At 39.1% G+C, this 58,325-nt stretch overlaps 1 protein-coding gene across 1 annotated transcript; it reads left to right on the top strand.

Moving 5' to 3' along the window:
* Positions 1-10,994: 10,994 nt before the first annotated feature.
* Positions 10,995-56,478, top strand: LOC104536814 (reelin-like; the record flags this gene model as incomplete). The annotated part of the gene is made up of 13 exons (XM_010179536.1): positions 10,995-11,091; positions 14,643-14,883; positions 28,199-28,344; positions 32,574-32,725; positions 35,565-35,677; positions 37,355-37,563; positions 40,587-40,715; positions 41,855-41,964; positions 44,690-44,756; positions 45,675-45,908; positions 46,487-46,648; positions 50,736-50,972; positions 56,286-56,478. Coding segments are annotated over 13 exons (2,090 nt in total), but the record flags the coding sequence as incomplete, so codon positions are not given.
* Between the last annotated feature and the right edge of the window lie 1,847 nt (positions 56,479-58,325).

Below are 58,325 nucleotides of genomic sequence, written 5' to 3'. Positions count from 1 at the left end.
CCTGCCTGCGCAAACTGCCGTGCAAACTGCCTTCTGACGGGCCACTCCCTGTTCGTCGCGCTCCCTGGGGGCTGCTTTTCTACCTGAGGGGATTAACCGACACTCCTGTTCCCGCCCCCCGGTGAGTCACCGCTGACCGCCGGCAGGAGCTCACGTTTCCCTCACTGAGGGGGGGGCTGGGGCACCCTCACTCTCCCTGCGCTTGTTGGCTCCGCGCTCGGTTTGTGGTTTTTCCCACAGTTAGGTCGCTTTTTGTCACTTCGGCAGGATCCCCCGGCGTGGTCCTCCACTCAGGAGCTCTTCGCCTCGGTAACTGCACAGTGATCTCTAGCACAGTGATCTCCATTAAAACCACAGTTTTCAGTGTGGGGTTTTAGTAGTAGGCTTTAATCTGAGAGAGTGCTTTGTGATTTTGCCAGATGGACTCTGTCCTCTCAGGAAAATCCCAGTAGGTATTATCCAAAAGATGGGTAACTCATGTTAGCATCTGCACATTGGTCTGGAGTCAGAAGCATTTGGACCTTATCCTTATTCTAGGGGAGCTTCTTCCACATTTTTCAGTCACTTCTCTGCCATCTGTTGCTATTGCCCCTTCCATCGTTACAGCTTATTTTGTCTTCAACATCCATCAGACAACCAACTTCACTGATTATTTATCTTAGAATATTTAACAGGGATAAAACCTACTTGGTTCTGTATGGAGAAAACTGATTTATTACAATCCAAGCAATACCTACCTGCATCTTATCAATCTCTCTTAATATCTTTCTAATGGAACCTTATAGCACGGAGAAAAGTGTGTATCTATTGTATTTAATATGGTTGAAATATTAATGAAGAAAGATTATTATTGGTATTCAACTATTCGGGACTTTTTGGTAAAGACAAAACCCCACTCATTCAGGCTGCAGAGACATTACTTGGATGATATTCTTTCAGTGGTGCCCCCTTTGTCCCTATTTTCTGTCTTCCCCGAAAGGAAATAAAATGCTAAACTTTCTGCTTTTACATGCATAAATATTTCATTGACAATCTTAATGTATAATCACTAAAAGCAGTAACAAAACCAATAATTTCTCCAATCTCACTCAACACACTTTCCACTCTTGCAACTTTATTTTCTGGTTGAGTAATCAACCCTGTCTTCACTTCAAATTTCTTGCGCTTTTTAATTCTATCAGACCATCAGCTGTATTTTAATGAGGAGTAATTGTATTACCTGTGCTGACTCTATATTTATACTGCCATTTTTTTAAGAGTTGATGTCTATGTGCAATGAGCATGCCAAGAACTCCCATGTGGCTTAGTTTATTTACAGTCTATCTTTAATGCTGGCTGATTTCACAGTCCTCTGTAAGTGTAATGGAGAAAACTATTTAAAATATGCTATTGATTGCTTTTGATTAGCATATGAGTAAGGGTCATTGATTTGGATGCAGATCTGTGACATAATGGTTCCAAAAGGGTTTTCATGTCATGCTCTACCTTGCCCTAAGACATCAGGTTAGTGAATCATTACCCCAGCAGCCTCTGTTACTCTTCCTGAACTACCAAGCTCGCCAGAGTCTACATGAGAGCTGATCCATGGGCTAAGGGTCTCAGTGATGTCTGTTGAAGACAAAGCACAGATAGTGTGCCATTTTTTTTTTAGGCTTAGGTTTTTTTTCCTTCATTTTTGTAGTGGCAATTTGACTTTGATACCAATGTATCTTGCAGAATTAAATTATATAATGTAACTGACTGTGTAGATAATGTAGATACTTATTTTGTTGCCATGATGCATATTTAAACTACAGATATTACTATTATTATTATTAATATTATTAATAATAATAATAACAACTGTTTAATGTGCCCTTTGGATTAGTTCTTTCCTGCCAAGCTTCTGTGCTTCAGAAAACACATTTAATTCCCTATTCACCTCAGCAAATAGAAGACCATGATGGACAAAAAATAATTTTACAAAAATTATCTAATTACATAAATAGTGCAGCTGATTCACTGCCCCCTATGTATTTCTGTGGATGAAATAACAATTTCTCTGGGCTGTACCCCAGAGCAGCATCTGGAGGGCTCTGCAGAGCATCTGTGTGGGACGGCGATTCCTTCTCCTTCCAGCCAGAAACATCCTGACTGCGCTTGGCTTGGCTGCATGAACAATGATGGCTGCATTTGGCCCCATGTAACAGTCTGAAGACACTTACTATTTATATTTTTATCATACTTTAACTCAGTTCTGGTGGCAGCTGTTATATTGACGGTACTGGTTTTTATGTCATCTGTTTATCCTCTGCTTGGATTTAGACCACTCAATAGATATTCACACATCCAAACATGTTTTGTTAAATAGGCCTTAGCTTTGGCTGAGAGGAACCATTGCTGATCATTTTATCTTAATTTCCAGTTTTGTTTATTCAGTTTTACAATTAGCAGAAGCTATCAGATGACTGACAAATGCTGTAATGTCCATTTCATGAGGAAGTGCTGGGCTTGCTCTCAGCAGAACTGGACAGAGGTGAGCAATCTCCTTCAGAATTGCTATGAAAATTCATTCACATGTCTCCAGAGGAATGCCAAAGTGAAAAATAAGCCCCTTCTGAATTCAGCATGGAAAAGTATTTGATCTTTTAAATCCCTCACTATCTTGTTAGCTGAACACAGAAACACTCATGGTAGAAACTATGGTGCCAAATGTTTTGGGCATGTTGAGCCACCTCCTGCACTTCAATCACCATCATAAATAGTTTCCTTCAGTCACTCAAGTTTCTCCTCCTCCAGTGCCTTCCAGCAAGCATCAGGTTTTCTGTGCAGGCATGGCACATCCATACCACCCATATGGTCATACCAACAGTGGTACTAACAGGGAAGAGGCTGGCCAGTTCTGCTGGCCACAAGACAGGGAGATTATCTTGCCTTAGGTAAATGTGGAGCCCTTTTGGGCTGGCATGAGGTTCTAAAGGATTTCATTGTGAGGAAGCTGGCTAATAAAATTGTGGTAGGACCCTGTCTGAACTGAGCTTAAATAATGCATAAAATCAGTTTTTACAATAGGTAATTTAAAGCACTAATGTCTGTAAGAAATGAAGACTATGAAATGAAGCTTGATTGCTGCTATATTCAGATCCAGTCCCCTCTAAGCACTGAGAGCAGAGCACTGAATGTATCTGAACCCCCAGGTTGTTTTGTCCTAATTTCATTCCTTTACATTTGGGAAAAGCTTGTGAATTTTAAATAATTCAATGCCAAAATTGGTGTCATTCACCATTCTGCATTTCTTCTGCTTACTTCACTTCCCATTCTTCCCCTACTAAAACAATATTAAGGTTTTTGACTTGCCCCTCAAGTTGCCATCTGCTATTGCCTGACATGAAATGTCCTAGTTCCACCTTCCTGGGGGAGAAGTCCTTTGTGTAGATCCGTAGGTTATAAATTAGATCTCATGTGAAAGAATAAGACGGGCGAGTAACATCATCTAGCACACTTCACATAGCATGTGGAAATGTTAGGTGGTGTTTATTGATTTTGCTGAGTTATACGAGAGTGGCTGCCTGGATAATTCCTAGATTGAAACCTAGGTTTAAAGTTAGTGCCATATTTGAAAGGCATCTTAATGGTCTCGTGGCAAAATGATTTGTGTTGTTTTGGCTGGCCCAAGGTTACGATGAAATACTGTCTTTATTACTTCCGTACCAGGGCTTCTCTGCCGCTGTAAAGAATTAAAATGTGAGCATTACAGATTTACTATACAGAGAAAAGCAGGAAAGATAAAGAAAGCCTCGGGATTCAGAGCCAGGGCAGGTGGCTGTGCCACAGCTTCGCGGTCGAACGTGGGCCATTACGGAATTGATTGCTGCAAATAATAAATGCTGGATTACACAGTGACTTTCATCTTAATCCTGCTCATATCATTGTATGAGGATAACACTTTTGTATGTGTCCATTTTTGAATTAACTTGAACAACAAAGCATCTGTAGTTCCTGAGCAGGGGAGGAGCAGAGAAGCCCCCAGCTCAGCACACACTCCTGGGTCTTCTCCAGTGGGGAAGGGAGGAAGTTTCCATGAAAACAAAACTACATAAAAATAGAAAAGCCCATCAGAAGTTGCAAAAAAAAGCTTTTGCCAGACCAATTATTATCTGCCTACATATAAAGGAGTAAAAGGCAAGCAATCTGTTTTACAGAGTTTCAGAAAAGAGAGACACCTCAGCTCAGGGATGAGAAAAAATATTTCCCAGATTTTCTTGGTGCCAGGGAATTTCACTAAAGCAGGTAAGGAAAGGACTTTCAAATCCTTATATTCAAGATAGCTCCTTCTACACAGCAGTTCTTGGGACCAATGTGTGCTTTCTACTGCCATTCTAGAATGGACTGGCTGTAGAGATCTAAACAAAACATCATTTACCTTCCTGCAGTATTTTAATAATCTTATCAGCACCTTATGGTGCTTCTTTTCTTGATTATTGACTTTCACAGCTGACCCAAGCTGCTAAACAGAGTTAAACAAAATGTCTCTTTCTACTTATCAATACATATTACTGTACTACTGAATTAGTTTAAGTTTAAGGTACTATAATTACTTTAAGTTTAAGGTGCTATAATTAAGTTTAAGTTGCTATAATTACTTTAAGGTGCTATAATTTAAGTCAAGGTGCTATAATCATTGAATGATCACCCTCTCACTTAAAGGATCTCTGACATAAAGTATTTAATGGCAATAACATTGAAGCATGCAATATGAGTTTACAAGTAGAAAATGCTTACTGAGCACAGGTCAGACATTTAAGAACCACTGCAAGAATATTTCTGGGGAGTTAATGGTATTGTTTAAGTAGCTGTAGTTACTGGCTGTCCATTACATCCAGCTCTCGACAAGTTCACTCCCTTTGCCTTCAGCAAAGACAATGTCAGTGCACTGAAGAGTATGGTTAAATTTAGAAGCATCATTTAACGATTTATTTGGCAACAGACACATTACCCAAGAAATACCTGCTGGCTTTATCTCAGAAAGAGATGCTATAAATAGCTGACCATCTTTACATCAGAATAAATTGGAAACTGGCATAAGGGATCCACAGCTTTCTACCTGGCTTATTTTTCTCTCCTTAACATTCTCAGCACAAAAAGCAATATGAATTGTCATCTGATCTTGTTCATTAGTACAAATTTGTGAGCACAGGAAGCCCATCATGTCTCTGAATATAAATAGACTAAGAGGAAGCCAAGCCAGATAAGTATTTCCTCAGACTTCACTTCTCATCTAAAGGAAATTAGCTGCATTAATTGTTAAAAAGTATGTTCGCTGTTGCTGGGGATCCTGGAAGGAGGTGGGTGGGAAGGGACTGCAGGAGGTCCCCTGCTCCAGTGCTGCCCCCATGCTCCAACCAGGGCCACCCTCTGGGCAAGTGCATCTCGCTCAGGGCTCCGTCCAGTTGTGGTTGGACCTCTGATTAATTCATAAGACTTCAATTCTGAAGCCCTCCTGATTAATTTTTATCAAATGTATTTACTAATTATATTCTCATGTTATGATTTTAGCATGTTTGTCAACCCTTTATTTTCACTTATATATAAGTACTCAGCATTTCCAAAATGGAACAACAGCCTGAAGCTGCAGTGGAACACAAGTTAGCTGCCCTCTGAAATCTGCTGAAAATAAGTAGTTGAGACTTTGCATTTCAAAATTCGTAATTCTCACTAAAGCTAAACTAGATCTGATTTTTACCAATGGCAAACAACACTGACATTTTTATTTTCTGGTATTAGGTATTTGTTTCAGATTGTTTACCAGAACACACTCAGAGACAAGACAGTCAAAATCCGTTTCTTGCAAGGGCGAAAAAAGCAGCCAGCAGCAAAAATATTTACATATTTCCATGAAAAGTAGACTAAAATTACAAAAGAGAATACAGTTCTTACAGTTTTTAATTTGAAGATTTTTTTACACTTAAATTATTTATTTGTACTCTGAACTCATTCTATAAACAGAGACTTCTTAAAATCTGAAGTTCTACAATATGTCATAATTAAAAAACACACTTGTAACTAAATTCAAAGTTGTGACTTCAAGGAAAAATTAAAATGCTCTTGTGACCTTCTCTTGAGGAAGTGTTCAGAGTCATAACGGGGTGAACAGTAAGTTTCACATTTTTGTACCGGTGCTTCTGGTATATCCAGCACAAACTATTCCATTTTTTAACATGATTAAAATTGTCTGGTTCTTGATTAGAAGCCTGTATAAACATACACCTAAAAAATATTTGGATCCATGGAGCGTTCATTATACCAGGCTGTATGGTTCATCAATTTGGTAAAAACTATTAGCAAGCCAGCCAAATTTGACCACTAGTAATTTACACTGTCCAGTTTGGCTTAATTCAAGCAATATCAGCAAATTGTAATCCTTAGCAAACAGTAAGCATTATTCATCCCATTAGCAAAATGAATAAAAGCAATCTTCAAGTATCAGATAAATGTGATTGTTTTGAGCTCCCTTTTCTAATTCAGACCACAGTCAGGACACAATTCAAACCTTTCTATAATTTTTTTCTGTGAATTTTTCTTGCGTAGTGCCACATTAGACTCATTCTCCTTAAAGCCAGCAGTGGATATCTCATCTGCTTATCCACGAAAGCACTTGCAGGAACTATCAAGAGGTTGTCAAGAGGCAGAGGACGTCACAGTCTATAAGGAGCAAAATATTGCTTCCCTTGCAGATGGCACCCAGTTTTATCTCAGCGAAACACCAGCTTCTAATCAATGTTGTTAAGAAATCTTACAGATCAACAGCTGTATGTCTCGGGTTTCTGTAAATCTGACACAGTTGGAGGCAAAGCCGTAGTGAGAATTAATTTTGTCTGCCATTGTCAGCCTGGGTACAAATAACTGAATGCCTGGATATAAATGCCTGATATGAAGTGCCTTTGTAACATCTCTCCTGAAATACTTTGCTCTTAGTACTTCTGCCTACATGATATTTTAAAAACTAAGGTGCATAAAATATTCACTATCACTTTAGATGGCATCGAAGGAAACCAAAGTCAGCTTAATGAGACTTAAAAAAAATGGCAAAAAAGCCATGACCATCTTAGTTGTATGCGTTGCAGGTGGTCAGTGCTGGTCAGGTCCTGGGTATGGGTTATCAACCATCCGAAACAAGCAGCAAAGCAATTGAGAATCATACTTTTCTTTCCTTTTACTACTCTTTACTATTTAGTTTCGGTAGAATTAACAAAGCAGAGGTCAGGAGCTGTTCAGCATTCGCATACATTGCCAGTCAAAACACTCCCCTATTAGCACCAGTGTCTGGATTCAACTTTGAGAAAGTTTTGTTTTCTTTAAAATTGCCTTGAGGCAAAAACAAAACACATAAAGTGCAAGCCAAATAAGTTAGCGTTTCAGAATATTCAGTATATGAAAATAGCTGGATTTTATAACAGAAGCTGCCCACTGTTTTTGATAAGAGACAAAATTGCTGTCTGAGCTTCAAATGTCTCATCTAGAATTAAATCCAGGAAGGTTTCCTCTACTTTAGCTTTTTTTCAAAAGTTTTATAAGTCTGTGAACTTCAGCTAGAAGCCAATGAAAAGGAGTAAAATAACTCCAAAGGAGAAAAATACTTTGTTCCTGAAATCCAAGGACAAGCTTGACTATACATATGTAGAGAAAAATTAGGCTATTCTTGGTTGGGGGAGTGGTTTGGGGTGTGTGTGTGTTTGTCCCCTCAGATAGGTATATTGAAAGTATAATGCTAACTTAGTCAGATTTAGTTCACAATAACCTCACCAAGGCATTAGGTTTGCTGTGACATCCTCAGCTTAAGAGAGAAACTACATTTTTTCTCTATGGCACTAGACTTCTTTATGGTAATCATTGTGCATGCTTTATTGCCCATTTTCATGGATAATTCAAAACCTGGGCATTCTTGATTTAAAACAAGCTTATTCTAATCTCATTCAAAAGGTTTTATGTCATCTTGTACAACTTTTTCTTTGAAGGATGGAAGGGTATGAAGATTTACAGTTTGACATCCTGCTCCAGCTGCTCTGCTGGGAGCTGACAAACCATTTATTGCCATCCCTGGGAGTGGTGTGAAGAACGCTTCCTTCCCTGGATGAATTTGCCCTTGGTGGCTTTCAATACCATCTCAGTAAACCCTGTCCCACAGTACAGTTGTATGTTCACCTTTCTCCCTTTTCCTGGGAAGAAACTCTTAATGTAAGCTAGGATGAATACTGGTTTTATAAAAGGCACAAGCACCAGATCCATGTGCTTCTTGTATATTTAAAAAGATGGTTCAAATGGCAAAGAGTAATGCCTGAACCTTGTTGATTCTTTTTTTTTTCAAATGGGTGGATTTAATTCTCCTTTTTTATTGATGGTTCTAGTTTTACAGAATTACATGCTTACATGATTAATACTCTTGCTGTCTTATGATTTTGTGTCAGGAAAATACATAAAAAGAGTTTAAAGACTGATAAAAACACATTTTTCATCACAGACAGTAACTGCTACTTACATTGACCTTGAGGACTTTCCTAAACTAATTTTAATCTTAATACCACCTACTCTGTTTATTAAAATAATAATAACCAGTACTTGTCTCCCTTCTTTTCATTCCCTCTCTTTCCGATAACACAAATGAAATACCATGTCTACCTTGCAAAGCCCCTTTTCAGTGGTTCTCTTTCTTTTAAGTAATAACTTTGATCTTCATTGCACAGCTTGAGGGTGTCCAAATTTAGCAGACAGTGTTTTTTCATATTAATTGTACTGACAAGAAGCCTGTATTTCCCATCACCTTTGCAGTGTGGGCAGCAAATATGGCCTTCTCCCCTTTTAACCAGTATATTTGGACTTTGTTTAAGGGCACTGTACCGAAAGTTGATTGCAGCAATAACTGAAAAGACACGTGCTATTAAGTCTGTATTGCTGTTTATTTTTACTGTTTATGTTCCTTTAATTTCTGTCTAACAGAAAAGTCAGTATGTTGCTGTTTTGCCTCACAGCCTTTAGCCAGCCAAAATGGTTAAACTGGCTGAAGTTCACTGATTTTTTAACTGAATTCCCCTGAAATAAAATGAATGAGTGTGATTAAGGGTTGGAACTCCTAAATGCTAGCGAAGTAGGAACCGGCAGCAGATGTCACTCAGTAAAGTAGACCGTCTCAGCAGATGGGCAAATATGAAATGTAAAGGCTTTTCCTGACATCATTTCGTTTTAATATGATAGAAATAAAATGCCTTGTCAGTAAAATATAACCAGACAGTTGCTTTCTAGTCATTTTGGGTACATGGTTGGTAATTCAAAGTCCTGCTGCCTTTGCAATATTAATTATTCTGTGCCTCGTTACAGCAAGAATACATGTCAGACCAGCTGAACGCACCGCACGCAGCTGGGGCGGCTCAGAACTGTCTGCTCCTCTATTTACAATTTAACATTAGCAAAAGCTACAAGAAAGTAACTTTGTGGGTCGCTTCCATCATGCTAGCTGATGTATCTGGCAAAATTAGAGAGATGGGGTTTCATCCAATGTTTTGGAGTGTATTTCCCCCTACAGAGGTGTGCGACGTGTATCTCAGGGTAGGAAAGCAGTTCTGGAGAGCTGAGAGCTGTGAACAGGACCTGCCTCAGGGGAGCTGGGGCTGCAAGCAGTGCACTTCATGATATATGTTCCCATTAAAATGTGTAAGCTGTTCTCCTGTACAAGTGGTTAACACCTTTTTAATCAGGCCATTTATTTCTTTACAAAAATAAGTACCCCAAGGTGGAAAATGGTAATATTTTATGGTCAGCAGTTTCCACATGTATCTAAATATATTTCCATATGTTTATGTATATTTTAAAAATGTATATACACAATTTTCAGTGTGCCTGAACATGTCTGAAGCACAGATAAACATAACATACTACTCTTAACACACGTAATACAAACCTCTACTGTGAGCAAAGCTGTAATACTCTCTCAGTAGCATCCTGGTGCCATCCGAGGTTTCGGAAGGCAGCCGATGGCTGCTGCTTTGAATCTCACATTTCAACTGCTTCTGAAGTAGAAATCTTTGGAGCACACTGTAGGATTCGTCTATATCACTGGGTGTTGAATCTTCTGAGCTGGATGAATTTTCTGGTGTCTGAAGAAAAATAGTATTTTTAAGGTATTTAATTACCACTCAGGTTGTTCACCATGTTTTCTCGGTTGAAGTTTTCAGTCCCAGTTTTTGTTGTTTTGACTGTCCCCTTTATTAATTGTTAAGCTCATCTTTTGTGACAACACCCAGAAGGGACCCCTTTTATAAATTAAAAGTAAATATATTACCCTACCTTGCAGGGATGCCATAAGGCTTAATTAGTTCGTTTTTGCAAACTGTTCTGAGATTCCCAGATCAGCATCAAATGTTTATTATTAATTATAGGCTCTAGTGAGTATATTGGATAATTTCTTAATTTAATTCTCTTCAGGCATCCTTAAAATAACTAATCTTTAACGTCTTTATTTTTTAAAATTCTTAAAGCACATTTGTTCTTGGCTCAAGTAATTCTGTAGACATTTTTCTATCACTTACTGTATTTTTAGTTCTAGAAATCTTTTTAATTTATATATAGCAACATGAAAAACAGCCTTTTACTGTTTTCCCTGTGAGTTCTGCTGTGTGGATTTTTCTCTAATAAGAAGGTTTTGTTTAAACATTATATGGTGCATTTTTTTCCTGCAGTGGGGGGTGTTAAGTAATTTACTTGGCTTCCCTTGGGAAATTTGCAGAGATTACATGGCACTGCTGTGATTTATCATTTCTACTTTATTTCTGACTCATAAAGCATGCATTATTTTGTGTTTACCTTCAGCAACAGATCACAGGAAATTTCATCATCAATCAAAGTGCTTTAAAAGGGGGAGAAGTGATGATGTGACAAAGGCACTGTCAGCAGCTGTGGTTATTGGAGGATCATTTATTGCTTCATTGTGTCGTAACACTTCTCATTTTATTGCTTTTTCCCAGGATCGGGTTCATGTCGCTTTAGTTACTCAGATCCCAGCATCACCGTGTCCTACAGTAAGAACAGTTCTGCAGATTGGACTCAGCTGGAGAAAATTAGGTTTGTTACAGCTTTTTAATAATTTTCATGCTTTCTGGCTGAGCAGGTGGTGTTTATACCTGGCTCTTTTAAAACTTGTTTTAATTGTTAACATTTCAGTTCTTACTTGTTCATACACATGAAGAGATGAAATGAAGGGATGAAATGGTGATCACTAAAGTTAATTGCTGAACTGCCACTCAGTTTGGTAAATCATAGTTTCATCCATCAGTTATGTGGGAGGTAAGGAAAAGAAGGACTTAAAAAGAAGGAGTTAAAATGCAACTCCAATAACCAGCAAGTTCAGGTGCCTGAAAAAAACAAAGCTTTGGTGACATCTGCATTTTATCATCACTTTTAATGTCAGCAAGAGCCATAATTTATAGTGTTGCAATTTTCTACTGTGGTAGGATAAAACCTTCAATAAAAATAGTTTATAGTTTGATATGAACACTTAGCTCTGGACACTCTTATAATAACAAGATTATAGGGAATTGTGCCTTGGTTTTTAAACAAACTGGTTTACATGAAAGCACCAAGGATTATGTATGTGGATTTTAAAACCTTTTGTTGTAATATGCAGACCTTTAAAGAAAGAGTCAGTATTGGAGATGGATTAAATGACATTGGGAAAGGTATTTTGTGCATTGCTATATATACATAGTTATAGAAGTACAATTGGGGAAGAAAACATGTTTCTATGTAGTGTCCTCATAGCATCTCAGTCTGCCTTCCCACATTACCTTAGTGTCTGTGCCACACCAGCAATTTGCTTGAGCGTATTTTCAGTCCATTGAGACAATTTGCAGTGCAAAACTACTTAATTTCTGATAGGCAAGCAAAGCTCTAGCTGCAAGGCTGTGGATTTTGGTACCTCATTCTCCCACTGTAGTTGCCTCAGAGTAACCACACAACCCTCTCCCCACCCGCCTTCCCCCCACCTTGATGCAAAATCATATACCATCAGCTCAGTCACCCTCATAGCTCTGCAAGCCAGGAAACTTAAGAGTTGTGATGGTACGAACACAAGCTCTTCAAAACTATTTTTTTTAAGTTAATGCATATACAATTTGATCTGTGCTGCTTTTACTTTGAATGCTGGAGTCGGCAGTAGAAAATAGGTCAATAGAGCAATGTGGTGCAAAGTGGAGAGGATGAATTATGAAAGGATGCTCATTTCTCCTGCGGTCTGTATGAATTACAGTAGTTATTTAAATGTGCTTCAGTGGCTTTCACTGAACTACATGCAGCTCCAGGGAATGGTGGGAGAATGGGGAGAGGTGGGACAGGAGGGCACCTGTGAAGGGAAGGTGTTGTGTCAGGGGGTGCTGTGTCAGGGAGTGTTGTGTCTTGGTGTGTTGTGTCTTGGGGTGTTGTGTTGGTGGGTGTTGCATTGGTGGGGTGTTTTGTCAGTAGGATTTCAGCTCTGGATTCCCAGGAGGTATGAGAAGGATCTTGCGGGGAAGGTGGGTGCTGTGTGTGGGCTCAGGGAGAAATGAGGACAACGTCTCAGAGCAGCATTGTAGGGGAGGGTGACAGACGAAACATTTAGCAAGTGCAGGATGATTTGTGGGAGCAGTTTCTGGGTGTGAATATGGGTCAAATATGGTTGCTTTTCAACATTTCATTACACTAGTGTTTTGCTTTACAAAAAGAGTTCCTCTATTTTCTCCTGTATAAGCAAGCTATTGGTGGCTTTTTTCTTTAGGAGCTCTGGGTCCTTTCTGACAAACTATTCACCCACCAAAGCATCATTGCCAAGGCAGAGGCAAGGTTGAGTAGCTGGCATCTTACAAACCCCAATTTCATACCTCCTTGCAGCCTGAGGTTTGAATGTAGCTAATTCCCTTGCTGGATGATTAATAAAACAAAAATAATAATTCTCAACATCCCTTTGTTGCACACAGTGTCCTTTCTTTGCAACTAGCAGTGTAAAGACGTTCACCCAGGGCTTGGAGGGAACCTTTCACAGCTCTGAGGACAGCTTTGGGAAGCAGAGCTCAAGATCACTGCCTAATACGAATAGTAATACTCCAGGTCTTCCTTTCCTCCCCACGTTTTCGATGTGCAGCAACAGGAGAGAGGGCAAATGGGTTGTTGCTTCTGCATTATTATTGAAGCAGAATATGGAAAGAGGGGCAGTCTGACCCTCCCCATCCACAGAATTAGCCTGAGAGCAGGTGTGTGGGATTGGAAGGACGCATTGGTCAGAGAAAATTCTCACCTTTTCTGCTCCATCCAGATCTATAAGGAACTGTGTGTTGCGAAAACAGGGAGATAAATCTGGTCTTGTGAGGCCGGCACCAAATATGTGACAGACGCAAGTTGGGAAACAAATAGTAATCGTTTATTTACAGCAACATTTACAGGTTCTTTTGGATTGCTGGTGATAAATTGAAAAGCTACGGGTACACTAAAGGTTGTATAACTAATATAATACCAAAACCAATGCACTATGAAACACAAACACTAACAACAACAAAAACAACAACTTGGCCACAGTAAGCCTGGCTGCCTGGCAAATAAACAAGCCCATTCGAACAGAAATACCATGGAGCAAAACCAGGAATACACTCGAGGAATCCTAGAAATGAACCTGAGGAGAAATATAAAGTACACTCAGGGAATATGAACCTGAGGATAAAATATATCACTCAGCGTTAGCTGAGGTAAATAATCTTACCCACAAGGTTACCCAAGTGATGGAGCGAATTCGTCAATCTGTCCAGTCCATCAGTATGGTTCCGAGTTCATCCTGTCCTGCTTTTGGGGCTGAAATTGGGGTGATATTTATACTCAAATTTCTGCATTACATCACCAGGCATAGGTGTGGGTGGGGATGACTACAGACAATCTTATCACTTATGTTAATGTCACGAAGTCCATTAATTCACGCCTGCATGGGTAGAGGTAATGGCTCCATTGTTTGGGGCAGAAAGAAATGGGGGACTGGGACCATGAGGCCTCATCTCACACTCCTCCAGGCATCCAGATAACACCAGCTATGGATCTAGTGATGGTTATCACCTCACCCAGTGCTTAGCACCTCCAGTGCTTGCCACCTCGTCCAGTGCTGAGTTTCATGCTTCCAGGCATGCAGCTATATGATGTACATGACTTGGACTTTGCTCGCTCTCTCTCTACGCTGGGGTACCAGAATTCAGGAGTTTCTTTTGATGAAAGCTTATTTTTGTAAAATGCTCCCTTAATATTTCCTTTTGACCATACCTACAAAATACCTGACAATGCCCAGTCACCTGGGAGATGTGACCAGCATCGAGCATGAATGTTGCCCAGCTTTTTCTTCCTGCACTCCAAAGTCAGCATTGATCTGTTATTTATTGCCTAAGCTAGCGCTGTCTTTGAAGCAGGGCTGCCTTTGCTGGGTCTGTATGTGCACTGCCTGGCACAGTGGGACTCTGCCTCAGGGCAGGTGTTTTCTGATCTTCACGGAAGATTTATCAACATACAGGGGATGTCAACACAACTGTGTCACACCTAGTAAATGTGTTAAATGAGGGTAAAGTGTTCCTAGCTAAAACTTGGTCTAATTCCATATCGTTGTTTTTCAGCGCTCCTTCCAACATCAGCACGATCATCCACATCTTGTACCTTCCTGAAGATGCTAAAGGGGAGAACGTCCATTTCCAGTGGAAACAGGATTATGTTCATGATGGTGATGTGTATGAAGCCTGCTGGGCACTGGACAACATCCTGATCATAAATGCTGCTCACAGAAAAGTGGTTTTAGAGGATAATCTTGATCCTGTGGATACTGGCAACTGGCTTTTCTTTCCTGGAGCCACAGTTAAGGTTAGTCTGATTTTCTATGGCTTAATGTTATTACTATTGTGTCTACTCTTGTATGTAGAAGACAACAGTAACATCTAACCAAACTCTGAACACACAAGGGTGTTTAGGCCACTCCATCTGCTTCTAGAATTAGGCTCTTTTACATTGTTTTTACCTTTTCTCTGTCCTCTGGTGCTTTCTAGAACTATGCAACTTCTCTGCCATGACCAAAACCAAATGAGGTTTCTACTCTCATGTCAAAGATCATATAACAGAAAATGGGAAACAGCTTTTGTTAGCACAACAGTGTGATATTTTTGAAACAAATTCAAGTTTCTCCATTGGGTAGTTTGAAATCTACTTGTTTGTTTACTGCTACTTGCTTTATCACAAACCATCACAAATATATAGTTTCCCACTTTTTCTGACTGCGAATATAACATCTCCATTGCAGCATGCATTCAGGAAGTGGCTGCTCCTTAGAAGTCTCCTTCTCAGTAAGCTCCTGTTTTGATATATGAGGTCTAGCAAGATCATACAATTTTGGGAAAAACTCTATAAGGAGCCCTACAAGATCTCTGCACACAATGTTCCTTCAAATGCAGAGTTGTTCAACATCAGGAAATCAGTTGAATTCTTGTTTTCTATGTTTCCAAGCAGACAGGAGTTGAGCATCAGATGACTTTCTGCTTCCATCCTATTTTGCATTCACAAAAAAGGCAGTTTTGATGTTGGAGTTCATTTATGATGCTGGTAATGGTTTTGGCAATTGCACAGGAAACAGATGTTGAATACTGAGGGCAGTAAGAAGTTGGTTATGGCCTCATCCTTTCCCCACAGAACCTGATATGAATGGCCTCAGATTAATCTTTTTAGAAATAAATACTGCTACTAGTCTACTCATAGTGTCTGATTATTGACTTTTTTTTACTTCAGTAAGACCATTTAAGCTACAATGATGTTTTTATATGAGATTTTAGAATAAAATATTGTCCAGCATATTTAATGAAGTAATTTTCTGTGATCAGTTCACATTTGTTGTGTTGTCAGTCTTATCTCTGAATTTTAAGATCCAGCCCATACATGTGAATGTGTGAAAGCAAAGAAAGGATTTATGTGCCATAGGTGCAGTTACTTATCAGTTGGGCAAGCCTAAACACTGCTTGAATTGTCTGAAACATTCACAAAAAGCATCTAAACTTTAGCAAGTAATCATCTTTTTTCTTTGCTTTTCTTTTTTCTTTGCTTTTTTTGCTTTTATTTATTCTATTTTTATTTTTTCTTTGTCCTTTCGCTGTTTTTTTTGACTTTTTTTGAGTTAAACTCAAACTTTGTGTTTGCATTACCTACAGCTATGGTCACTTGTAAGATGAGAGACCTAAGCGCACAGATCACTTTGTGCATCTAGACAGAAATCGCATTCAAGCTCAAACCTTACATGAGATGTGAGTGAGGATTCACCAATCCGCCATCCCTCCAAGATCATCTTCTCTTTCAGTGACAAATGAAATGTGCATCTGTCTGTTCCCAGCTGACGTTTGGCTGTGTGTAGCCACTTAAACCAGGTTAAGACAATGTGTAAGACTGGTATAGCCATACTGGACTAAGGCTATATGTGATGCAGGGCTGGGACCCTGTAGTTATTTCAAACATTTTTAGCATATCTAGATTTTCACCAGAGCACTCCTGTACTCAATTTTCATTTTTAAGGTTTTTTGCTCCAGTTTTCCTCAGATTTTCAGTAACAATCTTGCCAAATATAATTTGAACAGATTTTGCAATGTGAATTTCATGTTATGTCAAAAGTAAAACTATAAATTGGGTCAAAATTTACATCAGATTCAGCATAGACCCTGCCATAGCATCATAATACCAGGAACATTTTTTTTTACATGTTTTCGTGCTTTTCAGGATTGGAACATTTTATAAAACTTTATAAAAACTTTTAATATTTTCTTTAGAACATTTAGCATAGCTCTAATCTCAGGCCATCACACACACGCTGTTTTGTATAAATAAAATTGTGAGAATCTTTGTACATTGTGCTAACAACATTACGTGCCATTTTAAGTGTAACCACACCAGTCACCTCTGTTTCAAGCAGGATTTCACAGCAGACAGCTAACTCGTCCGGCAGAGTGGCAGAATGACAGCAGCAGTGGGTGGCACATCTTCACAGTATTCCCAGTATTGTTAATGCTCTCAGGCTGCAAAAGTTCATGGAAACTGGGGGAAGCTTTTACATTTCCCTACCATAGACAAAGACATTGGCCTGAAGAGTAGTGTTGGAGAAACCCTGACAGTGCTACAGGGATAGCTTGCATCAAAGCTAATTCTAGTTCTCTTTTTCCCACAAGTATCTTTGCTTCCCAGACATCTAAAACTTGCTGAATAGTCCTGATGTTTGTTCAGTAAGTCTGTATAGCAATTTGAAATTGTTACTTATGTTTTTACTAAGGGATCAGCAAAATTTATTGCTGTACTGCGCTACCCTTTATAACTCTCCCCTATGTGTTTTTTAAAGAAGTGTCCATACTCACAGTTTATCACTATGCAAAACTCCATTTCAATGTGATGAGACCTTTTCTCTGCCAGCCAAGCCTATTTGTGCCATACAAGTTTCAATTCATGTCCTCCTGTCCCCTGACAATTAGTATTGTAGATAAATTTGCCCTAAAAATCTTTCTTGAAGTTTGTGTTAACTTCTTCACTGGCTTCCTTCAACCATTTTGTTGCCCACCTTAATGGGTTACTCTGTTAGTAAAGAAAGGCATTAGGATATGGTTTGTTGGTAGTTTAGAATAAATGTTGTTGTGGCTTGCACAATTAGATGTGGTTCAGCAAGTTCTTTCCCAATAGTTACTCAGGAGGTGGCTTTCAGAGTTGCTTGTTATAGCTGGTACATGCTCTTGTTGGATGCTTATCATGTTCAAAGAAAGCTGGTTTCTTTTTTCTGTAGAAAATTTACTTTGGTAGTACTTGAGGTCTACTAAAATAAACAGCAAACATTACAATTCCAGGAGTTTTGCTGGTAAAACTGCTTAGATTAATAGCTGCTTAGATTAGTAAGTTTAAAAGACAGCTGAAATGAAGACTACAGTGAAGACTAATATCTGGGTTCTGGGTTAGGTTCGGTGGTGTGTTCAGTCACTGAAGTGGACAGTGCAAGCATTAATAGTAATTATGCGCTCATGTGTTCACTCCAGTTCAATGGATTTGGACAGCGTGTTCTCAGTAAACACTTACGGGATCTTGCCTGTGCCCAGCTTGGGAAGCGGTTTCTCCTCCTCTCCCAGTCTTATTGAGCTTGGACCAGGAATTTGATTGCGTTTCTTGCTGCGCTCAGGAGCGGTTGGTACTCTTTTGAAAGCACATGGCTGGTTGCAGACGCAGCTGGAACTGGCTACTGAGATGGGCAGCAAGCTGAGAGATAAGCCACTGAATCTGTGTGTGTTGGTTCCAAAGAAGACAGCAAAAGACAAGAAAGATGCTGTTAGCAAGGCCAATCAACCCTTAGGAGATTAATTGGATCCACTGGAACGTATTTATCTGTGTTGGACTGCGTGGAAGGGTGTTGAACAGGATAAATTTCTGACTGCATTTCAATATTTCCAGTGACAGCTCTGAGTGTGAGCACGGCCTTGCAGTCGAGCGTGGTTAAGACATTGCACTGGTGGTTGAGATGGCTGAAACGTGTGAAGCAGTGCTGGGCTCTGAGAGCTGTTAAAGGGCTGTGCACCTCAAGACTTCAGAGCTAGTTGGGGGAAAAGAAGAACTCTTCCGCCTTCAGTAATGCTTCTTGGATCTTTACTATAAAACAGGGAAATGATCTCATCTTTCAGTGGACACTTCATATATCTTGTATATTTGATCAGAAGTTGTTCTGTTTTGAGATAAAGCATTTACCAAGTTTTTTTTGTTTTCTCTGACTGCCCTGGTCCGAGATTGGATGTGCAAGCTCAAAAAAGGTTGAGGAGGGAACTATTCTCAGCAGTCTTACAGTACATGTCTCTGCAAAGCTTTTGAGTACATAAAAGTAGCACTGAGACCAATCACCCATCTCTGGAATTTTTCCGTATCTGGGAAAAAGCAGTATAGATCATTACAGACAGTAGAGTCACAATACATTTGGTCATGATGTGTTAATCCAGTGACGCATCTCATCTTTGAGAAGAGTCAAGTTACAGCATTGCTGTCTTACAGTGGTTGCAGCCGCTGTCCACTTGGTATCTGAAGGTTGCATCCAGCCGGTCAGCTTGCTTTGGTCTGCAGGATTTGGGGACTACACCTGAGGTTGTCTGTGCTGCTAAGCTGTGAGTGTGCAGCCTGGCTTAGCATGGGATGGGGCAAGAGAGGAAGTTCTGTGCCAGCCTCACTGAGCAAGTTGGGTTTAGGACTGGGGAACCCAATGCATGTTATTCACTACTGTGGACATGATCATTTAATCCTGAAAAAGTCCCAATCCCAACATCCTGATCCAGTAAGCCCCTTAGGTAACAGGACATCACCATTCAGCTCATTTTCATTTCCCAGAAATGCTTGCAAGCTTAGCAGAAGGGAAAGCTGCATAAGAAGAGAGTGGGAGAACTGAACACTCACACTCAGAAAAATATGCTGAAAATGTGTCCATAAACTCCATGACCTTTCACCACACCCTGAGCACATCAGGGCTATGCACATCCCAGATCTACGAGTCCTTCCTGAACCCATGGTGTTTTGTGTCACTGAGCGGGGAAGATGTGCACATAGGGCTAAGAGTTTGGCAAAAGGAAAGGCTGATTAAGCTATTCCACACCCCCAGTTCCAGAGCAGATTTCCAAATCTCTGAATACCCTGTTAATTAATAGGAACGGCACTGGGTAGTCGTCTTTCAAAACAAGCATCCTGACATTCCATATATATCTTTGTTGGTTTTAATTGTTTGTGCTGAAAATAACAAGATTTTTTTCCATTTTTCGGTTTTGAATTCTTGTTTCAAGAAGCACTTGAGGTACCCATTGGATCAGATCCAATATATTTGTTTGCAGTAAGAAAGGTGATCTTCTATCTATGCAAGAGTGAAAATGGCAGGCTGAAATTGCTATGTCCCTATTTTGGACAAATTTACACATAAATGCTTCTAACGTGACTCTGTTTTTGAATAAGATATAACAAGGCAGCATTTGTTCTGTGGGCCAAACCCAGCCTTCTAGCCAGCTGCTTTGCCTCGCAGGAGCCCTTATCCACCACATCTTCCTGGGAGGAGGCAAGCAGACTTCCTGCTGCACCTCATCTGAGAGGCTTTCCTGCTTCTCTGCAGGTGGAAGAAGGAGTGTGAGAGGGGAGGAGAGGTGAAGAAAGCGGAGCAGGGTCCACAAAACCTGTCGACTGTTGCCTGTTAGTGAGAATGTGGCCACTGAGCTGTGCCCCAGAGGAGGCAACCTTATATTTCAATTGGACTGGATCTAGCCCATGTATGGAATTGTTCTTGCTTTTTTTTGTGTGTGTAAATAATCACACTTTTAATTAAAATAATACTTAGATACAATGCCTAGAGGGTCGTTGGAACTGATAGGTGGTTGACTGTAGTGCTGTGAGTTGGGCAGCTGAAAATCGCTGTCAGACAGCGATGCTGAACTGCACCTTTCTCCATGCCAGTTACCCGCAGCTCAGAAATGTGGTGGGGGGTGGCAGGGAGCCAGCGTTCATTCTGAGCTGGCATAAAAGCACCAGGGGTCTTTCCTGCCTCCTAGAAGGAAAGGATTTGGTCTTTGCAGGTAACTGTGAGATGCACATTAATAAAAACAACATGAATTGACCCCTTAGATGCCAAAGAGTAGAAACGACTTTGGTTGACTCTTTCTCAGTCTAATTTTACAGTGGTGTAAATACACATTGTTACTTTTGGAAGAACAGATGAGGTTTACTCATGCACGTTGCAAAGTGCTAGAAACATCACTAGTTCTTAATAACACAGAGGAACAGTTCAGTTCATGCCAGTTAAATGACTCATTAAGGAAATCGGTCATTGCCAGAAAGACCAAAGTTATCCAAACATCATGAAGTGTCCTAGAAATTTAAGAACCGTACGAATCACACAAATCACTTGTAAACAAGAAAAGTGTTTTGAGCACTAGCCTTTGAATAACAGCCTCTAATAGGAAATGATGAGTGAGAACACACTTTATAAACTGTTTGTTACTACGTCACAGGACAAGTTTCATCCCGTTGTTTTGGAAAGGAAGGTGCACTATAACCCTCTGTGCACCTGGCCTGCTCTTGCAGCCAAGGTCTTCATTCTGTTTTTACATTAAATGGTACAAAAATGTAGCATGTGGAAAGACTAAAGGCCTGTTTATCTCATGGGAAAGTATTCTAATCACACTGTATTTTTTCCTTTGGTTGAAGAAGAGACTTCAGACTTCACAGAATTTGGAACTTAAGATCTTTCCTAAATTCTATCATCATACCTTTACTGGTAGATGCACATTAGACATTGCACACAGACTATGATTTTATCAAGACTGAATCTATCCTTCTACCTGCTGTCATGTCAACATCCAAAAATTTCAAAAACCTGCGTGACTCATTCCCAGAAAGACACAATATTTAATTTATGGCTGCATTGACAATGCTGTTTTAATTAATTTTCTTCATCTTTTTTCTTGTTCCTCTGCTTCTCATATCTCATCTGTTTACATTGCCTAGATTTTAATTAAAAAACCTCTCCTCTCTAAGGAGCAATCTGAAGTGGCAAAAATAATCACTTAAAATATTACAGTCATTAAAAAATTGGCTGTAGTCAAAGCCATGCATTTTCAATTTGCCGACAAATGATATTTTCGTTTCCTTTTAAAGTGCGTTTTGTATTTGAATAGCACACTCCAGCCAGCCTGGCTATCAGAGATGCTCCTCCAGCTGGGTGGGCTGTGTGACAACTCCTTAATGGGGGAAATTGATGGCCCTCTGCTTGTGTAGAGGTGAAGGCATACTGGGCAGATTTCTTTCCATCTGCCATCAGCCCTTTGCGAGCTGGCACTGCCCAAATGCCCAACACATTCATTCCAATGCAAGAAATGTCGCCAAAAAATAAATTGTGAGGCTACAGCTGTCTGAAAGAATCATCGAGGCCATTAGGCCCAGGAGAGAGAATACAAAGAGGTGCATCACTGTTCGTCTCTGATAAAAACCTAATTAAATGCTGGTAAAGATGACTGTGGATACTTAAAAGGCACAGAGGTGAACAACATTATGAGAGTGTAGAGATGAGCCTCAGGAAGATGATATGCAGCACCTCAGCCAAAAAATCTGTTTCACTGAGGAATTTCACACTAACATTTCCTGTTGATGCTTCTCTGAATGGCACGGTTGTATCATTTAGTTGCCCTCTGTTCTGCTCTCCAAGTAAAGAAATCCACACTGTAAAGCCAAGAGGTATTTATTGATTCACAAGTTTGACTTGGACAAATGGGACAGAAACTGGTTTAGGTGAACTTCAGTGCTTCTGTTTACATTCCCAGTCTTCATCTTTTGAGCTTCTAAAAGTCTTCAGGGCTGTGTCCTCAGCTGCAACTGTGGCTGATTTGGTTGATGCTTGTGCTAGTTCACATGGCAGGGTGAATGGGAGACCTCCAGAGGTCCCTCCCAGCTAAGAGGTCATCCTGAGGGTAGCAGATGTCTCTTTATGTGATGTTCTTTTGCAAGTCTTTAAAAATACGGAGATAGTTCAGGCATGCTACATGATGTAAGATCCCAGATCTGACTTGTGGCCCTTAAGCCATGTAGATGCTATGGAAAGTGGATCAGTATTTATTTATGAAAACATAAATATGTCCAATTGGAAAGTACCTGTTTGACCAAATCTGATTTCCCTGCTTTTGCTGACCAACGGTTTTGAACAGTCCTAACTGAAACCCTTCTATATCTCAGACAATCAAGAGGCTTTCCTAAAAGCACCTACCAAAAAAAAGAGAAGATGTAAAATCTAAGGACTATAGGGTAGGATAAAGAGGGTGACAGACTCTTAGCAGAATTTTGATTTTGATCCATGCACTACACGCTCCTATAGCTTGTATCTTCTAATTATTAGCTAATGCCTTCATAAGGTAGAACAGACATCTCACCTGAATTAATAAGACTTGCTGGCTCTCATAGACAATTTGGCTAAGAACTGTACTCTTAAACTAGAAGTATGCACAGATAACAGCAATTTTAGCATGAAAATATAATTTTTGTAGTAGTGATACCATTGTAGCATCAAAGAGCCATGAGCAAGGAATGTACCACTACTGCCTCTTAAGAGGCACACCAAAAAGATAGCCAGAGTCACAAGAAATTGCCATCCATTTATAAAACAGGAGATAAGCTGTTAACGTCCATGTTAACAGACACAAACTGGAACACAGGAGGTTCCACTTAAATTTGAGAAGAAACAACTTCTCAGTGAGAGTAACAGAGCACTGGAACAGGCTACCCAGAGAGGTTGTGGAGTCTCCTTCTCTGGAGACATTCAAAACCCGCCTGGACGGCTTCCTGTGTAACCTCATCTAGGTGTTCCTGCTCCGGCAGGGGGATTGGACTAGATGATCTTTTGAGGTCCCTTCCAATCCCTAACGTTCTGTGATTCTGTGATAAGCTGGGGTTGGGGAGATGTGGGAGTAAAAGGAAATATTGCAAGAGGGGAATGCTCATCCTGATAAGCAGTGCATTCTTCAGTGTAATCAATGACAAGACTTGTTGACAAAAGTGCTAAGGAAGTGTCTGAAGGACATAATCTTATGGGAAACTTGCCAAGTGCGGTGGGCAGAAGGGTCAAGGGCATGCAAGCTTGGATGTCACACCAGCAGATGTCATGGCAAGCATTGGCAATCAAGGAAAAGTGGGCCACGAGATGGTGCATATGGGAAATGGTGGAGGCAGGTGAGGATGAACCATACAGGACTTAAAAGCAGAGAAAAAGCAGTGATACCATAACTATCCAGTAGACAAACTTCAGAAACACAGAACATTCAGAGTGAAGATTAGATTGAAAGCCAATCCAATCGTGCTGAGATACGGGAATGCATCCAGCCAATTTTCATTTTGCCCTATTCATGCAAAGCAATAGCTTAAGAATTGCAGCTAGTGAATAATAGTATTGATAGTGCCAGATTAAATTAAACTGGGGTTTTTTTTCCCTTGGGATGACCACGGTCCCTGAACAGAACTTGGCTTCCTTCTGTTTGGCAACAGGCAGGAGTTGTTTATTTAGGAATACAACAGTTTACTTATGGCAGGCTGATGTCCCACTGCAGTTGCAGGCAATGGGAAATTGCTGCTGCTGTAAGTGTCTCCATTCAAGTGTCTGCAAAGGTCTTATGTTCTACTATGTAGGTGGTTTGGGAGAAAACTTTGTTTAATAAGGGTTATCAGATTTGTCAGAGGATTTATTCTCTAAATTAATTTTTCCTCAGAAATTAGTTAACTTTTCAGAGTTGTAATTTGTGTGAGGACACACTAAATGTTCCACATGTTTTTAATCCCCTTTAAATAAAATTAAATTCTGCTTTGGTTCTGGACCTACAGCTAATGCTTCCATGGTAACAAGGAGAAATACCCTACAAGTTGCTATCATTTGACCTTTTAGATACAAAATTTGCATAACAAGATAATTTTTCTCTTATTTTATAGATCTTTTAAGTATAAATAAAAATGAAGCAGAGGATAAATTTAGTCTGGAATTCATAAAAGAGAACTCTACATCTACATAGAGACATCTGCAGTATCTTCAGTTTAGGAAGAACTTAAATCAGTTAGTTTAAAAACACAGAACATGTTCATTCCACATTTTTTATCACTTTAGAATGACAAAAAAAAGAGCTGTAAAATTCAGTCCTTAAATACTGGAAGTGTATAGACTACCACTGCAAATGTAAAGCCTTTAATTTGGGAAAGAGGCAACACAGTATGTAAATCGTACTTTAGTTCATTTCTAAAGACTTGGATTCAAATCCTGGGCTGAACTCAAGAGAAAATGAGACTGATGGTTTCAATTTAGTCTCTAATCTGTCAAACCCTATTACAAAACCACAAAATAATCCAACACAGTCAGCAGCCTTCTGGATGTTGAACAAGACTGACAAGCTTGTTGGGGGCAATGCTGATGAGGTACCATCTTCTGTGGAGCTTCTTTTGCTTCTGGAAAATTTGGCTGTGTGCTCTTTGAGGTTATTCACCCCTCAGCAAACACATCAGATGACAAAAAAAAAAGCAGTAAAAGCAGTGACAGACAGTGACTGATTGGAAAATGAAAAGAAAAATATGGAAGCTAAGTGTGAACTGGGGATGGTGATTATACAGAGGGAAATGTGGCAGGTGAGAGAGGTCGAGGTCATAAGCAGAGGAGCCCTGGCGCTTTCTGGGGCAGCAAACAGGGTGGGTCCTCATCTGCTTCTCCGATCGGCATACCTCCAGGGTCCCAAATGGTGGAACTGGGGCAAAAATGTACCAGAAAATGATGGCTCTCCCTCAGAACTTCTATAAACAGTGTACCTGTGTTTTGAGCATCTTTCTCACTCTCTGAAAAGTTAATGAGCTTCTATTACTGGTTTCATAGGTACATAGAATAACAGAGGGAGTTAAACCCCAATCTGAACCCCAATCCGAACTCTTATTCTGCATAGCTGTTTCACATGAGATCCAACGCTAATATGAACAGAGGGTGATCTGAGCTATACGTTGTGTAGTTTATTAACATATAAAATATGAATAAAATACATATTCATAGATACTGTGTAGTTATATATAAAAACATAAAGATGGTTTTATAGAACTAATGAAATAAATTATGCTTTTGAGCTTTCATAAAGGGTTGCTCACACACCACTGTATAAGTAATTACGTATTCACCTCTTTGCCAAACTGCCCATTTATTTGTCTTGACAACCTAAATGGAAACTCCATCAGATGTAAATATTCTGTTAGACAGCAGAAGGACATACAAACACTAAATGATAATGGTATTGTATCTGTTCTGTGTTTATTTTAACAGGGAGCTTTCATTATGCAAGAGATTACTAATTACATACCCCACTATCAAGTATATAGTTACATATAACTTAGCACCTGAGAAGCAAGGCTCATAAAAGATTTTTGAAAGCTTGTATGCAGTTGCAATAACAAGCTCAGGAGGATCTATTTGTCTGTTTGTTTCTTAAGACTTGAAGGGTTATGTATAAATTTGAATTAAGTTTTAGTGTGAATATTTATTTTTAGTGTATTTACTTGACTGCCTGCAGATAATAGGAGTTTCGTGGCAGATTGATTGACAGATAAAGAATACTTCATTTCTGTTCAGCAAATGAAGAAAACTCTGAAAAGCAAGAGGCAAAATAAACAAATCATTCTTAAAATTCTGATGTTAGCGATGCCTGTGAGCATGAAGGATAAAATCAGTGAACAAAAGCCATTTCTCAGTCAGTTATAAATGTACAAATAGTGTTTTTCAAATAGAAACAAAATATAAAACTGTTTCATTAATTTCTGCAAGTTATAAAATATTTTATGTGTAAATAATTCTGCCTTTTCAGAGGCAGCAGCTACATATATCGTGCACTGTGTATATAGTGCATTAACGGAGCAAGGGGGCTTGTGACAAAAATCTATTTAATTTCTGTGATACATTATCAGCACTTCAGAATCTTTGTGTTGCTTTGACCTTTCTTTGGAAGAAAAGCACTTCAACAGCAATTCGTTTATTTCAGAAGTTGAAACAGTCTTTACATTTTAATAGTGTGTTTATTTCTTTAAGACATATTTAGACATTGTTAATAAACAGAGCTGTTGTCATTCAACTGTAGACCAGGAAGTCTCTATATAGAAATCAGAATTCAAGTACTCAGATTTTTTTCTAACGATGTGTAGGCACCTGTAGAAACATAGTCACAAATTACATTCCTAAATATAAATTAATTACTGAGTTATTCTTAACCAACCATACTTGAAAACCATCGACATAAGAATTTCGGTTATGTCTTTTTTTGCATTGGTAAATGAAGGAAGAGTTATAGAATCTGACAAAAGATGTTATTTTGTACTTTGCTCATAAAATCCCACAGACAAAAGATATATTGGGCAGTTTTCATTTCTTGCCACATCTTTCTTTTCATTAAAAATCTAATTATTCACTTGTGTGGCACTACCATGACCTTTTTACATGCAGAAGAGGTGACTGCTGGTGCGGTATGAAGGGCATAGATGACTCTGAAAAGGTCAATGCAATTTGGCATTATTTTATCTTTTTTTAAGTCGTTGAACTGCGGTAAAAATGCAGAATTATTCTAATTAGTCACTTCTTATTTCAACTTTCACTTTTAATGCGACCAAGATTTCCCCCCCAAAAAAGTGTTTTAGCTAATTATTGCTTTTATCAGTATTTGTTGTAATATGAACAATTCAATAATATGCCAAGTTCTCACTTTGCACTGAGACCAGGCAGATCTTCTTGAGAGGCTTCCAGTATCTGCTTCAGCCACATAGATTTTGCAGACCTTTGCCATCCTCTCAGACACAGAAGAGGGCAAAGTAGGATGGGAGAAAGAAGAAAACCTGTGCTGTAACCCCCATGTGCGCCTCACAGACAGCTTCTTCCAGGCTGATACACCTGGAGAGTCGTGGTAGTCAGGGCACACCAGGGCAGATGCGTGGCTTCATTTGGTGCTGCTGAGGGGGTATATGCAAAAATGCGACAGGAAAAGCAGACATGTTGGGTTTGAGGACAGCCTCAGGACCCTGAGACTGCTGTGTCACAAGAGCTAGTTGCCTATGGAGCTATTTGTTACGCTATTCAAATTAAATATGGCAAATACAGCCTTTTCACTTGTACAGTTCAGGCCCAAAGTTTACTGTATGGCAATGCATCGCAGTTTTACACATAAACACCTCTTCTGGCAAAAATTCAGGCATGGAGACCTGATGTGTTTCACAGCTTGAACCTCTTATGCCAATAAAATACCCATAGCAATATTTGATATATTACAAAAGTTATTTGTATTCACAGTTATGTATGTGTATGTGCATAATGACAGTACTTAAAACCAGAAATAAACACCCAAGGATATGATAAACACCTTTTCTATGCAAACACGGTTTTACAATGACCTGAAATGTGTTTGTAGGGAAGCAGGTATGAGATTAGGATGCAATCATCACTGGGGGTGGGCCAAAAAAGATGAAAGATGACCACCCATTTTTTATTTTTATTTTGTTTCAGGCATTGTTGTGTCATTAGATAATGCACAGCTCACTCTGAGCTCTGATGGTACGAGCAGGACAGCTGCCCTTGCAAACCCGATGTAACATCACCTCCTTTTGCCCACAGCATAGCTGCCAGTCGGATGGAAACTCCATCTACTTCCATGGGACTGAAGGCAGTGAGTTCAATTTTGCCACAACCCGGGATGTGGACCTCTCCACGGAGGATGCCCAGGAGCAGTGGGCAGAGGAGTTTGAGAGCCAGCCCAAAGGGTGAGTTCCCGTCACCTGCACAGGGCCTTAAGCAGGTGCACAGCATCGCTCCAGGGATGAGAAAACTGGAGACATGGAGAATTGCATTTTATCTTTGCTGTATACTCAGGGAAGATTGTGACTAGAATAAATAGCAATACGGTAAATAACTGGTGATCATGGATTTTAGGAAGGAACATGTCTGGAAAGCCCAGGAGGAGCAGTCTGTCTCCAGATCATTCTGTCACTAAAGCTTTTAGTGAAAAAACTTGTGCTTGTAAATTATATGGTGGTGAAAAACATGTGATGTTGATCTGCTTTTTCATTCTGTCACATCTGAATATTTTCAACAAACTCATATCCACAAGAAATCTAATTATTTGAGAAATTAATCCCCTTTTGGATCCCTGCTGTGAGCCACACTTTGCCATGAGAGAGGTCCTGCTCATGCAGAAGCCTGCAGGTGCCAAAGGAGGAGAAGGTGGAGGCAGGACAGCTGAAGCAGCAGCCTGCTCTCACCTTCCAGTACCGAAAGCATGGCCATGCCTACCATGCCAGAACTGAAGATCTGGCTGATAATTTACTGTTTTTCCTTTAAATATATACATTGGGATTCAAAGAGTACCTGTAAAGCAATATCCAGCAGAGACTGCAGCAAAGGCACAGGAGGTAAAGAATCCATCTAGGACAGTAAAATTACTGCTCTTAATAAAACATGAGTGAACTTTAAAAAAACCCCTACTATCCTGGTAAAGAAGTATTGTTTTATGTACCTCAGTGTATAAATTCTGACAAAAAGAAAATAACCAACAATGTGGTCTTGACTCTTTTTTATTTAAAGAAAAGAAGTATTTCATTAGTTGCAGTAACCCTAGGGCAATGAGAAAAATACACTGTTAATTTATGGGTCTCTACTGAATGTTGATTTTAACCTACTAAGCACTTCAGGTCATTAGCAGCTGATTCAAATGCTGCCTATGCTGTCCTGAACTTAAAGAGCACCCTTCAAGAAACACATGCTAATGTGTGCCATTGACACATGGGTTATTTGGGTCTTACAGAAAAAATACTCACTCTGAACTCTGTCCCAGTTTGAATAATCAGCCCATGGCACAGCGAGTGCTCTTTCAGACTCAGGACAGTAAATGAGTAGGTGTGTGTTGTGTTCTAGGTGGCCATGTGGTATACATTTGAGATGTTATCCAAGTCTCTTTTCCATCTTGAAAAACAGGCTGAGTGTGTTACCTGGAGATATCTGCCCTGTGTCTAGATCCTGTCTCTGCTGGACCAGGTGTTTAGCTGAGCTAAATCAGGCCAGATCCCTCATCATCAGCTGTTCTAATCAAGACACTTCCTTCTTGGATAATAAGTAACTTTTAAAAATTAATTACAGTAATAAATGCTGCAGTGAGTAGTAATACAGAAATAAATTTCTTGCGCCATACTCTGGTTAGCAAATGCACAATTTCTTTGGAATCAGGAATATTACATTTCCACTGTCACACAGCACCCAACTCCATCCTACAGGTGCCATCACTTCCAGCCAGCAGCAGGGCAGGGTGCCCCTGGCAGATGCATTCTGCACTCGCATCTTGCTTGCCGACCCGGGAACCAGGTCCTGATCTGCCGTCCTTGCATGTAAAATCTTGGTGGTGCAGCAGCCTGCCCTGGCAGGGGGTAACTTTGTTTTCCAAGGCACTAAGCAGCCAGACCAAGTCCTCAAAGTTTTTCCTTTTTAAACTTCTTTTTTACTTTTCAAATTTTATTCTCTGTTAGGAACTTACTTCTTTGAATTGTTGCTGTAAGAATGGAGGTTTAAATTACATGCAGCCATGAATACCCGTTGAACTTGGGTGATGTTATGGACTACATCCCCATCACATAAAATTGTCAACACCTCTGCCCCTCTTTGCAACATTTCTGTAGGGCTTTGCTTTGGGAATTGTACACAACTGCCAATAGACAACCTTCCTTAATTCCTTCTCAGAGAAATGTTTTTTGAATGTTATTTGAACTATATTTGAAATATTGTTTTGCGGTATTCAGATAGTCACAGAAACACTTAATACCTGAGACAGAGCTGAGGCTGCCCTTTGTAACATCAGCTGGGACCTGACAGCTCTCAAAGCAAAGACAGAATCATCCCTTGTAAGGGAGAGCAAAAGGAAGCTTACGTGAAAGGGTCACCAGCACCTTCCTCTGCACCAAATGCTCTTGGGAGTGAGACATCTGAAAGAGCTCAGTGGTGAGGGTAGAGGAGCTTATTGCTTAATATTTTTTTCATGTCCCACCTAGAGCAGTAGGGTACATGATCAGGTGTTGCTGTTGTTCGTACCACAGGTTTTTTCTACTGTCATTCTGTTTCTCTTTAATTCCATAAATTAGGACCTAAAAGTGATCAGATCCTCACATCAGGCTGCCTCTCGCCTCTAGCAGATATACTGCAGCTTTGGACCTCTGTGTCCAGTAGATCTAATTCAGTTCCATATATCATTCTGTTGTCTCTCTTGTAAAGAAGAATTTCAAGAGTCATGTGAACGATAGATGACTCCAAATGCAATATTTAATCAAGAATGTCTATGTCTCTGTCATGCCATCACCCAGGTTCCTTCTTCATTTATCCTTATAGGCAGTGTTTTCATTTTGTTTTTTTTTTAAATGCCAGTCTTTTTAATGTTGAAGATCTTTCTGGTTTTCATTTCTAATGCTGCCTAAAAGGAGAGGATCCCTGGAAACATCCATGATCTGCATCATTCATGACCCTGGTTTGTTTTGTGGGTCACTGCAGAGAGTGTTTTAATTGAGCTAAATAGAGCATACAAAAGATCAATGGAGCATTGTGAGATTTTGTTGTGTAAGTTAAAGTAGGCACAAGTGTTTAATTTGGTGCTTGCCTTCAGCCCAAGAGACCAATTTTCAAAATTGTATTTTGATTATATTGCACATTATATCTTAAAAGTCTGCACAACTAAAATACTTTCCTCAGAATCAGAGTTAGGTTAAACTGTGCTTCAATTAACATATTTATATCAAAAAAGCTTTTCAGTGATGCTAAGCTCGCTAATTCCTGTGGAAATGACTGACAGTTTCAAAGCAAGATTTCCAAATAGACACGTTGCTGGTCTGTCGCAGCCTAGGTCAGTAGGGAAACTGGCAGCTTTTGGGACAATCCTAGAAATACATTTTTAAATAGTTGGAATGGTTAAACTGATAAATAGACTTTTAAGTTGTTGAAATGAAAGTTTTTAGAATTCTCCTATGGTACATGACTGCTAGAGGTTGTTTCTGCTGGAAATGGACTGGAAGAGGCTCTGCCGCCCCACAAAAGTTTCTGAAATTTAATGTTTTCTCATTCATCCTGAATCACACTGGCTAGTTAAATGGTTGGATTATCAGGATTTAGTGGTTCTAAATAATTTCTTTGCTTTATCAGCCTTATAATTTTTAAATACTTTATTGTGAATTAAGACTTCAACATGAATAATAACATATCAGAGCAAAATAATGTACAAGTTTTCAACGGTTTCTAATCTTCCAAAATATTTTGAGTTTTGAAGAAACCAGTGCTCTCATGATGAAAACATATTTTCAGTGAAAATATTTAATTGAAAAATTCTACAACAGCTTTTTTAATTATCACAGAATAAAAGAAAATGCTGTACAGAAAAACTGAGAAAGATAATATCACATACTAGAAACACAGCAGTCTTTCTTCATACGCAGTTCATGTGTTAGTTAAAAACTGTTACCCTAAATGCTCAAAAAGATGAAAAGAGCACTTTCAGCTATTACCTACATATTTAATGACTGCATAGCAGATATGGTGGACATGTGCCTTTTCAAGTTTCATTGATCTATTAATCTTATATTATACTAAAAGAAAGAGAATGCAATTATATTTTAAACATTTTTATGCCAGAAAAATAGTGAAGATGACAGAACAATACAACACTAAATATTTGGTAATAGCAGTCATTAAAAGCCTCATTTATTTTAGAAATTCATGTTTTTCTGCCAATTTCTTTATTAATAATATTTACATTTATTTTGCTTTATATGAATTAACTCAGTTTAAAAACTAGTATTGAACATGTCATAGGAATAATATTTGAAAAACTGCATTTAGTTGTCCTCTTTAAGAGTAGCAGCAGCTACTTTTCTATGTACAAATGAACTTCTAGAACATGCTTTGTATGACTTTATCAATAACGTGCCTCTGCATATTCTCCATCCACTGTTGACCTCTCCAGGTGGGACATATTTGGAGCCGTCATTGGTACTGAATGTGGGACACTGGAATCTGGCTCAGCTATGGTATTTCTCAGAGATGGAGAAAGAAAAATATGTACTCCATACATGGACACTACGGGTTATGGGAACTTGAGATTTTATTTCAGCATGGGTGAGTGTATATACCTAATGTAATGCAACACATGAAGCATGTGAGATTTAAATTGTGCAGTGTGCACAGAACTATTTTAGATACTCCTCAGAAGAGGATAGCTCTGATTCATGACTGTGATGCCTGTCAGGATGTAAGATTGACCATTCTTGGCCAGATGAGAGTTCACCCTTCTGGATGCCCATATGGATGGTGGGCACATAAATAACATCTAAAAAATTTTCTCCTGGATGACACTGACTTGCAGATGAATACCTTTCAAAACAGACACAGCGCTCTGGGTTTAGTAACACTTGGTAGCCCTTGGTGGGCTATTCTTCCATGAATTTATCCAGCTTTATTTGGGGGGCTGATATCAGCATTTGTCTCCAAGTTAAAACAGTTTAATACAGAAGTTACATGAAGGTGTGTCCATGTAAAGTCAGTGCCTAAACTTCCTTTAACTTATAGTTAGAGGAGATGAGGTCAGTACCATTGCCAGGAAAAACCATTTGACTCACCATGAGACAGCCGTGCTATACCAGCTGAGCAGCTCCCTGCACTCCACTGACTGCATGGGTTGGATCTCCCCTGATATAAAGAAAACTTAAGCACCTGGTGCACACATAGGTCTGTGTTCACTCTTGTTCAGTCCTCAGGGAGGATTTGTTACACAAGCACAGGTTGTTGTTGCCACTTGAGTTGTCCAAGCATATCTGAGACATCAGCACAAAGCTAGCAGATTTACCCCAGGACTTGGGGGATAGTCACAGCCAGCTGGAGTAGCAGGTAGGTGAGGCAGGCCTCTCCACAGAGCCTAAAATGATCCTTGGTACTAGTGTTTAATCAACTGAACCTGCCTGCTGTGCCCACAAGGTCCTGTAACAGCTCCATAGTTTAACAGTTCTTTACGTGAAGAAGCATCTTCTTGTCTTGTATCTTCCAGTTTCACTCAATGCCCTTTACTCCATTATTAGATGAGACAGTAATATCTTTGTCTTTACAATACCTTTATAGGTACCTGTCATATCCTCCCACAGTCACATCCATGTGTGGCCTACATGTGGGCCTAGTGAAAAGCCCTGATGTAGTGTTAGCATCATCTGTGGATCTTCCCTGCTGGGACAAAGTGCAACCTCAATGATTTACAAGGGCTAAGAAAGCAGCTAAGAACAAACCTGTCCTGCAACTTGCCCTCCCCACTGTTGTTGTCAGTGCAACTGCAATAGTTTGGTGTTGCAACAGACCAAAACCCCTACGAACATGGTGGTTATGATTCAGTACCTCACAGTGTTTTTCCAGAACTTTTATTTTGCACAGAAAGGAAGTTGCATGAGGTTATTCTCTCAACACCAGGTTTAGAGGAGATGAGGGTTTTTGCTTAAAAGTAGAGAATAATAGAATAATAAAGGAGGAAGCAGAGACAAAACTTGTGACCTCCACAAGCAACCTTCTGAATCAACAAGAAAAAAAACCCCTTGATTTAATGAGTGAGAGACCTCATGTTGTTGTCCTAAATTGTCGCACATCTCCTCTGTGTTACATGAGTTAGTAATAAAGCACAGGAAAAAGTGGATGCTTTTTCCCAGTTCTTCCAAGCATTACAACACCTGCAAGAGAAACAGGAAAGAAGTTAGCTCAACCTTCTGAACTTAGGGGAGAAGTTGTCAGCACATGTGGGCATAGAGGACAGTAGGATATCATTTGAAAAATATACTCTGTATGCACTTGTAAATTAAATAAATAACAGCTTAAACATTCAGGCAGAGGATCTGAAAGGACACATGGATGTTCCTTATTACAGTATAATACACATCAAAGATGCACATTGTATCTCACTCTCTGGGCTGCTTTGCCTAATCCATTCCAAGAACTGGCCATCTGTAGTGAAAATAGCAGAGAAAGTGTTTCATATGTGCAACCTTTCTACTTTACAGACTTTTCAAAGAAGCTTCTTCATACTGTTATTTTCTGGTTTGGTTTGGTTTGGTTTGGTTTGGTTTCGTTTGGTTTGGTTTCGTTTGGTTTGGTTTTTTAAAATATCTGCAATACCCATAGCATACTGGGAAATTATGTTTCTTGTTTCAATTACAGATACTTGGTTTTAAAAACATTTTTCCAGAATGCCAAAGTAGTGTGATGATGTCCACCTTGTAACTATAATGCAGAGCATAATGCTCAAATTTTTCAGTATCTCTGCCCTTTTGAAGAACATTAGTAAGTGTTTTGGGTTGTACCAATACGAAGATATTTCAAATGCTGCCCTATTCCAGTGGGGCAACCATGTCACACGTGTTTTGTGTAATACAATAGACTCCATCCATCCCTTTTAGGATATGGTGTAGATAGCAGAAGCAGCTTCACAACAAATAAGGTACACAGCAGTCATCTTCATTTCCTACTGAGAGCAAATTCTCAGCTGCCAAACTAGCAGCCGAGAAGTATTTAAGAAGTCCTTACATACAATGTGTGTGGCTGCATGGAGTGGGAGTACTAAATAACAGTTTACTGATGAGAACTCAAAAAGCAGAGTATTTCTACGTAAGTAGGATTTACAGTATACAGATAGAAGCACTGCTTTGGGCACAGCATTTTTTATTAAAATTCTTTTGATAAGCTGATTAAGAGAGTTACTTGAGGTTTTCATAATTGTCAACCCTCTTTATCTTTGGTATGGTGTATCTGATCAAATAGTTCTTACACATGATGTCCTTAGGGCTGGTGTTCTTCTGTTTCATATCCTAAGTTAAATAGCATCTGGTTGTAATTATTTTTGTAATTATGGCTGCGTAATATGATTCCACTTTCCAATAACAAGGGCTTCAATTAATGTTTTCTCCCTCAAATGTGTGTTTTACAGGGGGAACTTGTGATTCTGGAGAATCCCATGAAAATGATGTCACACTTTATGCCAAGCTTGAAGGCAGGAGGGAACACATACCTCTTGATACCCTGACCTATGCTGCTTACAAGGTAAATTGTTCTAAACAAAGTAGGTTGGTGGGATGGGATGGATATATCAATCTGGATTTAAGCCATCACAACAATGTTGTATGTTGCATTCCGTAGGGGCAGTCAAACATGATCTTCCCAAGCACATAAATATCGTGCAGATCCATAACGATGGGATGCCTTTGCCACACAACTCTGCAGTTGTTGCTGATTACTCCACCCTAGAGCTGGACTGTGGCATTGGCTAGTGCTAGGATAACAGGCAAATGGGCAACAGGCAACATTTGCAGCCATCAGCTGAAAACTTTGATTATAATTCCTCCTCAAAAATAATTACTCTTGTCTTCAGTCAAGCTCCTGCTAGCCATGGTTTGATATTCAGGAGCTACATCCTCAGAGGGCCAGTCATGGTGAGAGCAGTGGCTAGGAGGAGAGTGACTGGCAAATGCCTGGATCTCTTTCCTGCACCAGGTGCAGGAAATTTCTCATTTTACACTTTTTATTTCTATTTTAAGTACAGTGATGTAGACTCTTAGAGAGTCTGCAGTGATGTGGGCACAAACTGGGCCATAGGGTGTTATTACTGGTAGTGTGCACAATCAGCTTCTCCTCTGCCCATAATGCAGCCTGCTTCCAACCATGTCCAACACAGGCAGGACAGTAAGGACCTGGAGCTTGCTGTTGGGATCCTTCCTGTCCAGGGCAAGGAAACACTTAGGCCACAGCTACCCTGAGTAACCCAGCCCTGAGGTGCCCTTAGTGTGCTGCTGTGAAAAAGATAATGAAAATTGATACATAATACATGGACGTGCCAGAGATTGAAATGCAGTATGCTTGCAGAGCATGTAGGAAATTTGGTGGTAAAGATGCAACTGATTTCAAGCACAGCTCTGTGTGCATTTTCACTGTAACTCCAGTATTCAGAGAGCAAATATTTACAGTCGGGTTTGGCCTGAGTCTGGTTGAGTCACTTGCATTGTTTCATTGTGCGTGCTTTCCCTCATCGCCTGCTTCTGTGTGAAAGACGAGGCAGAACTTTTTTAAAACTAAGGAAACTGTAATTGTAAAATAATAAAAAATTAATCGAGGAACTTGGGGAGAGATAGGATCTGAAATTGCACTGTATTCATTGTGGAGTTTTTTTTAAAACAAGCAATTTTAAAGCTGACATCCTCTTTTGACATAATAAAGTTCTAATTACATCACCTTAGGACAAAGGCTGAGCTTTGTAAAGCAGTGCTTTCATTTATTTCCACAACATAACATCCTCCCTACATATGCCTGTGAACTCCTGCTGTTACTCCATTCTCACGTATTTGGACCCTCCCTTTGCATCTGTGAGCTTCATCCTCCATTACCAATGAAGTACTGACAAAATAGAGGAGTATTTTCAGAACACAGAAGGTAAACTCTTTTCTACAGCATCTTTACCACCAAACATATTGATCCCACTGAGGTGATAAGCAGCATTGATATCCAGAGTGTTAGAAGCTATGCACAAAATATAATATGTTTTTATTTGGGGTCTTCTGTGGAAAAAGGTGGCTAAAAATTTTTTAACAAAAATGAAACAAGGAGAGAGAAAAGCACATGTCTGGTTCAGCACATTTGAAGTTGCTTTTGTATTTTAAATAGTACCTTGTGAAAATTTTTTAGTATTACTTGTTTTAGTTAAGCCTGGTTTAATTTCTTTTGAAGGTTCCATCTTTGGTTTCTGTTGTCATTAGTCCGGACCTGCAGACTCCAGCAACTAAGTTTTGCCTGAAGCAAAAGAGTCACCAAGCCCACAACAGGAATGTCTGGGCTGTGGATTACTTCCATGTCCTTCCAGTGCTCCCTTCCACGGTGACTCACATGATCCAGTTCTCCATCAATTTGGGCTGTGGAACTTACCAACCTGGTAACAGGTACAACAGGCGAGATTTCTCTTTTGATTATCAGCTTTCTAGCACATTTTAGTTTATAGCATCTATGTGAGTATTTGGATTTTTTTTTCTCAGAAAATATGAAGCCAATTAATAATGACAAATACAAGCTTCTCGAAAGCTAGTGTTTCTCCCGATCTCCACATGCCTAGATTTATATAGCTCACATGCAATAAGGAGTTTATTAAATAGCTTTCCAGTCAAAACTTGCTTTTCTTAATCCATTATTTTGGAATATGCTCATGATTTCAGAGCAACTTTTGCTCCAGTTTCTAATGGATATGAAATTTACCCCTTAATACTGTGTAAGAGGGAAAGAATTAAAGGCAGCAGCAGCAACCTGCCCTGCTGACCTTGCAGACACTACTGATGCCACAAGCATATCTAATTCTTGTAAGACTGATGATAAGTGGTCTTCATCTTGATGACCATCAGTATGAGGACCTCACTGCCTGCACACTGGCCACTGAACTATTTTGCTGGCTTCACTTCATGGGGACATTCAACATTATTTTTTCCATGGAGTTAAGGGGGAGGGAAAGGGAAAGAAGGGAGCCATTTGCTCCTTCATATTTTGTGAAATATTACAAATGCTGGTTGGAAGGGACCTTCACAGTTCATCAAGTGAAACCCACTGCTGCAGATGGGATTGTTACCAGCATACGTCTGGTCAGCCATGGCTTTGTCTATCCATGACTTGAAAACTTCCATGAAGGGACATTGTGCTGCCTCTCTGGGTGACCTGCTCTAGTGAGGAAGTGTTTCCTTAATGTCCATTCCAAAACTTGGAAGCCGTGTGTTTATGGCCATTGCCCTTCCTACTGTGCCTGCCAATACTGAGGAAGGTTTGGCTCTGCCTCCCTTGTGAGTGCCCTCTGCACCATCGCAGACTGCCCTAGCTCACCCCTCCTCACCAGGCTGAGCAAGGCGGCTCCCAGGCCCCTCCTAGCTTGGTGCTTGAGGCCATGGACATTTTGGTCATCCTCTGCTCCACCTCTCCAGTTTGTTCATCCTTCTTCAAATAGGAGACCCGAAGCCAAACTGTCCACTGTCTCTCTTTCCTTATGTACATGTGAGACTGTTTACCCTGATATTTTATGAGGATTAAGTTACTTTAAGTTATTTTTTCCAGAGTCAAGAGTTTAAAGTAGGAGAATGTAAATGCTTTCACATCCATGTCCCTGCTTCCAACTGGAAAGAGCTGCATTAGCACTGACAGTCCTAGCAGCCATGCAAGGCAGCAGAATTCAAGGGATAGCAGAAATAAAGGCATTGCACTTGTTAGGAAGGGAAGGCAGCAACATTCTTCTATGTGGAAAGTGAAAACTTTGCCTGTAAACACTCCTGGCCTGTATACGTGTTATATAATGTCTCTGTCTCAGTCAGTTGCCTGAGGTAGATTAGTGCATATTTTGAAAGACTAATATTCTTCCTTTAAACTGTTTCTGAAGCATAAGTGGGCTTCTTCTACAAAAGAAGCACAGGTCCCCATAATCCCTATTTGTGTTTCCCAAATACAGCTGCATTTCCCATCTCCTGATCTACAGCATTGTTCATAATGCTTTCATTACTACAAATGTAAGAGACTCACACTGAATATATGCAATAAATATGACTTTCCAAGATATCAGTACAGTTAAATCTGAAATAAATTAGTCAAAACCTCCAAAAACCATTTTATTACAGTATCACAGTTATGGTACATTTAAATAAAGCAATACTGCCAGCAAATTATAATGAAAAGAAAAAGTTATAATCCAATAATTTAGTACTGAGGTGATGAATTATAACCTTTATAATGTTCTATTGATACTACTTAAAATAAAACAGAATATTACAAGCTTGTTATAGGGAGGAAATGACAAGAGTATTTCAGTAAAATACTAAAACCTTAATAAATCAAGCACTTTCTATATTACTTTTTCAGGGTCCTCAGAATGTAAAAGACGTAAGGATTTCCTTACACTCCCAGGTTGTAAACAGTGTTTTTTTTAAAAAATATGCAGTGAAACTGAGAAAGAAAAAATTCTAGTAACATCTTTTTGAAAACTGAACTTGTCAATGAACTTCTGGGAGAAAGGGTTTAATAACTTATTGTCATAGACTCAGTGGGTGGTCTCATAGATTTTCCAGTTCTCTAATGTCACTGTCTGCACATGGATGGTTTGGTTTACTGCTAGTCTATGAAACTGGAGAACAGCAGCCTTTTTCCCAGCAAATCTGGAGGTTTTGCATATGGTTATTCACAAAATTCAGAAAAATTGACCACTGAGTGCTCCAGGCTCTGTGAGGTGGGAGGAAGCCTCCAAAGACCCCTGTGGCTGGGCAGCACAGAGGCTCCCACAGCTCCTGGGGGCTCTGCCTGTTCTTTGAAGGATGCCCTTCCCCAGATCCCCTCCACCCTCTGTGGTCCTCAGTGAGGGCTGTCTGTTTTCACTGTTCTGTAGTGCTTTTCTGATCTCCATTTAAGCACGATGAGTGGAGAAGACAAATGACTGAGGAGTCCAATTAAGTTAATATTTGCCAGCAATGGAAGGAAAGAGCAAGCACGAGTGCAAGCAAGTGCATGAATGACTAGTGGTCTTTTACTGCCTTCCGAAAATGTCATGGTTAGCAGCTGGCAGTTATAAGCATCCTGTGCTCACATGATGCCTTATAGGTCTGAATAATTCAAGTTTTCTCTTCTGAAATGGAAGAGTAACATTAGCTCCTTTAACTGCAGCAGCATAAAAACACTAGCTAGATGGTGGCCAAGCAAGGATTAGGTGTTTAGACAGCCCTGAATCTATAGCCTACCCCTTTGGTTTTCACATACTCAGATTTGTTTCATGTTTGTATTTTCAGGTTTTTTTTATTCAAACTCTTCTTAAAATTATTTCAAGTTTCAGCATCAGTTATTAGGAATAGCAGATTTGGTGATTTCTCAGTGTTGGTACTTCTACACTCATATGTGCGCCAGGTACACTCACGGTATTTCTCCTTTCTTTCCTTCACTGTGTTATCAGCGTCAGCTTGGAGTTTTCAACCAACCATGGTCGCTCTTGGTCCCTGCTCCACACCGAGTGTTTGCCTGAGATTTGCGCTGGGCCTCACCTCCCCCACAGCACTGTGTACACCTCTGAAAATTACAGCGGGTGAGAGTGTTCTCTGCAAAGCTGAGATGCAAGATTGGAGAAGTGAATTTTAGGTGACAGAAGAAAGCAGCAAAGCACGCAACCCCATGTCATCTTTCATTTTTGACTAGCTGTGGACAGCAAGGAAAGAGGGGTCTGATCTCCTTGGCTGCCCAGCAATGAAATTTGAAATACATGGGGTTGCTTCTGTGGTATAATATTATTTTTCTGATGCTAAAGATAAATTACAAAAAATCCCCAAAACCTGTGGACAGCATGCTGGGAAATAAAAGAAAAATTGTAACTTGACAAAGTTCCTTCTTAGTCAAAATGCATCATCATTCAAAGCCATATTTACATCCTCAGACACCGTTACTAACTTGAAATCCCAATATTGGATTACAGTGAAGCACATCTTCTGCACTTCTGCAGATGGAGACGGTTGTTACTGTCACTTTCTTATGTCACTTCTTCTCTTTATTAAGTCTCTTTGGTACTGTTCTGACCATAAATTGAACTGTGACATTTTGCTACATAGCACAAATCCCATGACTCTCTATTCCTCTGTATCCCAACTTCCACAAACACTTTAGAGCAGCAGGTATGGCCATGAGAAGAGGGTGTAGTTGAGGCGTTGCTGTTATCTGGTGATCCTCATTTCTGTACCATTTTCATAGGAACCAGTGTGTGTAGAAAGTGTAGCCACTGTTGATGACATAAGAATGATGGCTTAGACCACAGCAGGCCAAATCCTCTGTGCCCCTCTTCCCACTCCAAAGGGTTTCCACCACGCAGAGCTCAGTTGTGATGAAAAGTTTAATTCAGGATGCAATTTAGGGATATTCACTGTGATGGAGGAGTTGCTATAGTGAAGCAGGTAAAGATCTTTGCTGACTTCATGCATTCATACAGGAGGGGAAAATGGTTGAGGTTTATAATATAATAATTAACATTCATGTATTGTATGAAAATATCATGGGCCATGTTGTTTTTCATTTGCATTTTCTAAAGCTGCAGTAACTTCACTGTCTCATTTGAGCAGGTTTTCGAATTAAAAACTATCACAAAGCTTGCAGTCTAAGTAAACACATCTGCAAAACATGCAGTTGCTTAACAACTGTCAGTGTACTATGTTAGTATTTGTGTTATATGTATTTCAGGTGGAACAGAATAACTATTCCCCTTCCCAATGCTGCATTAACAAGTGACACCAGGATTCGATGGAGACAAACAGGACCAATCCTTGGAAATATGTGGGCAATCGATAATAGTTAGTATTCTTATCCACTATCTTGATACATCGGAAGAATAAATTTTTATATGCTGCTCCAAGTAAATGTATTTTCCAAAATCATGGGTCAAAGGATTTTCAGTTTGTTAAATTCATTTTCTTCATATCTGCACTTGGTAACAGGTGCATTTTGAAGCTAGAGTGGAATTCTGTCATTTGAAAAGACAGCCTCATAGATTAGCCTTATTTTTCTTTTAATTGAATGCTTTCCAGGAAAATATATTGATGGCAAGGACTTAATGTAACAGTCCCTCTGACTGCTTAGTCCCAGTTACAGAAGTAACTATTTCCTGCGCTACTAAGGACAGGGACTGCACCAGTCTAAGGCACACCTACAGCATCTGGGACATATTTTTCCTTCTGAACATAGAAGACCTTCATAAAGCAATGCTGCTACCAAACACTGGCAAAAAATTTACATTGTTTACAATGTCTTCAGGGGGAAAGTACCATCTGTTTCAGGGACCTGTTCTTCTTTAAGAAAATTATTTTTTGCCTACCTGTTCTTTAAATGGATGTGAAGAACTGAGAAAAGCTTATATTGATGTGTATAATTATAAAACTTAGTACAGAGGACAACTGGGAACAGTCTTGAAAGGAAGTACTTTAAAGCACAGAAAAAATATTTAGAAGCACAGGATAAAATAGAAACATGTTATGAAATGCAGAAATAAGTATGGTTGAAAGGGCTAACTATGATACGGTGTAGCTTTTTTAACTTTGCTCATTAGCCTTAGATGTTTTGGCACTAAGTAAACTACATCCAGAATTTGTTCTGTTAGATCTGTGAAGTATGTAATTTAAAGATTTACGGTGATGTACAATAGCCTGTGAAATTTCATAGTGATTTCTAATAGGGTTTGATATGGAGCCGGGGAATGGTAAATAGTTATATTTTGCAAAATTCTTAAAATAGATTACTGCCTAGTTTTGAAAAGGAAATTCTGATTATCTGCAAAGATGAGTTGCTACCTAACAAAATGCAGACTGTAAATGTTGGAGTTGCTCACAAAAGTTCAGAGAAATAAGAGAAAGAGAAAATCAATGCAAGAATCCAAAATTCTTTACGACAGAACAAAACAACGAGATTTTGAAAATTAATGGACAATTCATATATCTGCACTAAATACAATTCCATTTAAGGATGCTGCTATGCTCCACTCTGTAGCATCTCAAAGGCAATTTTACCAACCATCTGCCTAAAAACTGCCTGCTCTGAATTTTGTTAGAGATGTAGAACCATGACATGGAAATTAAGTCTTAAAGATGAACATGTTTATGAGGTTTTGCGCACCTCCTTTGTTAGATACCAGTGCAACTGAAGCTTTGCACTTCGGTATTGTAAGGAAAGACTTATAAATATTGGCAAGTCATTCAAATTCTGGAAGAGAAGAAGATTTTCAAGGATTCAGCACTCTGACTTTTAGCTTCACAACTGTTTCTTATGTGAATTAAGTTTTAAATGAAATCTGGAAGCTGGCCATCTTTTAGGAACACTGGAAAACTGCCAATTTTCATAAAGCTTTTTTCATTTTGAACGACATCATTACATCTTTAACCCTTCTACTCTTACCACCCCCTCAAAAAGACCTCAAAAAAGACAAATAAATCAAACTGACAGAACAGAATTTTTGCACCTTGAAAAGTGAGAAAATCTAGAAATCACATGAAGTCTGATTGGAAGTCAGTTACAGGGAGTAGCTAACAGGGATTTAGAGTGCGTCTGCTGGGGCATACTGACACATGATGGGCAACATCATAAAACTAAGAGAGGGAGTAAGTACTGCTTGTTACAGATGATTTCAAATTGGTGGCTATTTGGATGGCATTCCAAAAGTCACAGTGGAAGTGGGTAACTCCGTGTAACAGGCATTCTTCAACAGAAAAGTTGTCACTCTTCATGGTTAAGGCCTTTTAATCATATTGTATTGAAAGAACATTACCCAGAAATTATAACTTTGCACTACACCCAGATAAATGCATTTGGTCTTTACTCAGACTCATGCTTTTCTTTATAGTAGTGCAATGAGATGTAGATTATACTGATTATTGTTCCATCCTTCATATTTTTCACAAAATATAAACACTGTTGATTAGGAGTCAACAGAGGAAGAAGAAATAAAATAGTAAACCAAGTCTGGAGTATTTTTGAGTATTTTATTGCATTTGAAAGAATCAGTGAAAGTGCATGATATTTAATAGTTACTTAAGACGTACCAGGGCAGATTCTCATTCAGATAAATCCAATGAAGTTAAGTTTGTGGAGTTCAGTGAGAGAAGCAGCAACACCTTTTAAAAATCTACAAGACTGCTATTGGAATGTACTAATATATATATATTGGATTACATCTCTGAAATAAGATTAAGAAAAGGAAAAAGAAGAAAATGGTCAATGGATAGCAAATCAGCTGATCTCATTCACAGTCTTAGAAAAATCAGGTACATTAATTAAAACATCACTGGTGTGACATTAGCCATTAAATAATAAATTATCCCTGGCTATCCTTGACGCAGAGCAAAATTCCATTACTCAGTTCTATGAAGGATACAATCAAATGCATTTCAACTTTTTGTAGACCTCTTCCAGCTGGTGAGATTAAGGTAAATACAGTAACTGTATGATCAGGTCTGTATACTTGTATTCGTAATAATCTGTTTAACACAGGACATAATGCTTCATTTAACTAATTTCTTTTCTCTGCAGTTTATATTGGTCCATCTTGCCTCAAATTCTGCTCAGGGCGAGGACAATGTACTAGAAATGGCTGCAAGTAAGAGTTATAATTCTGTACTCATATGCAATTTCTGTCACATGGTTCACTTAATGATCTGAAAGTTGAAGTGATTTTCATTACAGCCTTTCCTTTTTGAGATTACTGAATATAAAACCAGCATAGCCTCTAGAATGCATAAAGCTCAATGGAGAGCTAAAGATCAATCTTTCTAAATAGTAGTATATTTAATTTTTTTTCTATAATTTTCTTTTGGGAGAAGGTCTAACTTGCAGTTCACCTTAAAATGTGCTATAGAGTACGCTTATATGTCAGTGATATGTGCTTTATACTGGTTTTAGAGGTGATTTGGGACTTCTGTTTTAAATTCTGGGAAATTACTGTTTTCATAGTTATAATATCCCATAGCCTAACAGACCTCAAGGACAGAAGTTCAGCACTTCACTTTTTCTGAAAGTCTGGCTTGTTAAAAGTGTTCCAGCCTAAAAAGTAAAGATACTTACTCAAAATCAATAAGAACATTCAAAATATTGTTATAGGTATTAACAAGAGTGTGACCCATTGGGTGCTCTGTTCTGTTACTCAGTTTCTTGTAATCACATCTGACATGCTACAGATAAAAGCAAATTAATCATTTTACATATGAACAACTGTAAATTATGCCAGCAATATTTTTGTTGCAAAAAAGAATAAAAATATTTGTGTGTTATGTGTAGATTGGTGGGGTGTTTTCACTTACAATTTTATTAAATTGGAAAAGTAAGTACTAGCTAAAAGAAAGTTACTGCCTATGTGATCCCTAAATAAAGTTTAAAGAGGTTCTCGGTCCTTAGATTTGAGACAGACTTTGTAAGCATCTTCAGTTCATGAACAACTGCAGCCACTCTATTGGTTTGTTAATGAACCACAGTAGAAGATGGGTCATTAATTACGCTGTTCAATCTTCCTCACCCTCAGGTGCGACCCCGGCTTTTCAGGGCCAGCATGTGAGATGGCGTCACAGACCTTCCCCATGTTCATCTCGGAGAGCTTCGCCAGCTCCCGCCTCTCTTCCTATCACAATTTTTACTCCATCCGAGGGGCTGAGGTCAGCTTCGGCTGCGGGGTCCTGGCCAGCGGCAAGGCCCTGGTCTTCAACAAGGATGGGAGGCGCCAGCTTATCACCTCCTTCCTCGACAGCTCCCAGTCCAGGTGAGAGGGAGAGAGCAGTAATATGAAGCAAAGAAACTGAGGAACCCCTCCTCTTCCAGCTACAACCTTGTGTATTATTAAGCCGATTCTTTTAGCAGGAGGAAAAGTTTTTTAGAAAAACTCCTAGTTCTATATTTTAAGGGTGACTTCATAGCTTTGCCTTTTTTCCTCCTGCTTGGTAAACACCAGAGCCCAAAACCGACTGGAGGGAAGTTATTGTACAGCTCAGACGGAGAATATGAAATGTTAATATCAAACCTGAGTGTCAAAGCCAACTGCTAATTAATTATTTATAAGGTTGTGTTTATTTGACAGCTTGTGGCAGCTGATTAGATCCATTCACTATCTCTCCCTCCCCTTCAGTGCCTAATAAATAATTAAATGTTGTAATGATTGGCATTTTTTAACTATATGTGCCACATTGCATTACTTGACAGTAAAAACAAATCGCAAATACAAAACCCCATAACTGATATTTATCAAAAATTGTCTAGATTGAGGAGATCTGAAAACAACCTGGTTAGAAAAAAATGTTATGCAAATAGTACCCTATAAATATTTGTGTAATTCTGATGCAGATTCCTGCAGTTCACGCTACGCCTGGGCAGCAAGTCAGTGCTGAGTACTTGCAAAGCCCCTGACCAGCCTGGGGAAGGAGTGCTGCTGCACTACTCCTATGACAACGGGATCACCTGGAAACTGCTGGAGCACTATTCCTATCTCAACTACCATGAGCCAAGGTATTAGCATAAATATCATGAGGAGCATGCAGTTAATGCTGGTGGTGGTGGTCACTGCAATGGGCACTTCCCATTTTTGTCTGCTTCTATAAAAATGAATACATGGATTTAATGGCATCCAAGTCTCAGGTGACATGACAAGAACAAGACGAGGCAGTTCGGGATGAGGAGTACCAATGTACTAGTGGGAAACAGGGCCATGTCTCTTCCCATGGAAGCAGCCACTTGTACAGAAAATTAACATAAATTATTTGTAGCCTTGAAGCCATAGATATCTTCACTACACCATCCTCTAGGGTTAGGAGTTTGCAGGCAGCGTAGGACAGCTGAGATGAAATCTGTCTGTGAGGGTCTCTCCAGGTCAGCAGGGAAATTGCATCTGCTCACATTGTGAAGGGGATTCCACAACTTTGTGCCTGTGGCTGTGGGCTGCACTGGGAGGACCTGCTGATGGCTGTGCCTGGGAATTGTGCAAATCATGAAGAAGCCAAACTAAGAGCTCATCTCATCTAGCAGCACCTGTGTTTGGTGTCAGATTAGAGAGGAATGTACCTGATGTTCTCTAATTGAGAAGGTATTCTTTTCTATTACATTTGTGAGACCATCCACCAATTTTAATAAAACAGTGCAAAATCAGGCATCTCCACCAGCACACCTGTACTGCAAGTCTAGAACAATCTGGACTGGCTCTGTACAAACCCACTCAAACATGGAAGCATCCACCTCCACAGAGTGGAGCCAATAAATCTCGATGAAAGGAGATGCTCTGTGAGGGGGCACAGGAGGCAGACCTGATGGTGGCATCACGGGTCCCGTCCCAGCTGGTCCATTCCTGCCCAAGAATGGCTTTGCACTGGGTATGGCTCTGTGTCCTCTTCTCTACCCCTGCACCCAGTTCCAGGATAATATGTCTGCAAGTCACTTTAACTACGTATAACTTTCATTATTTGTATTTATTGAGCCTATATCAGTGTACTTAAAAAAAATTAGATTTACTGATCTTGTTAATAACTCAGTACAAAATAAGAATATCCTAATGGAAAAAAATTGTGACTTTAAATGTGTTTCCTGGGACCTATAAGAAATACTCAAAAATCTGAGAGAATGACTATATTTAGTAGAGGTATACTGCATGTGGACTTTCCAAAGGAAAGATCCTATGAACTGGAACACTCATAAGCCTTCTTCAAAATTTCCCTTCCCGTCTTTTGTTATAGTCACATAGAATTTTTATATGGCCCTGTTTCTAATTCTTAGTAGATTCAAGATTGCAGCTCTAGGAATTATATTTTCCTAAAGGTTTTTAATATATAGCACTATGGAATTTCTGTAACAGAAAAGAAAACACACATTCTGGTGACTGATTTTCATGAAGTTTAGGACATAAATGTAGTACATTATATTGATGCCAGAGACTTTTTTTTACTTTTTGATATTAAAACACAATTTCTGTTGTTCTGACAAGGCAAAGAGCTAAGCACAAGATACACAGGTTAGAAAGGTTTTGCCATGGTATGTGTATAGTCCACTCTGTGGGGATAGATAAATGACAGATATACAAACCTAAAGAAAATGCTGGCAATAATTATGATGGAGAACATGAAGAAAGCTTCACCTTTTTGTATTATGTTGTCTGAAAAGATCAGCATTTTTGGTAACATAGATGGACTGCTGCAAAGTTTGGCAATGAATCTGTATCCAGAAATTTAATTAATCTTCTGTCATACAAAAAATAATTACACATTTAATGTTCTGCTGAAAAGGTGCATTTAATCTGCTAACATTTGACAGCTGCATTTTTCTTGTGAGCAGAACAGTGGTGGCTTTTCAATATTAGGTGTGCGCATAGCTTGAAAGAATGAGACCAGAGCAAAGGTCTCCCAGCCGGTTTTCAAGAAATCTAATGGTAGCTGGTAACGTTAGTAGGAACACTTTTCTTCTCTGCAGCAGAAAAGTCATTAGCAAAAATTCCCCTCCCTCTCCATCTATCTCCAACAAATCAAAGCCAGACAGGAGAAGCTGTTATAACTGGAGATGTAGTCAGGTTCTGCATACTAACATATGTGCCATACATGGTGGTTTACACCAACATTTTGCTTAATTCCCTGGAATGAGAAATTTATTTCAACATGCGTTAAATATTTTAACATCTGATGGGTGTGTCTGTGGCACATGCCATGATTTAGGATATTCTGTAAATTACTGTCAGTGAGAATTAGTGTCCATGTGGGTGAGCTTATGAGAGTTAAGAGTAAAAGGCAAGTTGCAGACATCAGAGACAGCCACCAGCAGAGAGCTATGCCCAGGATTATAACAGAGCATTAGCTCACACAAGTGCCAAGCGCTTCACAGCATACACTGGATGTGGTGCTCCTCTTAGCCCGGATACCAGCTTTCCTCAGCTTTGCCCTGCTGACCTATGGGAGACAAAACCATTAGTGCCTTTTAGCATTAGTAAGGATTTTGTGTCATTTGTGCCTTTGAAAATTGACCCAAAAAGTCATAGAATTGCTGCTCATTAGGGAACCCTTGGTAGAAAAAAAGTCCTTGTTTATTCACAAGCCAGAGAGTAATGGGGCTTGGTCTTTCTCTTAGAAGGGTATGAAGTCCTTCAAGTATGTTTGAGTGGCAAAATGATGTATCCACCATACCTAAAGTGTGTGCACTGCTGGTCTCTTGCCATGGGGACATGGCAGCTGTCACCTCCGACTGTTCCTCAACACTGCTCTCTCCAGCCTATGCTTGGCTGAAAGCAACTCCTAGAAATGCCAGCCAGGACTTTTTGAGTTCTTCCCATCTGTTTAGCCAAGGCCTTTGATTTTTTTCTTGCTAATGGATTAACATTTTCTTTGTAAAAATTATTGTGACATTAAACAACAGTATTAGAGAATTACTTTTTACAAGGAATTTTAGTAAGTCATTTTTAAGAGTGTGGTTTTGCACTAAGAGCATCACAGGCACGAGATTGTTTCATATGCACAGAACAAAACATTACAACAGGTAGCTTAGAAAGCCTTAAATCTGGGAAAAAACCTTGGTGCTAAAGTATAAAGTGATGTTTCCAGTTTACCAGATGTGTTATTTTATCCACATTCCCTCTGGAAGAGAAAGAAAAATATCAGCTACATGATGAGCTTGCCAAAAATCCTTTAGCCAGCAAGTAATTCTACACCAATGGAGACAAATGTCCCTGCTGCCAGCCTGTTTCACAGCTCATGCGTGTTGCGTGGGGCACCATGGTCCTGGTGATTTATGGAGCTTTCAAGAAGGTGTCGTTGCTGTGGCAATTAATGCATGCTCCCTGCTGCTGTGTACGATAATTGCTCCTGGAAATTAGGTATTACTCTTAATTTTCTTTGCAGTTTGTCAATTACAGGTTTGTTGACATAGCTGCCATGACAAATCAGGTGACCTTGCATACCAGGAGAAGCGCCTGGGACTCACCTCCAGTTGCATCTCTATGCAACTACAGAAGAAAAGTGTCTGCTATAAGAGACTACACAAAATCACACAGTCTGACAAGACGAACCTGTTCCGCTTGAACGTGGCAGTTTACAGGGGTGGATTCTTCTGCGGCAAGGGCACCACAGGCATGACATCTGGGCTGTGCAGAAACAAGCACAGATGTTAAGAAGATGCATGTCTTCAGATCAGGATAAAATCCACTGAGACTGAGAAAGTGGAGCTGAAATTCGTAAATGCTTGTTCATCCCTTTGCCAGTCTAAGCCCCTGGCCTACAGCTGGATTTCAAATAAAGGGCATTTAGGTTTCTTCTTGCAAGGAAGAGTATCTTTAAAATTTAAAGACAGCTCCAGTAGCAGCAAAATTTACAAAATTGGTAGAAACTCTTTTTTGTGTTTTTTTGCACATGGCTCTTTTTTGATAAATACATGGACTGCCAAAAGAACTAATGATTCCCTGTCCCTGTCACTGCTAGAAGCTATACCAATAGATTTTAAAGTATCTGTGGGCTGAACTTAACCCATGATTCCTAGGGTCAGCAAGGAAAAATAACCATAAAATACATCCCCATAGAATTATTACAAACACAGAGACTTTCTGTAATAATTTTGGTTTGTTTTCCAGAATAATTTCAGTGGAGCTGCCTGAAGATGCGAGACAGATTGGAATTCAGTTCAGATGGTGGCAACCATATCACTCTTCTCAAGGCGAAGATGTGTGGGCAATCGATGAAATCATCATGACCTCTGTGCTTTTCAATAGCATCAGTCTGGACTTCACCAACCTAGTTGAAGTCACACAGTCTCTGGGATTCTACCTGGGAAATGTTCAGCCCTACTGTGGACATGACTGGACTCTTTGGTGAGAAACACGTATTCACTTCTGTTCTACTTCTGTTTTCTTTGCCTGGTCATTCTGCTAAGAATCAAGTGATTTCTGAAAATGAGTCTTTCTGACACCTATTCAGAGTAATTGTGTCTCATCCTTACATCATGGACAAAAATATGGTTGCTAATCTAACTGCAATTAGCAGTAAGTTTTTACACCTCATTGCACTGAGATTTATGTTTGATGGGAACCTTGAAAGTAGTAGTCTTTCCTCACAAAATATTTAAATAATATCCTAATGGAAACAATTTAGAAAATTTTCATAATCTTCACTTAAAATCCAGCCAGGTTAATATGGGCATACAGGTTATGGAATAATCTCTTAAGTACAGACTTAGAATATTTAATAAGTGATGTTCAGATCAGTTTACATAGCCATTAGATTACACTCCAGAAAGAAAGGGTAGCAGAATATTGGTAGAATCATGTTAGTAATTTCTAGTTATTTTGTCTAGTATTCTATCCATTTAGTAACTTACACTGTGATCAGCATTACGACATTTTGCAATTCTGCCTAAGATGCTCTGTGTATTTAGAAACAAAAGAAAGAAAACATCACCTGCCCCAAAACAAAAAAAGGCAAGAAAAGAAAAAGAAGTGGGGAAGAAAAAGAAGAAAATTCTGTTAGGATTGTGTAAAAATAAGCTTTTTAAATAAAACATTTGCGCGCTTCACAAGTATTAAATTCTGGAGTACATAAGTGTAACATTTGGAAATAATACAAGGGAAGCTCAATTTAATCTCTATGTGTTGATTAAAATCAAATGACAGTTTCATGCTAGTCTGATCAACGTATAAACCCAATATGGCTTTAATTGGCGTAGATACATTTATTTGAAGAAAGTACAATCACAGTAATGATGGAAAACCTCAAGAAAATGGAAATAATTTTAGTGTCCCCATGGGCACTTGGAGAAACACTGTTGGAATTTTATTAACAAGTATCTCTGAGCAATCTGATTTGACTTTCTGATCATCTGTCAAACTAAAAGGAGTTGGCTTGGCAGTAGGAACAACAGTGAATGTGTTCTAGCGGTGATAATGAGGCAGTAGAAGCACCATTAACCACTTTAATAAGGACAAGGAAGGTACTCACTGCTCATTAAAATTAAACAACATGTTAAGGCTCAAACTGTTTGCATCTTCTTCATCAGAGTCGGATTGCCCTTTAATGACATTGTTTTCCCTCTGTTCTTGTAAGACCAGTTTATCATGGGAAGGGAGGTAAGTTATTTAAGATAGCAGAGGTTCCTCTGTTTTCCTCCTATGACTCTAAATCAATAACAGAGTAATAAATGCTAACCTAAATTCTCCATCCCGTATATTGGCTAGGATTTGTAGTGCTCAGTCATAGCAGATATGTGAAACTTCCCATCCATCAAGTAAAGAATCAAAGCCTTTGCAATACTTCCTTACTATTTATGTATAAGTATTTTTCATTATCACTGGAAGACATGAACTCTATCCTTCACTGACCTTGTTTCTCTCAAGGGAAATTTTTAAACTTGCACAAAGTCTGTACAAATAGCTGCTAGTTAAATTAATTATTGTTGCCTTTTCCCAGCTGTGAGTCCATTTGGTTCTCATTTTCTAACTCATGACTTTCTATGAGAAGAGTTTGCAGTAGCACTGGCACCATCCTCTTGAGAGAAGTCTGACAACTGCTTTTTCATTAGTAGAACTATGGTGAATATGCTATAAATCATTTTACAGGTGTCATCCCCAGGACAATTTTCACTGAATTGCCTTCAATTGTCTATTAGGCTTCCATTTCTTCCTCAGAATCTGTAAATCTGAAATACTTATCCTTAAAGTTGGTAAAAACTGAGGATTTTTTAAAACTGGGTAAAAACTGGAGATTTTTATTTTTGTTGGAGAGGGAGGTTGTTCTTTTCAATGTCTGGCTTAATTTAGAAAAGAGGAGTTTGATGATATACACGTTCTGAGCAAAGGTGATTTTTTAGTGTTTTATAATGGTCTATATCTGGAACAGTCACATTATTTGATTGTAATCTTCAATATTTGGTTTCAGATTGGTTCTTAGACTTTATTACAGCAAGTGTATTGAGTATACTGAAAGGACTACAGAATACTTTTAAAATTAAATGTTTGATGATCTATGTTAATTCATCACTTCTCCAAAATGCTCATACAGAGGCAAGATTTTGACCCAAATGCCTCTGGAGTGTTGCAGAATATTTACAGCCACTTACTGAAATGCATTTAAGTATTGATAAGGATGGTGACAGTTTTTTTTTTTAGTATTCACCTGGACACAAATAAAATACCATTATATAAATAAACTGTCTTCAGTCAGCTTACAGCGCTATGATTTAACTTAATATAAAGGACAATAGAGTGTCCCACTGTCCCTGGAGCAGCCTGGCAGAAGACTGTAAATCTGGCTCATAAACAACTATGGAGCAATATAGTACAGTTAATATTTAATACATTTAGGGTTTATTTAACTAAGTTGGTATGATGTGATATAATAAGACATGAACATCTCCTGCCTTTGATGGAGCCAGATCTGGGGCTTGTGTGAGCGTTTGGCCATCACGTCAATATTTTTGGTCAATGTAGCTTTACAAAATCAGCTGCATCCATGTGGCTTTTCAGTATTCCTGGAAGTACTGGCCTTGAAAACATGGTAACTCTGGGGATCCCAGAGCAGTTTGGAGAAGCACAGATTGGCTGACATTGGCTGTGATATCATTCCCAGAAGTACCAATTAGTTGGCAGTGCTTGGAGAGAGAGCAATTGTTCTGAGGGCACCTATGGGTATTGTGTTCCTGCGCCTCTGCAGGTCTAATTATATATGAGCTAGAAACCAACTTACAGCTACATATTTATACAAAAATGTAGCCTTTGCATTCTCATTTCTGAAGATTTTTTAGTTAATTATTGTTATGTCAATGACATCAGTCTGTCTTTTACAAAATACGGAAATGTATTGCAGCCTCATGACTCCCAGAACAAAGAAAGAAAACATTTGGTATTCCAGCAGAAGAGCATACCCCTAACCACATACATGGGGGTGCTGGAGAGTGAAGAAATGGCAAGTAAGGTAGAAGCCCCCACCTTTAATGCTACCCTTGTTCAGCTGGAGGCAATTTGTGGATGATAAAGGACTTTATGAACCCATAATGTGATTTCCCACCCTTAAAAGAGCTTCTTATGGGGCATCACAGGTTTTCCTCACTAGCTTCCTTTTTCACATTTCTTTAATATCCATTTTAAAGATATCGATTTTAAAGTTTTGACTTTAAAGCAATGCTTACTTAATGTACTGTGTACAATATCCAGTGGCTACATTATTACATGTAAATGAATACTAAACTTAAACTGTTTTAATCATGACCTGAATGTCACCAGTAAAAAAGATCAGAATTAAAGAATTTTTTTGTAATTTTACACCAGTAGTATTGAAAAGAGGGAATTTTTGTGGAGACAAAGACAAAATGAAACATACAATTCCTTGCACCTACACTGAGCACCAGCCCTTCACTTTTCTTTCATCACTTTGGGGAAGACAGCTTCTGGGCTAACGCTTCATCAAAGTGTTTAGTTTCAGCTCCTTTATTCTGTTCAGATGAGCTTTAGATAACTGTGATGTGTTGTGCCCACGTTTATGTGTGCAATGCCAAATCATTTTCCAAGTCATTACTACATATAACTTTCAGCTGATTACAATGGACATGGCTGACTGATACCTGAAGAGCCTGGTAGTACTGGCACAGATTTCCCAAGAGGGCTTCGGAGAAACTATGATTTCCCATATCAGCCATGAAATTTCAAGCTGCATTGTAGAAACTGTGTCAGACCAAGTGAGCTATAACTTTTAAATTTGCAGTTTTTTGTCATTTTTGAAAAGTACAATATAAAGTAAAAAGGAGCCTCGATCTTAACTTATGCCAAGTATCAGCAACTTGATAATGACAAAACTAATGTCAGCTTTCGGTATTTTCTTCTAAAACTTTAAGGTAGGATGCTGACATCTATAGCTTAACTGCTGTCTCTGGAAAGGACGCTATAGAAAACAGCGTGGATTGGTGAATTAATTTAAAAAGAGTGCTAAGTAACACTGAGTTGTATTCCTAGTTCTTCCACTGACTTTGTCATGACCTTGAACCCTACAGGGCAGAATATAATATGTTTTATTGTATGGTATTGAAAGATTAGCATTTCTTATTTAAGATGATAAACTGTAACTTACTCGACCAAAAGGGTAACCTTGAACTAGATTATTCTCTTCATCACCACAGTACTGAATGTGTAGCTTTTTATTTTTACAAGATTTGCAGTGTTTTTCTTTAAAAAGATGCAATCCCTATCCTAAATGGTTCACATTTAAGAATAGTCTTAGAAAATATTGAAGCTGAAAGATCTATAGTACTTCCAAACACACTAACTAAATATCTCAAACTAAGGAGAGGAAGGTGATTTTCAATCCACGTGAAATTTCATAAAAACATACTGTTTTGAAGGCTAATGTGCAGGATCCAGAATATAAGTTGTTCTTTCTTCATCCTCATACCTCATGCATTTGATTTTTTTTTTTCATTTTTAGAAGTGCATAGAAGAAAAACTGCATTTAAATTGAAATAACTTTGTAATTTCAAACTATATGTTGTGTTACCATGTATGTAATAACTGGGTATCTTGTATCACATATGAGGCTTAGTGTGTTCCAAACATTAATACTGACAAATTATCTTTTCCTATCCAGTGGATGATATAACTCTTATATCAGTACATCCTGCAGAAAAGAAGCTGAGGATAGGCGGTATTAATTCTGAAACAGTGAAAAGTCAGTGAATGCACTGCATATAGAATCACTTGAAAAATCAATGGAATGAAAAGTCTATGTAATAAGAATATTTTAAACTAAATGCAGTATATCTTTACCATCCAGTGTTTGAATAAAATTACAGCTTTTACTGTGATATGACCTTAGGCAATGGACACTCCTGGGGAATTAACTTTTTTTGTTGTTTTTTTCTGTTTGTTATCCTTTGCTTGATCCTAACTTGATCCTTAATACAAAGAGCATATAGTAAGAACTAACAGAATAATTCAGTGTTTCACACTCTGGGATACTTCAAGGCCTTCCTGGTAATTTGCAGAAGTACCCATGGAAAGGTGCCGCTGTGCATGGTCTCATCCCATGTGCCAGTCTGCAGAACAAAGAAAGAAGTATCGCTGTATTTAACCCAGAGCCATTCATAATGTTCACTTCTGAATTATTATGGGGACAGATCCTGATTCTTTTCTTACATTTCTCAGTTTTACAGGAGATTCAAAGTTAGCTTCTAGCATGCGCTACGTGGAGACCCAGTCTATGCAGATCGGAGCTTCATATATGATACAGTTCAACTTGGTGATGGGCTGTGGTCAGTCATTTACTCCATATATGGACAACCAGGTGAAACTGGACTACTCCACCAACCATGGTCTCACGTGGCATCTTGTTCAGGAGGTGAGGCTGTCAATGAGGACCTTTGTCTTCCATAAACTCTGCTTATACAAAGATCATCTGAAGTATAGTTGTGGCATTGAACAAAGGAGGATCTTTTCCTCACTCCTCTTTGTATAAAGACATTCTCAACTGGAAATGGTCAAAATTACTAATAGAAGTATCTAAACTGTTTTTTGTGGTATTTGGAAGAAAGGTATCTGAGAGGCTGAAACACAGAATTGTGACAGGAATGGTCCAAGTCTGAGAAAAGAACTGTGGCACAGTTAGACAGGACTATAGAGTAATGGTCAAGATATTTCCTGAGCTATTGCTTTGTTTTTCAAAGCTAAATGCATCTACTGTTTCCTGGCATTTAAATGGATAGGAATTCTTTCTGCTCTTGTGCTCAGCCATTTCGTAAATGGAAAGCGCATTCCTTCAGGGAATTGTAATGTAGAGCCTTTCATCTCCCATCCCTGGTTCAAACACAGTCCAGGGCCATAATGACAGGCTGTTTCCCCATCTCTGCTAGAAGTGCAAATAGCAGTGTTGGCTGCTATTTCCCCGTGTGGCTCAGCCCTGCCTCAGCACAAATGCAAATAGTGCATTTGGCCATAATTTGTGCTTTTGTTTTCCCTCGTAGATGGCAAGTTGGAGTTCCCCTGGCCTCACAGTGAACTAACCAAGGTCCTTCAGCTGACTCCGAGCAGGTTCAGAGGGCATCAGGGAACTTGTCCTGGTGCCGTTTTACTGCCTGCTCTGTAGGTTCACAGAGGGATTTGAACACATCATCTATGAGCAATGAAAGCATTGTCCTGTTGCCTTTTGCCATGTTGTATTTCACCACATTTACTTCTGTGGAGAAATAGCAGTAATTGAATTTTTAAACTTTGCAATGCTTTCTTACCTTACACAGAATTCAGAGGAAAGCTTCAAACACTGTATTTCAAATTTGTGTCTTTAATACCTAGCAGGAATCATCATGGTGTCCAAGAATAGTTCCTAGTGGTACGTATTTGGGGTTTGTCCTTGCTGTCAATGAAAGATCAGTTGCCTTCAGATTTTAGTGTTCCTTTCCTCTCTCAGTGGAGCTGACTTCAGAGGGAAGAGCTTGCAGCCAAATAATTTTTTTCACACCACCCATGTTGCTGTGATAAAGGAGTAATAGAGAAGGCTATTTGTAGTATATTTCAAGGACATAGTCTGGCAAATACACAAAACACTAATTAATTAAAATGTTTGAAAATTTTGTTTTATAAGATCTTTTAGGGCAGATGAATCAATGAAAACTGTTTGAAAAATGCTGGAAAGGAAACTAAGCCTTTAGAAAACCTACTGAAAAAAATGGAACAGAATAAGCTATCAGAACTTAATCTAATACTCTAAGATATTCGAGGAATAGATTTCTCTGTACCGTGATATATTCTGCCCTTCTTCATATTTAATGTATAACAATTACTACATATTTTAACTATATACATATTCTTAATTGCCTTAACTACTGTAAAGTATCACTGCTTTATTATTAATTTCATAGCAGTCAAAGCAGGCAACTTTCATAGGCAAGTGTCTGTCCCAAAGATCTCTCTTGTGCCTGACACCCCAGATGGAGATGAACACAGCAGTGAATAGCAAAAGGCTCTCAGAGAGGTGGAGATGGTCAGGAGGAGCTGTGCTGTGGCAATAGTGCAAGAAGGGACTCTGAATGGGTAGCTAGAAAAAGAAACATAGAAACAAAAAAAAAACCCAAAGAAAACAAAATCTGAGCAACAGACCTGTCTAGGAATCTGAGCTAAATACAGGAATAATCATAGAAGCAGGAAGTGGGAATTTACACCATCCTTGGTGCCATCTCAAGGCATATCAAG

The sequence above is a fragment of the Mesitornis unicolor genome, unplaced genomic scaffold (assembly GCF_000695765.1).
Source record: "Mesitornis unicolor isolate BGI_N332 unplaced genomic scaffold, ASM69576v1 scaffold15052, whole genome shotgun sequence".
In the NCBI taxonomy this organism is placed as follows: domain Eukaryota; kingdom Metazoa; phylum Chordata; class Aves; order Mesitornithiformes; family Mesitornithidae; genus Mesitornis; species Mesitornis unicolor.
The sequence above is the reverse complement of the archived record's forward strand: the minus strand, read 5'-3'. Positions and strand labels throughout refer to the sequence as shown.